Below are 72,089 nucleotides of genomic sequence, written 5' to 3'. Positions count from 1 at the left end.
TGATCCAATATGGAGGATCTCATGATGGCGGTCATGACCAGCAAGTGCCATAAATCACAGACCTACTACCCTGATTTACATAGGTGATCAGAACTTTTATATCTGCATCTGTTTAGGATAAAATAGGCCTTGTATCTATGCATCACATTATACACCACTTCCCCGCATTCATAATTCAATTTGCTTTTCCCAAACTTCTAGTGCCCACTAGCAGCTAAAATTTGTGTCAGTACCTTCGAACGGAGAAGTAGTGAGGTCTACTTGGCAGCTCTGGAAGTCGAAATAAAAAATGTGTCACTGGGGTGCACGACTTCCCCTACTAATTACGAAGTGTTTTCCTGCGAACCAGTTTACACACAATATAACGTACTACGTATATATAATAAAAAAACTGTTGTTATTGGTTCGAACAACTTCATTTACTTACGCAGAAACAGTATTTTAATGACACTTGACAAATATAAGAATAAACATATGCAACAGAATTTATATTTTTTATCCTTAGTACCAAACGTAGCAATACAAATCCTTAATTGCTTTCTTTCGTACGGTAAGCATTCATTTAAAGTTTAACTGAATTAGTGTTATTATTGGAATTTTTGAGATCAGGTGGTACAATAGACTACAGGCACCCCTGGCATTACTTTGGCATTGTGCTAATTTATATTAGTGTTTCTTCCTGTTGCTCTTTCCATGGAAAACACCATGTGACCATCAATTTCAAGCACTATGAGATACATTTGCTTTGAAGATATATTTTACGTTGCCAATTGCAACCAGAATGGGTTTTGAATATTTTGATTACGGATTTAGATAACTCCTTCTAAGGTGTAACATACCCTAAAAATTGAAGGTGCTAATGGACATAAAGAATGAAGTTATGGGAGGGTAAATGCTTGGAAAACGTAAACCCAGACAATGACCAAATCTTAAGATAAACCGAAATAACTTCAACTGTATTTAAACAAGCTATAAGAAAATTGGTAACGTTAAAAATTCTATAGGAGGTTTCCGAAACTATTGCTACGAATGATAAAGATAATACATTGTGTCCAACTCAGTATATATATTTTTTTAGTTAGCATGTTATTACCCATGTTTGGGGACTGAAGTGAGCAACGATTTAGGTTCAGGTTCAGGTTCATAAAAATTCTATAGGAGCTTTCTGAAACCATTGCTACGAATGATGAAGGTAATACATTGTGTCCAACTCAGTATATATATATTTTAGTTAGCATGTTATTACCCATGTTTGGGGACTAATGTGAGCAACGATTTAGGTTCATGTTCAGGTTTAGGTTCAAGGTATTTTCCTTCCTTCTTTTTGGAAGTTGGGTTCCTGAAAAAAATAATAAAAAATAAAATAGTGAAAGAAAGTACTGCTCTTTTTTCATTTAACGTTTTCCATTTTCTTTTTCCACCAAAATTCAAGAAGTTCTTTGGCTTTTTCCATTTCTTTCTCACTCAGTTCCCTTCCATTTACATTAAAGTCTAGCCTCCAAGCTAGTTTAACCAAATTTCCTTCCTTTTTCATTTCATCGTTCCATTTCCATTTTTCCCTGATTTTTAGGGTTTCTTCACATTTTAGCAATAAGTGTTTTAGTGTTTCATCTTCTTTAAAACATAGTTGCCATTTTTAATTCACTTCTTTAAATTTTTTCAATCTTACCCCTGTTTCAAGGCTCCCTGACCTGGCTTTGAAAAGTAAAATGCTTCGTAAATCATTGTTAATATAACTTATTTTCTCATAATGCTTTTATATGTGTATATTTCTTTCAAACTGCTTGTATAGCTCCTCTTTTGCAAACGCTCAATCACGTGTTGCCATTTCGTATTATACAAACACGTGACGCTACGCAGAGGGATTATCATCGGACTACAGATTGCTGGTAAGGTGCATGACGTAGGAAAACCATCGAAGGAATGAAAAGTGAAGATAGCCATATGACATCAGGAATGATGGAGCACAATGTATTAGAAACGGAATTAAATATAACAATTTAATTCACACTTTAGTTTATTAGTCTCGGCTATTTTTAGATATTTATTTCAAATGTTGACATTGGTCAGTTCTCATCTGCAACTGCACTGACAATTAGATAATGTACATCATATATTAACATACATATTGTCATGATATACATTCTGAGGCCAATTCATCATCTAGAGCTCTGCTTCCATAAGAGACCGATTCCCAAGCATATAATATTACTCATAACTAATACAACACTAATTCTAAAATTTCATAACTCAATTAATTATTTTTATATAACAGATTTCATATATTCTCTGTTTTCTCGTACACTATTTCGCTGGGATATCATTAGTCAGCAGTACAGAATCATATTACAAATATGGTTAAAAGCCTATTAAAGTACGCACCATTTGTCTGGACATATAAATGCAGATATTTATAATGAATATTGTTTTTAATATATTAAGCCATCGTATCCTGACTTGTTTATTATAGATCTAGTGGAAGAAAGAATATAGATCCAGTCGCAGAATTATCATGGATTTTGGATTATAAAGATTAGTACATCATATCTACAATTACATTTCACACACACAAAACAAATATTTATACTTCTAATATTTCACCAAATTATGATATAAAAGTTGCATGTTGACTACTTAATTAACATCGAATATATTTGTAGATGTTACATATTGAAACTTTTTAACTCGATCTAAAATTGTTATATATATCATGTCGAAGAAAAGGAAGAAAACCGGCTGTAAATTCCGAGCCGTTAGCGCCAGAACATTTTAGGGCGCAGATTCAGAATGTCCCGTTTCTAACTCCCCAAGCTACTGTTAGCGGATAAACAAGTTAAATAACAGCAACATATAATAAGAGAATTATTACCTGTAAACACACAAAATAAGAACTCACAAAAGATAACATTAAAAGAAACTGTAATGGAAACAAAGGGGTCCATTACATGCTCTTCTTGACAACTACTTCATACCACTTTTCCTGTGCTTTCTCTTTAATGGTTTTTTCTGTGATTTTTTCCCAATTTTTATAATTTTCTTCTCTGTGCCAGCGGGTAGTTTGATCATAATTTCTTTCTAATTTCCTAACTCTCCTAAACCATTTTGTGTTCTCCCATTTTCTCATGTTTAGTGGCCTCATGCACTACTTTTACTAATCTTGTTTCTTCCATAAATTTTAACCTTCCAAGATATTTTACTTTACTCTCTCCTGTTATTGTTACATTTGCACTTAATTCATTTGCTCCTAGGGCAAACCTTGTACTGCTACTTGTTTCCATAGTAATCTTGACACCTCATATCTATTGTATGACCACATTGCTTTATATTTTATAATTGCTGTATATTTTTTAGTTTATTTTCCCGTTTTTTCTCATGTTCAAGTAAGTATTGTTCTCCTTCTTCAAGTGTAATTCCTAAAAATTCTATTTTTTCAGTCCTGCTTATTACTATGTTCCCTGCTTGTATATTTTGATCCTCTATGTCTCCACTATAAACCATGAACTTGCCTTTTTTCTTTTCCTTTCCTAACTACTGTTTCTAACATTTCCTTAATATCTTCAGTATTAGTACTCATCAATGCTACATCGTCTGCAAATAGAGTGCCAGGGATGTTTCTTAATTTTTCTTTCCTTGCAATCTTAATTCTAACCCTCTGTTTGTTTTGATCAATGCTTCTTCCACTTCATGTATGTATATCAGGAATAGAACTGGTGATAGACGACATGCTTGTTTCAAACCTTTACTACTGTCTATCCATTTTGATTTTGTTTCCCATTTAATATCTGTATTTGTTATCCTTATATAGTTCCTTAAGAAGTATAATAAATTTCTTTGATATTCCTATGTTTTCCAATACTTTCCAGTAAACTGGTGAAGAAGTTCTACTACTACTACTCCTTGGATGGGTATTTTCTCGAAAATATATTTTTCGGGAGTACTCCCTGAGAATATTTCCGGGAAGATTTCCAAAATGGGAATTTTTCGGGCAGGTTCCTCAAAATGGGAATTTTTGGGGAATTTATGAACAATCAAAAACAAAATTGCATTATATTACCGTATTATGATTTCAGAGTTAAATTCGATTTTTTAACAGCGTGTATCATTACTGGTGCCTCCAGAGGACTCTTCAAAATGTATATTCTGAACGGTATTATATTATCTTATTATATTTAGTGAGTATTACATGTTCTATGCAAGTAAATATGTGGAAAAATGGTATAGCGAATCTACATACTTATATATCGATAAACAGTTTAAATTTATATGTAAGTGGATATTCTAAATTTGACTCTACCACTGATATTATAAACATATTAGGCCTAATGCAGAGTCGTTCTGACGCGTCATTAGAGCCATTCTAAAGAGTTCGACTAACATATATTTCCTGTAGTAGTCAGACTTTTAGTATGGCGCTAAACATAGGTCAAAACGACTCTGCATAATACGGATTAAATTTTTAAATGTTTTAAACAAATTAGATTGGGTAGCTGCCACAAGACACATATCTCAACATTTTGTCAACATTTGCACATACACATTTATGTTCACAATATTTGCAAGATAATGACATCTTTAGAATATTGCACGTAACATTGCCACACACGAACTTTCTTCCTACCCATTTCTCAAAATGTCATGGATTAATTCACATGTAAAAGAAATCCAAGTACCTCTTCAGAAATTCGAGTCAGAGACAGAGGCAGACCGACGTCTATTACTAACTGTAGTTCAGAGTGCATTAATAATACTTAATATCTATTTGTACGTAATTTCTACATTACTTTACAAACTCGTTCCTTTTCATCATTTGTAACTTTATTCATTTTATAAGTTATATAAAGTACAGTCAAGGAATTTTAACTTTTTCAACCTCCAAATTATTTAAAACTTGCAACTAAATCATTATAAATGAAAATAAAGTAATTAGCAATATGGTTCTTATAATTTCGACGATAAATTAAAGAAATGGAAATAAATTCCTTCCCGGAAATTTACATACCAGTGTAGAACCCGGAAATATATCCATTTTTTATTTTCCTTCTCAACAGAAATATTCCCACTGCCCATCAGTAGATGCGTATAGAAAAACTGAATAGAGATTTGTAAAATACGGGATATTAGTATATATAAGACTTTATCTATAGCCGGATAAAATTTGTATTATCTATCTATCTACCTATAATATTTGACAATGTCTATTGCAACAAATGTTAGGAAGTGGCAATATATATATTTTGAATGTTTTTTAATACTAAACGCTAACTATCTGTTCCCAACCCTGCTTTGTACCAATATTCTGGCTAGTGATGGGTAAATTCCCGGGAAGATATTTTTCGGGAATATTCCCGGGAAGATTCCCAAAATGGGAATTTATCCGGGAATTTATGTACAATTACAAAGAAAATTGCATTCTATTACCATATTATAATTTCAAAGATAAATTCTTTTTTATATCACAGTATGTTATTACTGTTGTCCCCAGAGGAGTCTTTAAAATGTATATTCTGAACGATGTTATGTTATTTTATTAATATTCTATTATATTTAGAGAGTATGCATAAATGTATATTTATTTAGAATATGTTCTATCAGTTAAATATGTGTGAAAAATTATATAGTAAGTTCTAATACCTTTAAACCGCTAAACAGTTAAAATTTATATATAAGTGGATTTGCTAAACTTGACTCTACTACTGATATTATAAACACATTAAATTTGTAAATTTTATAAACCAATTAGATTGGGTAAATGCCAGAAGATACATGCCTCACCAATTTATCAACATTTGCGCATACATATTTATGTTCACAAAATTTGCAAGATACTTACTTATCTTTATATTTTAGCACGTAACACTACCATACACGACCTTTCATTCTACCTATTTCTCGAAATTCCACACGTTAATTCACATGTAAGAGAAGTCCGAGTATCTCTTCAGAAATTAGTCAGATATAGTGATTGGTAAATTCCCGGGAATATATTTTTCGGGAATTTTCCCGGTAAGATTCCCAAAAATGGGAATTTTCCGGGAGTTTATGTACAATCACAAAGAAAATTGCATTCTGTTATTATACTATGATTTCAAAGGTCGTTTTCATATCACAGTTTGTTATTACTGTTTTCCAACAGAGGAGTCTTTAAAATGTATATTCTGAACGATGTTATTTTATTAATATTCTATTACATTTAGAGAGTACGCATAAATGGTTATTTATTTACGATATGAAAGTAAATATATTTAAAAAATGGTATAGTAAGTGCACATACTTTTAAACCGCTAAACAGTTTAAAAATACATGTAAGTGGCTTTTCTAAACTTGACTCTACTACTGATATTAAAAACATATTAAATTTTTAAATGCTATAAACAATTTTGTCAACATTTGCGCATAAATATGTATGTTCACAATATTTGCAAGATATTTTCTTATCTTTATAATTTTGCATGTTACATTGCCACATACGACCTTTCCTGCTGCCCATTTCTCAAATGTCGTGCGTTAATTCACATGTAAGAGAACTCCGAGTACCTCTTCAGAAATTCGAGTCAGAGAGAGGAGACAGACCGACGTCTATTACTAACGGTGGTTCAGGGTTTATTAATAGTACTTCATCTCTATTTCTACATAAGTTTACTTAATTCTAAATTACTTTACAAAATGATTCCTTTCCATCATTTGTAAATTAGTACTTTGCTAATTTTGGCTGTTGTTTAGCATTGGGGGCCAGCTTTTGCACCTACTTTTTTGCGATTTTCTATTCCGATGCGGTTGTTTTATGGTTTCATACGTTAAATTACGTTACCAACATTAAATTCAGACAACATTGCAGAGCGAGCGTTAGCGAATGAAGGCGGGTTAGAGCCCCGCATGGCACATTGTTTTATATCTTCGTTATCAACAATTCACTTTCTTTTCTCACATAAATCACTTCCACTTTTCTTTACGGTTTGCACAAATCCCTTACTGCCCTAAAAAAATGTGTTCGATACCTTCATGACTACTTGAACATCACTATCAACTCATTTCTTCCGTAAATCATCCTACTGTTTGCTAGTTTTGGCCCCCAATATAAACAATTACCTCACTTTTTAGTGCAAATTCAAATGGAACTTAAAAAATCATATTATTAGTTATATAAAGTACAGTCATACAATTTAAAATTTTTAACCTCCAAATTCTTTAAAACCTAGAAGTAAATAATAATATATTAAAATAAAGTAATTAGTCATATGGTTCTTATAATTTGGAAGATAAAGTAAAAAGTTGGAAACAAATTCCTTCCCGGGAATTTATAGGTCAGAGAAAAAAACCGGTAATATTCCCATTTTTAAATTCCTTCCCACCGGGAATATTCCCGCTGCCTGGCTCGTAGAAGGAAACAACGAAGTGTTGAAACGTGTTCTGGACAGTTCGTTTTCGCGCGTGGTACTGTGTAGTCGAGTGATTACATAATCGCGAGTGAAGTGCTGAGTGTTATTAATTGACGTGTTTCATTAATTAGTTCTACTTTTGACAGTGATTCATTTAATTCATATTACGCATTATATGATATAGGGAAGTGTTAATCATGGCTGAACAATCGGGAGGAGACACTCCTCCTGCACATTCCATGGTCACGGACCCTCCCACAGACACTACATTTGCTGATTCTGCAATCCCTATAGCGTCAGAGGTCACCGTTGAAACTATACCACCGGTGAATCTTTACCAAACCCATCACTTTCCTGATTTCGTAGTGCACGTGACATCTGATTCCTCTTCTAATACCAATCCAAATATTGGGCGCAAACACCCCTTAAGTCTTGGTAGATTACTATTTCACAATAAGATTCCAGGAATAAAATCTTTTCAACCTACGGGACGAAATCTAATTAAAGTGCTTTTATATACCTGACAGCAAGCTAATGATTTTCTGACTAACCCGATTCTACGAGAAAATGGTTGGAAAGCATACATACCAACCTACGCCACACATTCCGTTGGCGTAATCACAGGGGTGGACACTGACATAACGGATGCCAAACTCAAAACAGATATAAAAAGTGGGGCAGAAATAACGCATATCCGCCGCATTCATCGCCGGCGCGATAATGAGTTCGTCCCCACCACCACAGTGGTACTTACTTTTGCTTCTCAAAATTTGCCAGAGGAATGCTCGCTCTACTATTCGAAATTCCGAGTAGCAACGTATATCCCCTCAGTCAAACAGTGCTGGGGGGATGTTTCCGCCTGGGACACCGAAAAGTTGGGTGCCGCTCCAAATAAACAATATGCGCTAAATGTGGAGATTCACATGATACTAACACTTGCATCAAGCCACTTTGCTGCATCAATTGTCACGGACCGCATGCAGCCACTGAACGCACCTGCCCGGCCCGGAAACGACATGAGCGAATTAATCAACTCATGGTATTGGAAAAATTATCTTATAACGAAGCGCAAAAACCAGTGCCTCCTTTGCAGCGCTCATCTTCTAACCCTTCCTCGGGTGTACCTACCTCTAATTTCTACTCCCCACTCCTTGCACTACCTCAGCAGCTCACGCCCGAGCGCCAGCCAATTCCTTCCTCTTCCACGAAAGTTAACACCCTTTCTCACCACTATTCTCCCAAACCCCAACGACCTCTCTCTCGTAATGAAATAGAACTCCACGATGAACATCGCCACGTTCTTTCTCCAAAACGACGACGACCTACTGGACATGATTCTAACCAATCGGCGTCACAGAAACAATCGTTTATTCCAACCTCGACCAATTACTCTTCCTCAGAAGCACGTGTCTTAATAGGTTCTCCAGGATCCTCTCCGGTTAGACGGACTCGCACGTTCAGAGGAGATACCTTGTACACCGGCTCTTCGAAGCCAGTTTGGAACCAAGAAAGTGATACTAGTCATGCCAAGAAACAGGAACTATTACAGGAATTGCATCAGTTAACTCCCAAACTTCAGTCCGACACCCAGCCACTTACCGCATTAGATTTACAGGCGCTACTACTACGAATTATTCGCTTTCTGGAACATATCCAAGAATGACTCAGTTGCAGCAGTTAAGAATACTACAATGGAATCTCCAACAAGTTCGTGGCAAGGAGGTGTTTTTATCGCAAATATGTCGCTTTTTTACTCCGGCTATCATACTGTTACAAGAAACCTGGACCCACCTTGAAGACAACTTAAGAATTCCTGGATACCGAGTTTATCATCATCCTCGGGATGACCACTATGGAGGGAACGCCTTGGGTATCCACACCTCCTTACCGCCTCGTGTTATCTCAACACTTCCACCAACCGGCTCAACAAAAATACAAGTGCTCGGAGTGCTATGTGCTGGACTCACTTTTATCAACATCTACGCCCCACCAGACAGCCCTCCTACAACTCATTACTGGCAACAATTATTTACTTCAATCCAAGGTCCCTGTGTTATTGGGGGTGATCCGAACTGTAAAAGTGTAAAATGGGGCAATCGTTACACCAATGTAGCTGCTCGGAACCTTCTCGCTGCAACGGACCATACAACTCACCTCATTGCAAATGATGGGACTGCTACTCGCCTCCCGAACCTCAATGGTTATCCCAGTGCGCCTGACATCACCATCCTCAGTTCTGCTCTGTATGCAAACCATAGTTGTAGTGTATATGAGTATACAGGTGGCAGCGATCATTTTCCTATTATAACTACACTTGAAGGAGTTACTTTTCCGAGACCGCCCAAGGCTCACCTTTCGCCATATGCTCCAACCGTTTCTCGCATTCCTCAATCATACAATCGTACAACATACCAGAATGCGACCGACGAACTTTTCCGGTATTTTTCAGTACAAGTCACTCCTATCAACACCTCTTCTTTCATACATATTATAGAAGCAGCATCATCAGAAGCCTCCACATCTACTTCTCAAATTCCTGGCCAGACTCGAACCCAAACATCCCGTTCCCATTTTCCTTGGTGGAACAGACGTTGCCAACAACTCCTAAATGATAGTAAACAGAAGCAAAAGGCATTTTTTAAAGAAAATAGTCAACAAACATATGTACTCTATCGCCAGTCCCAAGCGATGTATAAACGGTACATCCAGCAATATCGCAAACAACACTGGCAACAATTTTGTGCCACGCTCCACCCACAGGCTACTTCGTCTTCTATTTGGACGTTTATATGGAACCAAATTACAGGATCTACTCCACGCGCAGTTCCTACTGACAGTCTACCGCCTTGGATTGATGAATTTCATCGCCTTTTCACGCCTCCAGAACCACTGAATGACAGACGAACTATACAACCTCTTCTTGATCCGGAGTGTGATTCACCAATCTACAAGAATATCACCATCCAAGAATTGAATCTGGTGTTAACTGCTCGGCGATCCACAGCTCCTGGGAGAGATCAGATTAGATATCGACACTTGTACGACCTATCTCCATATGGTCGATCCGTACTTCTTCAAATCTACTCCCAGATATGGAGGACAGGACACATTCCATCTTCATGGAAAGATTTAGCGGTAGTCCCTATACTTAAACCACACAAACCTATCGGGTTGGCTCAGAGTTATCGTCCGATTACTCTTATTTCATGCGTCGTGAAAGTTTTTGAGAAGATCATCTTCTCTAAATTGAACTGGCACTTGGAATATTTTTCAGTCTTCCCACCCACATTAACTGGTTACCGGAAAGGCATGTCATCTTTGGACTCGGTTGCTGCTCTTCTTCTCGATATCTGGAACACATTCCAACATCGACAGTATTTGATTGCTGTTAAACTGGATCTGGCACATGCGTATGACTCCATCCTTCTCGATCGCCTCATCACTCACATGGCACAACTCCAACTTCCTACACCTTTTCTCCGAAATACTCATAATTGGTTGGTACAACGTCGCATCTGCATCAAATACCTTAACAGATATTCTTCTTATCCTTCAACATCATTGGGTATTCCTCAAGGCTCTAGTCTCTGTCCCACTTTATTTAATATATACACACTCTCTCTCCATCAACGACTTAGAAAACTGGTTCGTTTTCAACAATGCTCTGACGACATGTTGTTATATGTCAAAACTTCCAATATAGTGGATGGGATACGGATTTAGCACGACGCTCTCCTAGAACTTCACTCCTGGACCTCTGAAAACGGCATGTCAGTCAACTGGGCGAAATCTTCTTGCACTCTCTTCACCCGTAAACGTTTTCAACCTCCCATCCATCTCACGGTAAATAACAATCCTTTACCAGTTACATCTACTTTACAATATCTTGGTTTTCATCTCGATTCTAAACTAAATTGGAAGCATCATCTCAAAACAATAGCACTTAAAGCCCAACCTTATTTTAAGTTGTTGTCTTGCATCAGCCACAAGGGGTGGGGAACAGATATATCCTCCCTGCAACAAGTCAGTACTCAATGTGTGGATGCAAAACTTCAATATGGCGGAATATTACTCTCTCCACTACCCAAACGGATCAGCGAACATCACATCCGTCTTCAAGCCACAACATAGCGAATTATATTCCGACAACCAAAGACGGCACCTTCCTCAGCACTTTTAGAAGAAGGTGGAATAATTCCTTTCCCAGTGAAAACATATTTTGTGGCTAAAAAAATTCCTCCTTCAACGCATATGCTGCACCTCATCCCTATTACTACCGAAATTACAATTCCTATACAATAGCAACCTTCATACCCGACTTCCATATTATAAACAGCTACCTTGGATTTATCGAGCATTCGTTAGTATTCATAACTGGCTCAATCAATTGCATCGAGGACCGAAACTACCATGTTATACTGCACAATATAATACTCTTCTACATTCCCCCACACTTGAGCAACCGGTGGCCTCTTTTAAACGTCTTCGCTCCACTCAGCCTCAGATAGTGCGCCATCTCTGGGAACACCACATTCAATCTCATCACTCCAATACCATTTTAATTTACACGGATGCTTCTAAACAGCATACCGAACATGGATCTGTGGTTGGAGCAGGAATTTATATACCAGCGCTTAATTACGCAGAGACTCACAGACTTCCACCGAATACATCCATCTATTTAGCAGAAAGCTGGGCAATTCGCACGTCATTGAAAGTAGCCCTACAACGACAACTACCTATCGTGGGTATTTGTAGTGATAGCCTTAGTGCGTTACAAGGAATATGTAGAACTCCATGGACATCTGCCAATACATGGTTACAAATCAATATTCGCCAACAGCTTCGAATATTACATAACAATCATCAAGTGGTTACGTTAATTCATACACCCTCACACTGCGACATCCCCGGGAACGAAGTTAGCGATATCCTGAGCAGAAATGCAACACAACATGGCACACCGATTGATCTCCGGCTTCCAGCATCTTCTTTCGCCGAGATGCTGCTCCAGAAACGACAAACCGAATGGCGAACCTACCAACAACAACAACGATCAGGACAGGGATTTATTATTGGCAACTAGAACCGATTCCCACCACGAAAAAATGGGAGGCCCCTCACAATTGGACAAGAAAACATCATTGTTTATATTCTCGCCTGCGTCTTAATACTGCTCAGACTCCCATCCAGCAATATAAACAACAGCAGCGCCCCTCACGTTTGTGTTATTGTGGCATAAATGAGGGTTCTACTGACCACCTGACCTTTCAGTGCTCTCTAACGCCTGGTTACCGTCCGATACTCAACACAGTCATTCATTCTGTTTATTTCACAAGCCCCGTAACAGTGTCTTTCTTACTAGCCAACAAAAACCACCTTGTTCTTTATCATCTGCTTCAATATTACTTAGTGAACAACTACGACTTGTAATGGTGTCAAAGTGATTAACTGTGCAGTGCTCTTGTTATTCATAGCAGCTTGTAATATATAGTATCTTCGACATAGTGTTGCACATGAAGTGATTGTTTCGATTGTGTTTACTTATTTTGTTCCCAAATTGATTCTGGACCAATCATCTCTACAACTATAGATCCCCATCTAACCGTTTGTATTGCTCAGCGGACGAGTTCCTGGAGCATCAAAACATTGAGAGAGAGAGAGAGAGAGAGAACGTGTTCTGATCTGATTCGTGTCCGCAGTGTTGCCAGATCTACTGACTTTGCAGAAGATCTCCTGCTTTTTCTACGTTCTACTGATCCACTGCGAAAGAAAATTAAAAGTGAACAATCTCCTGTATTTTCCTTACTTCGAAAAGTTGAAGAAATATATTATTATTAATATTGAATTTTCAATATTTCCTCACATAAAAAGACGAAATTTCTCTGTTTTAATGCACAAAGCTCTGTAGAACTTATAGAGCTTTACTGTATATAATATGAATCCAAAAAAATTAACTGTACGTCATCTTCTATATGCATTGTGGTTAGCGTTTTTATGACTTTCTGTAAGATTTACAAGTAAGTGTTGTTTAGATTGGGACTCGGGTTGGAAGAGTGGCTTAGATCGTTTCTCCACGACCGTCAGCAAGAAATCGTCTTACGCCAGGATTAAGTGTGACTGCACCATATAGCTACGTTATCGATACGTACAAGAAAAGACATTTTCCCAATCCACTTTGCTCTTTCACGACGTTTTACTTCACACATATGTGTATAAAATAATATTAATAGATATCGGGACTTTTCTTCTTCATTTGCTCAACGTAGTTTATCGGAAATGAATTCTGGATTGCTTGTTTTGACTACTGCTCTCTTAATAATGGCAAATTTTATTGCCCCCTCCCCCGGACTTTACAATCAAACTTCATTACTGTATGTGTCTACTGCTTTCTCCTGTTTTTTATCTTCGAATCTACTGCTTTTCCAAATGACTCGTCTGGCAACACTGGGGAGGTGCTAACACAACTCATCCCATATTTATCTACTCTGTACTTTAAATTCTTTGTTACTAATACGCATTTGTTCATTTATTATACGCTTAATACACTCAATAAGTGTCCAGTGAGCTACCAGGTGCATTAAACTGGCGAAGGAGAAGAACCAATTGTTTTATAAATCAATTGTTCTCAATTTTATTAACACCTGATCATATGTTTGATTGGAAGTATAAAGTTGCTTCTGCGAACGTTCTTGTAAATCATTTCATTAACACTGGCTGCATAAAATATAAGGGAAGTATAAGAATAGTGTCAAATTCTTATAAAATTTGAAGTCATAATGGCTGGTGAGGCGTCTGTTAAGTTGGAATTGGTGTGCAAAGAAGAAATTGATTATGACTTACCTCAGGAAGATCCACTCGAAGGAAAAGGGTGGACATACGAACTGATGACTGACAACAAAGAACTAATATTATCTACAACGGAACAAGAGCAAACAATGAACATGGATAGTGCTAAGTATTCTTTGGATGTGGAAATAAACGTTGATAGGGTGAAATCAGAATTTGCAGAAGAAGAAGAATTTGCATTTAAAAGTAATGTAGATACACTAAAAGAAATAGTGGATCAAGAGTCTTGCACGTCGTACTCTAGCGAGTCCCAACAATTAACAAGTTTAAATTCAGTTCGACCAGAAAGGTAATGTTGAACTTTTCATATAGTAATTGGCTCAGGTTGGTAATACGGTTACATGCGTTCGAAAAGTTTATAGGTTGAAAACAATACTTAACGAGAAATATTTAGGTATGGGAGATACCTCGCACGTAAATTAATAATCTAAAATTTGGAAACGGCATTGCACACATAGAGTAGCTGTAGGCTATACCAATTAATAGTAATAATAATTAGATCGGTACAACCCATGTAAATCTTATAGAGTTGGTAACAAGCTAACTCTATGGCCTATGGAACCCGGAGGTTCAGTGCCGCGTTCACAAAAGCTCTCCACTGACTTCTATCCTCAGCTAATTGCATCCAGTTTCTACTTTGTATTCCTATCTCTGCGAGATCCATCTTAATATTGTCCTCCCATCTGCGCCTAGGTCTTCCTAATGGTCGTTTTCCTATGGGTCTACCAGTCAAGACTTTGGAAGTGTTTCTACTTTCTTCCATTCTAGCTACATGACCTGTCCACCTAAGCCTCCTAGACTTGACGACCCTAACAATGTTGGGTAAACCGTATAAACTATGTAGTTCCTCGTTATGAAGTTTCCGCCATTCCCCATTCTCGTTCCTCTTGGGTCCGAATATTCGTCTCAGGATCCTGTTCTCAAATACTTTCAGTCTATGTTCTTCCCTCAGAGTAAGCGACCATGTTTCACAACCATACAGAACAACAGGCATGATTATCGTTTTATATATTTTAAGCTTCAAATTCCTCGACAGAATTCGCGACGACAAGAGATTTTGAACCGAATAGTAACACGAATTCCCTGCTTTTAGTCGACATTTAATTTCTTCGTGAATATGATTTTCGTCCGTTAATATTGATCCTAAATATTTGAAAGTATCCACTTTATCAAAAGCATTATTTAATATTTTAACGCCTCCACAATTTGCCGTATTACGGTCCCGACGCACTTCCATGTATTTAGTTTTCTCTGCATTTACTTCTAAACCCACGTCCCTGCAAGCGTTTAATAAGATCTCTGCATTTATTTCTACTGTTCTCCTATCATCCCCTATTAAATTTACATCATCAGCATATGCCATAACCTGGTGAATCCCGTTCAACTCTAGGCCCTGGTTGCTATCTTTGATTTTCCTTATGGCGTATTCCAGCACAAAGTTAAATAATAATGGCGACAACGCATCTCCTTGTTTCAGGCCATTTTCGACGTGGAAGCTCCTGGAAAAAAAATTTCCTACCCGGACTTTACTTTGGGATTCAATTAAACATATCTTAATTAATCTAATTAGCTTTCTCGGTATTCCAAGTTCTGTAAGAACGTTGTATAATGTTTCTCTCCTAACCGAGTCGTAAGCCTTTCTAAAATCAATAAATAGTTGATGTACCGGGGTATTGTATTCCCACTTCTTTTCGAGTATTTGGCGAATGGTAAATATTTGGTCGATAGTTGATCGATTTCGTCTAAATCCGCACTGATAATCTCCAATAATTTCATCTGCGTATGGGGTCAATCTTGCTAACAGAATATTTGAAAGTATTTTATAGAATATTGACAGAAGAGAAATGCCTCTATAATTATTACAGTCAGTTTTGTCGCCTTTCTTGTGAATTGGAACAATGATTGATTCTTTCCACTCTTGTGGCAATTCTTCCTTGTTCCAGATAAGGAGAATGAGTTTGTGTATCTTGTTCCACAATTTTTCGCCTCCAGCTAAAATTAACTCAGCCGGAATTTCATCTACACCCGGAGATTTATGTTTCTTCAATTTCTTTATAGCGGCTTCAACTTCTATTCGATTGGGTTCTGGAATATACGGTTCTGCGGTGTGTATCTCCTTTTCTCCACGCACATTAGTTTTTGGCTGCGTGTTCAGCAAATCGTCAAAGAAATCTTTCCATCTATTTAAGAGGCTATACGTATCGGTGAGAACTGTTCCGTCAGATTTTTTTAATATATAAGCACGAGGTTGATAGCCTTTCTTAAATTCGCTGATCCCCTTATACATGTCCCGAATATTTTTATTTTTACTATTATCTTCAAGTTCCTTAATTATAGCTTTCAAAAAATCCTGTTTTTTTGTTCTAAAAGTTTTGGAAGTTTCCCGCCTGATATCTGCGAAATTCTGTGTAGTTGTTTCATTCGGATTTTGTAGCCACCGTAATTTTGCCTGTTTTCTCTTCTCTGCTAGTTTAATGCATTCTTGGTCGAACCATGGTTTGTTCCTACGTATTTCCGCGTGTCCCAATTTATCTATTGCTGAACTTTTAATGCTATCTCTAATTTCAATCCAAGTATCCTCAACACTAGTGCACTCCGAGTCTTCTAAAACCGCGAATCTATTCGAAACTTCAATCTGGTATTCCTCTCTTACCTGGCTCTCTTCTAATTTCTTTAAATTAAATCTCTCCGTTTTCGGACATTGAATATTACCTTTATTCAACAATAATCTCTCCCGTATTATCGCTACTACCAGGTAGTGATCAGTGTCACAATCAGCCCCTCTAAACGACCGGACGTCAATTATGCTAGATTGTCTTCTTCTATATACCAAAACGTGATCAATTTGATTATGTGTTTTTCCGTCTGGTGATTTCCAAGTGTATTTATGAACGTCGCGATGTGGGAATTTTGTACTCTTCACGATTAGGTTTTTGGATGTTGCAAAGTTCACGAGTCTAACACCGTTGTCATTACTTTCCTTATGCAAACTTTCGTTCCCTATAATCGGTTTGAAAATATCCTCTCGTCCTACCTTCGCATTGAAATCCCCTATGTTAATGAAATAATGTTTACGTTATTATTGATTACACATTTTTTATCAATTCTTGTATATGTTTGTAATATGGGTGCTGGACGATAGTGTTGAATTTATATAGAGGATTTTGTAAAATAAGATATCGCGAGAATAAAATTTACCCCAAAATTTTCTAAATTTAAACTTGAAAGTTGTTATACTTGTACAATAATGGTGTTCAATTTTGCTTTTACTCAGGATTTAGCTAGAAAGAGTCTAGCCTCACTTTTCCGGAGGGACATTAACAAAATACAAGATGATAGAGAATTCCGACGAACAGTGGATGTTCATTAATTGTAGATGGGTCTAGTAATGAGCAGTGGGAATATTCACTGTGGGAAGGAATTTAAAAATGGGAATATTCGCGGGTTTTTTCCCTGGCCTATAAATTCCCGGGAAGGAATTTATTTCCATTTCTTTACTTTATCTTCCAAATTATAAGAACCATATGACTAATTACTTTATTTTAATATATTATGAATTTACTTCTAGGTTTTAAAGAATTTGGAGGTTAAAAGATTTAAAATTATTTGACGGTACTTTATATAACAAATAAAATGATTTTTTAAGTTCCGCTTCCATTTGCACTAAAAAGTAGCGTAATTGTTTAGTATTAGAGGCCAAAACTAGCAAAAAGTAAAATGATTTACGGAAGAAGTGAGTTGATAGTGATGTTCAAGTTGTCAAGAAAATATCAAACATATATGTTTTTTTTAAGGCAGTAGGGGATTTATACAAAAACGGAAAGGTAAGCGGAAGTGATTTATATGAGAAAATAAAATAAATTGTTGGTAACGAAGATAGAAAACAACGTGCCATGCGGGGCTCTAACCCGCCTTCATTCGCTAACGCTCGCTCTGCAATGCTGTCTGAATTTAATGTTGGTAACGTAATTTAACGTATGAAACCATAGAACAAACGCATTGGTATAGAATATCGCAAAAAAGTAGGTGCAAAAGCTGGCCCCCAATGCTAAAGAACAGACAAAATTAGCAAAGTACTAATTTACAAATAATGAAAAGGAACTATTTTGTAAAGTATTTTGGATTTATGTAGAAATAGAGATGAAGTACTATTAATAAACCCTAAACAACCATTAGCAATAGACGTCGGTCTGTCTCCTCTCACTGACTCGAATTTTTGAAGAGGTACTCTGACTTCTTTTATATGCGAATTAACGTATGGAATTTCGAAAAATAGGTAGAATGAAAGGTTGTATATGGCAATGTTACGTGCTAAAATATAAAGATAACTAAGTATTTTGCAGATTTTGTGAACATAAATATATATGTGCAAATGTTGATAAATTGGTGAGACACGTATCTTCTAGCATTTACCCAAACTAATTCGTTTATAACACTTATAAATTTAATGTGTTTATAATATCAGTAATAGAGTCAAGTTGAGCAAATCCACTTACATAAAAATTTACAGTGTTACTATATGATTTACTATATATTTTTCACACATATTTAATTGATGGAACATATTGTAAAAAAAAAAAACTATATTTATGCGTACTCTCTAAATGTAATAAAGTGTTAATAAAGTAACATAGTACCGTATAGAATATATAGATTTTAAAGAATCCTCTGTGGACAACAGTATTAATATGCTGTGGTATAAAAATTAATTCAAGTTTGAAATCATAATATAGTAATAGAATGCAATTTTCTTTCTGATTATACATAAATTCCCGGATAAATTTCCATTTTGGGAATCTTCCCAGGGAATATTCCCGAAAAATATCTTCCCGGGAATTTACCCATCACTAGATGGGTCGGGTATGGACTTTTGGGTTTCGGGTAGATCAACGATGAATTTCGAAAAAGTATTAAGGCTTAACAGCAATTGAAAATGTATTATTATGCAAAATTTGGTAGGTACCCCAATTTGGTTCAGGGTACCATGGGGTACCTAATTCATGAATTTTTAAATATTTTGAAACATACGTTTATGGAATCTTTCGAAGAACATTACAAATACTAGGTAATCGAAAACCACATCTCGCTACACCTCATGGTTACCGAAATATGGGGGAAATAAACAGTGATACCATAGATGTGTGGGGTTTGCGTACTAGATGGAACAATTTCGAAAAACTAATTACTCATTCCTAATAACAATCTCAAAAGACGTTTAAATCCAAAACAAGCACACACAGCTATCGCGTTTTGGGGGTGCCATGGGGTCGCAAACCATCCATTTCTAAACATTGACAAAACACGTCTTAACATAATTTTAAAGAACATTACAAAGATGTGTTTACAGCAAATCCCAACAAAGTACACTTAACTGTTACCGAAATATGGAAAAAAAAAACCGGCACCATAGTTTAGTGGGATTCACGTGCTTAAAGGTACTGTTTTGAAAATCTTTTTATTCAGGCGTAACAATAATACTATGGATATTCATAATCAATAAAAAAAACACATACTTATGGGGTTTAGGGGTACCATGGGGTTTGTGAAAACCCCACATCTACTTCAGTTTTGAATTTCTTTCAGCTAGCTTAACCACTACCCTCAGCTGGGTCGAATACCAAAAACTGCATGTTAATATCTAAGAAAGCAACCCAGATTTTAAGAATTGTATTTTGATGACGTCATAAATATAGATATTCTTATGAATATGTACTTTTGGGTTTCTACTACAAGGAGGAGAAATTTCACAAAACTAATATATGTGCACTAATATACAATCTAATAGACATTCTGGTGTAAAATATGATGGTACCCCACTATATTTTCTACAAATACATTACTTCGTTTATTAATTTCTTTCGGGCACGTTAAATAATGCGCTCAGCTGTGTCGAATAGTGAAAACTGCATGTCAATATCTAACAAAGTAACCGAGATTTTAAGAATTGTTTTTTTGATGACGTCATACATATAGAGATTCTTATGGATATGGACTTTTGGGTTTCTACTATAAGGAGGAGAAATTTTACAAAACTAATATATGTGCATTAATATACAATCTAATAGACATTCTGAAGTAAAATATGATGGTACCTTTATGGGTTAAGTGAGAACCCCACTATATTTTCTACAAATACATTACTTCGTTTATTAATTTCTTTCGGGTAACTTAAATAATGCCCTCAGCTGTGTCGAGTACTGAAATCTGCAAGTCAATATCTAACAAAGTAACCGAGAATTTAAGAATTGTATTTTTGATGACGTCATAAATACAGAGATGGTTGTGGATATGGAGTGGTGGGTCCGTCCCATAAGAAGAAGAAATTTGCGAAAACTTATATATGGCTCTAGTTTTCAGTTTAGTATTTGGCACCCCGATGGGTTAGTTGACAACGTATTCTACAAAAGAATTTAATTCTTCGAAAAGATTGATTTAGAATGCATCTCCAGTGACTCCGTATTTTTTTGACCGGTGAGTATTGAAACAGGCAGACACCGCTTTTGGCTCTGGCCTGTTTCGCCCAGTGCTTCTGCGAAGTTTGGTTTGAGTGTGTGTCAGGAAACACATTGAACTGTGCCGCCTCTATAACACACTCCTAGATACGGGCCTCCTGGATATAATAACTAAGAACAAGGACTTGTTCGAATCGGAATCAAACCGAAAATGAAGAAATTAAATGAAATCTTTGAGTTTTACCTCCCACGATTATGCCGGTTAGGTTAAAGGAGACGGTGATGATGAGTAATGAATGAAATGGTGGAATGAAGAAAGTGGGAGGAAACGGTAGAACCCCAAGAAAACACGCACACGGTTTTTGTCCACCACAAAGTTCATTTGGCGGTGTCTGGGATCGAACCCGGAACCGCAAGGACCAGAGGTGAACGCTCTACTACTGAGCCACCGCGGCCTCTGGAATCGAACCGAGCTCACTATGGTTCGAAAAAGCAGACAACGGCCGTTTTGAGCTCTTTCACTGGAACAACTTTAAATCTGACACCGGGTTTGCATATTGGGAAACTAGCCTGTCGTCCCATAGTTCCTATACCCACAATATCTGAGGGGGCCCTTCTGTATCCAGATGTATGCGCCCCTTCAGGTAAACAATTCGTGCTTTTGGGCCGAATTTCGACACTTCTTATGAAGAGCCTGCTGGATATCCGTGGATTCATAGGTAGTCTGCGGCATGGAATTACGCAGCGGAGTCAGATGAGGGTAGATCCTAATATCTCCACTGGAAGCCTCTCCTTAGGTGCACAGTGACCCCGAGAAGAGACTACAACACTGTTGGGACCGTCGATCGGATTTTCGACTCCTGTTCGAACACACCTCACTTTGCGGACGTATTCGTGATCGACAGAGTCTACCGGTTCTGTACATACTCATATCAATCATGGTAGTCACAAGTCTAGAAAGTAGGGAGTCAGCAATGCATTGGGTGGAAATGCCCTTTCTTTCAGGCATCTTACAGATTGCTCGGAGCTTCAATATCGAAAATAATTTTGCTTTTAGTAAATATTAGTGGTGATTTTGATAAGACTTAGTTGATCCAAAAATAAAGATAAATTTTATACATGTATATTTAATTATAGTTATATCGAAGAGACCTGAGACGTGCTCTCGTGTAACTTATGTCTCTTAATACCCCCAGTAGGGATTAGGGTGTTAAAATAATGGTTCTTTTACTCATGTTAGGTCTTATTTATGTTTTGAAACGAACTGAACGGAATTTGAGTTTCATTACTCTGAAGGTCGATGTTAGTATTTCTTGTTCTTTCTTAAGTTTGTGTGATGTGGTCAGCGTACGACCTGTTGCTTATTTGTTGATTCCAATGTTAGGGATTGGCATTTTGAAAAGAGTCAACAATTCTTGTCTCGTTACTGAGAGACTGGGAATAGAGAATGGTCTATGGTTCGGGCCAATTTCCTGTTTTTCGAAAAGAGGCAATATTTAACTCCACCTAAAATCTTTAGTACAATTCCAGGTAGGAATTCTTATCACAAGAGCTCATATTCCCGAAAATTCCTCTGTAACTAGGCCAGGGTTTTTCAACCGGAAGGTCGCGAAGCCTATATTGTCGCGATAGGATTTCATGGGTTCGCGAAGATAAGCGGAAGAGATAAACATAATTAAAATCTAATACCTGAAAATATTTTTAAATATTGTTTTGAATTTTATTCTGATATAGGCATAACTTATTTTTATACATACTGTTAAGAATAACAAAAAATATGTCTACTAAACAATTTCAACAGTACAGAGTTGTTTAAAAATCTATTTAAAAGAAGGAAGTACGGTATCAAACTAATGAGAACTGCATATTGAAATACCAGAAAAATACAAATGCAACAAAACCTGCATATTGATATACAAATAATTGAAAGATGAGATACGTAGGCCTATATGTGTGAGCGAATAGTTTTTTTTTTCACCAAGTTGGCCAGAATAAAGATATATTTCTAGTGTGGAATTTTATTTGTTTCCTAAATTTTAAATGTAAACAAGTTGCTTTTAACAGTTTTTTGTGATACTGAACACATAAAGAGAAATGAACCAAATTCACAACAATATGAGGTAATAAAAGTGGTGGCATCTCGGAAACTAAAATGCTCAATAACGTTTTTAACAACTGTCCAAGTTTTATAAACCAAAATAAAAGAATCACTTTATTTTTTTATCATATTACGCAAAATTCACAGAGTTATAAAGTTTTAAAATTTTCAGACGCCCTTCATTTTGAAACAACAGTATCATGGATCGGAATTGATATTTGCAATATGACTGAACCGAACAAATTTGGTTTTAATCCGTTTGCTTTTGCGAAAGTTACTGTATGCACTATATACAAGAAATACATTCTACTATTATAGAAATAAATGGATATCGTGAAATCTCCGCAGTAGGTAAATGAAAAATTACACACAAGCTTATTACAAACCAGAAATTATAAGCGGTCTCTGGCAAGAGGATGTGATAAAATGAGATCGTGATAGGAATTAGGTTGAGAACCACTACACTAGTCAAAGCACTGATTTGGTGAAAGCCTTTTTTTCAAAGTAAGGCTAAGCTGAGGTGTTCTGAAGTGCGAATAACAAGATACTTAGCCTATAGGTCTCATATAGCATTAATAAGCCATATAAGTAAACTTTAAGCAGGAGAGCACATCTCTTTTTTCCGATATACCCCTAATTCTTAGTCAGAGTTTACTGTGAGGACACTGACGAGCTTGTAAGCATTTAAGAAATCTCCAAAAACCTTTTTGCTCATTAAGCTATGCATAAATAGAGAGAACATTGTAAACCTGGTACTTGTTCTTTAAAATAAAAATCCCTTAACTCGGGAACATGATTCTTTTAAGGATTTAAGTTAACGTACAACCCTAGAAGTTTTTAGAAAATTTATTATTATTAATAGTGTCAGATAATAATTATAGTTTTATTGTGGTATTTTCAGTAGCGTACGAAGGAATTTATTTCGGGAGCGGTCAATTCTCAATATGAAGGCATTTTATTTAAAATTCCTAAAATTGCGCCCAAAATTGGGCTAAATTTACACAAAAGTAGAAATTTCTAGGGGGTTCGGACTCCCAGGACCCATCCCCTGTGTACGTCCCTGGATATTTTCTATGCATTATATTGCGGTTATGCTATGTGTTTTCTATAATTAACATAGAACGGGATGGTGCGAGAGATATCATGGTCGTAGCAATAACCAACTCTTCTTAGTAATCTAGACATCAATAATTTGTACACTAATGTTCATGAACATTCTGTTTTTAGAGAAATGAAAGAATAGATATCTGGGGGAATGATTTTAATCCGTGTATTTTACGTTTATTCGTGTCTGTTAAAACTTCCCAATCACTGACTCTCGACTATATAAACATATTCTATTGCAATTATTTAGTCGTGGACCTATCGTTAAGTAGTAGGGTGGGCCGAAAAAATTTTCTTTTGGGAATTTCGTTTGGCCTGGTTGCGGAAAAGTTGCCTCGTGTTAGTGGAAGTCAACACACAAAATTTGGATTTTTTCGGTCAACCCCTTCCTTTGCCTCATGGTACTTGAATATTTTTATAGCTGTGCAACTCGCACGATACTAGGAAGAAAATTCTGCTGCACAACTTTAACCTTTTGTTCTTTTTCACGCTGAAGCATTCTGAGACTGAAAATAAAACGCAATATAAAAATGAGATCCGATATTGTTCCTATATAGTTAAAAAATATAATCAATTAGACGAAAAATTGTACTTTTATGTTTCACTTCATGTTCATATATAGCGTGAAAAATATACTCTCAACCTTACATTGCAGCAATTTCTTTTATACTCGTCGATATTATAAAGAAAAAAATTCTCAAGTAATCTGATATCAAGTAATTTTGAAATCGGCTGTGCAATAATAGAAAATATATATTCACCTACAACAATTTACACGACTATAATAATAATATGGTAAAGGTACTGAATATGGAATACTTTTTGTTTATTCTTTATTTCTCAGAAAAAAAATGAAATGAAATACTTGAGTTTTACGTCCCACGGTTATGCCGGTTAGGCTAAAGGAGACGGTGATTATGAAAAATGAATGAAATGGTGGAATGAAGAAAGTGGGAGAACCCCGAGAAAACCCACGCACACGGTGTTTGTCCACCACAAAGTTCACTTGGCGGGGTTCTCATAAACGTGTATTCCAGAATAAAAATATTATATATCATAATACTTGTGGTACCTTTGTAAAACAAAATACAGGTATGAAAGTTTGTTCCACATTATTGATTTTTTACAATATTACGAAATTGAAAGAAACTCAATTTCCCATATTATGCACACCCTGCTCCTAATATGGAACACTGTTCTGAAAATGGAATACCGGTACTAGAACAAAATATGCGCATCTGCCTACAATGCGACATTTGGATAATTCGAACATGGACAATGCATTCGAGCAATTTATTTGCTTATTTAACAAATAAATTTATTAGTTCAAGAAAAGGAGCAAAGGCCCAACTCCGAGATCACATCGGCCCTTAAGATAAGTCTACGAATTGGAAAGGACTCGATCCCGACCTCAGGGAAAGAACCATCCCAACATACGCCTAATAGGACGAGGAAGACAACAAAAATTTCACTCAGAATGGGTGGTAAGAGCAGGGATCGTGCCCATGCTCGAATTATCCAAATGTCGCGTTGTAGGCATTGTAGCCTATATATCATATTTGGTAGGTCTATAAGACAAGTGCACATAGAATTACATAACATTCTTAAGATAATTAAAATATAAAACAGCAGAAATACCAGAATTTTACGTAGTACAAAGATAATTATCGAACTTGACCTCTTTATTATTAGGTCTATGTTTGTAAATTACTGTAATAGGCTGTAATATCTCCTTATTTTAACTTTTGGAGTAGCTATAATATATTTTAACTTGGAATAAGTATGTTTACTAGCTACAACCAATAATAAAAAATAATATAACGGGAATCAAACTACGTTCGACAAATAAAGTAAACAAAAAAATATATAAAAGAAAAAGTTCAAACATACTTCAAAAAGTGGATTAGCGTGTTTTATGGCGTCTAAATTTTGATTCCAATTTTACTTTGCAGAACAATGACCACAAACATATTTTTCTCTACCTTTCACGGGAAACATTTCGTGGGATTACCTTTTACAAACTGGGCATTTTATACCAATCTCCTTTCCCTGCACTGAGCGACTACAATTTACCGCAATGTCCGCTTTCCTCATCATCGTCAAAATCATCAGTAGGATCACTTAAACTATCACTACTTTCGTTCAAATCACTCACTGATTCTTCGGATTAACTATTTAATTTCTAGTAGTGTGAAGTCCTTTTCTTTGGCTGTTTCGATTGGATTTTGTTGGATGGGGCTTAGAAAGCTAAACATCTTTTTAATTACTTGCAATGACGAGGTAAAGGCCGTTGTGATGAAGTAGAGGCAGCTTCTAAATCGTTTTTGTGCCTAGTACTCGTAAGTGCTTTTGTCCACCTTGCTTTCGACTACGTGTACTGCGATGCTGCGGCTGTAGCTGTGGTAGCGGACTCACTACTTCAATCGGTACTGTCATGCTGTACTCTTCACTTAACACTGTATACGACACGGCAGTTGAGACATCTGAACCAATAATTAATCTGTGAAAGTTTTATTCGAATTGGTTGATGTGCTCAGGAGTTATCGCGAGACACACAGACACACACAAACAGATACCCACATACAGGGTGACCATAAAGTCTGGGCAAATAGGGAATTCTAGTAGTTTGTTTTTATTTTTCCAGATTGAATGATGACTGACTAAAGAACGAGTCGAGTTGGTACTCTTAAGTGGACAAAAAGGATGATCGTATCGCAAAAATGCGCAAGAACTTAACCTTCGACACCCTCATTGTCAACTTACTTGATTTACTGCCGTCGGGAAATTAATCACCAAGTTTAAAGAAACAGGCAGTATGTTGGACAAACCCCATTCCGTGCTAGGACCTTTCTTCTTTGATGAACATATAACTAGTGAGACGTATCTAAACATGATGAGAGACAAACTGATATCTCAAATTGAGCGTTTGAGTGAGGGACTTCCAGACTGGTTTCAGCAGGATGGGGCCTCTGCAGCTGCAGCTGTTAGAGATTGGTTGAATGACAATTTCCCTCACTGGATTGGGAGAAGAGGTCATGTGAAGTGGTCCCCTCGTTCGCCAGACCTTTCTCCACTTGTTTTCTTTTTCTGGGATATGCTGAAAGAGAAAGTGTATTCGATGAAGATTAGAAATTTAAATCACCTGGCAGAACGCATTACGAATCGGTTTGCTGGAATCGACGGCAATTCAGACCTATTCCATCGAGTTCACCTTAATCTTGCAAAGCGCATTAAATTATTCATTGAACAGCAAGGAAATAATGTAGAAAATATTATTCATTAGCATTAAATTGACTAAATTGTGCTTTTCTCCATGTATCCAGACTTTATGGACACCCTATAGACAGACAACACAAATGCGAAACGTTTCGACTAGGAGCCTTCCCTGATGCTCGGTCTAAAACAATGTCAGGTCTAATATAACTTACAATTCAGTTATTCTTCTTCACTTCTAGTTCACATACGTATAAACCTATGTAGGAATATTCCATATTAGGATCCTGCTGGTATTCCATATTAGGAAAATCGCCATTTTGGATAGCTATCTTCCTACATACGCTTACGTGATTCTGTGTGTACTGAATCTTTATGCCCTTATGGTACACTATATGCGTAATCTAAATATCACAAACTCAACAATAACACTAGTTAACAAATGTTTTGTTACATAAAAGGAAATACCTGTTCTTAAAGGAACTTTTTGCGCTGAATTCGAATATGCACTCAGTTTTTCTCCATCACGTACGATTTTCCCGTAACAAAGGAATTTTCGGGAAAATCCCTCAAAAATTTCCCTTTTCGTTTATTTTACACCCCAAGATCTTTTCCCCTTGCATATACTAACATAGAAATTATACCTAAGTATACTTTGATTCATATTTAACAAACCCTCCAAGTTTCGTAATAATCGCTTTATTCTTTCTAGAGAAATAAATATGTTTGTATGTATACTGTGTGTACTGTTTATTGCACCTTATAGTAATGCTTTCAGATCTCTTAAGTTGAGGTAAAACGTTTTGCTTTATTACCACAAACACATATATAAAATATAATACAATATAATTTACAAGTGTGACAATTTACAATAAACAATAATACAAATGTACCAAAAGGTCATGAAAAGACAATCAAAACTATCACAATATATGAAACTTCCATTGGGTTACAAAAACGTACACTACTTCCTTCTTTTGTAAGAAATGTTGCATTCTCTAACAAGACCCCAACAATAGTCCCCCATCATTGAAGGATCCCATCGTCCCTGGTACCTTTTCTCCATACCCATTATATCTTGGTGGAATCTTTCCCCCTGTTCGTCGCTGAGAGCACCTAGGTTAGCAGGAAAGAAGCTGAGGTGGGAGTGCAAAAAGTGGATTTTTAAAGACATCCTACAACCCAACTCTTTGTATTTCTGTATCATGTCCTGTACGATTTCTGTGTAGCTCTGAGCTTTGTTATTGCCCAGAAAGTTGCGCACAACACACTTAAATGCTGTCCAGGCAGCTAGCTCAGCACTGTTTAACTTGCTGTCAAAGCTATCATCAAGCATTAATTTCCTAATTTGGGGACCAATAAACACTCCCGCTGAAATCGTAGCATCACTCAGGTTAGGGAACTTATCTCGCAAATACTTGAAACCTTCACCAGATGTGTCCATGGCTTTGACAAAGTTTTTCATAAGTCCTAACTTGATATGAAGTGGCGGTAGTAATATCTTATTAGGATCTACCAAAGGAGCGTATTTGACGTTGCATTCTCCAGGTACGTAATTCACTCTAGGTTCCCATTCCTTCACTTCATAATGTTTGTCATCAGCTCGGCTATCCCATAAACATAAAAAACATTGGTACTTCGTGTAACCGCACTGCAGTCCTAATAAATAACCAACTACCTTGAGATCGCAACATATTTGCCAACAATGGTCCTTGTAATTTATAAGATTTAGCAAAGTTGACATGGTGTCATAGGATTCCTTAATCTTCACTGAGTGCGGAAGTGGTATAGAAGGTTTTTTATTTCCATTATGTAAAAGGACAGCTTTAAGGCTGACCTTTGACGCGTCGATAAATAACCTCCATTCTTCTGGAACGTAAGGAATTCCTAGCTCCGCCATCAACCCATTTATATCCGTACATACGCACACATTATCTTGCATTGAGAAATAGCTTGAAAATTGAACATGCCTTTTCCTGTTCGTTTCTGATATGTTCGTTTCTGCATTCAATAAGTTCCACTGCTGGAGCCTTGAACCCAGAAGTTCCGCCTCTTGTTTTGTCAGGGGCAAATCACGGACTAGGTCATTAAGTTCACATTGCCGGATGAAATGTGGCTCGCGAACACAGTCAGAGGTGAACGTTGGATCCTTGGATGTACATGTTGATGTTGATGGTTCATCAAGGTCATGATCATCATCAGAGTCTTTTGGCCATATCTTCCCAGTTGGTAGGGGGCTCGGGAAGTGGAAGTTCATCCCCGTGCGGAATAGGTCTAATTGCGGATTTAACGTTGGGATAACTTATTGTGTATTTGCTTTTTTTAGAATGTCCCTTAACTACTGTGAGACAAAAATAACAATCATCCAGATGGTTGGTGGGTTCTCTCCACACCATTGGTACAGCAAATTTCATGAACCTCCGTTTCCCTTTATGTATAGACAAGCGGAATACGGCCGCGATACGACTTCGCGAACACTTTCGATTATGTAAGTTTGTTTACGGAAAAACGTAAGCACTGTTCACAGTAAGAAAACTTATCCATTGGAGATAGGAAAATTGTGCATTGTTTGCTCGATTCTCCTCGCACATATTCGTTTCACAATCCATTGACGATATACAACTTCACTAAAAATATTCTTCTTTGTTGGCGGATTTCATCTTTATCGCATTTTGGATGAGAAGTTGATATTGGTATAGTTTTTTGCGTAAGTAAATTACGTGGTTTTATTTATTACTTTCATTTCACTACCTGTTAATTTTCTTAGAGCCAATTTTTGAGTTAATTCACTTTTATGTTGCAATCTAAATGATTTTAGCCACTTGGAGCACCATTTCACCACTTAAATTGTGGTTATAACACAACAATTATTAATTTATATACTTAGCTGGGACGACGTGTAAATTAGTTCATATGCTGTACCCACTGCTCGCCCAGCATTGCATCCTGCACAGACAATAGTTGTATATGAATACACTTCTTGACGAGAAAGTATTTGTACCAAAACATTCAGTTTTTAAGCAGTTGTTCCTCTCATAGGAACTAATACATTGATTCTTGTGTTGTTAATATTATAATGATTACACTTGCACACAAATTAAGATGAACAATAACTATTTAATAGCAAATATTAAAATTATAAAATGTAGTTCGTTACTTCGCACTTTAGCTTGCACAGCGGTGGGTGGAAGCATCATACTGTTCTGAGTTTCTCTCCCAAATTAGGCTGCGCGAAGAGCGAGGTAGGCAAGAAGCACACACACACATAAACGCTTGTGAGGGAGGAATTCCGCAGTTCTGCTCTTCGAGGAATTACGTCCCGGCAAGCACTGATTCCAAGAAATCATTCTGTATGTACAAGGGTTGATTAAAGAGCCTATAACAATAATGTTATAAGTTTATTTGAGCTGATAACAGCGAAACGTATCTCCCTTCGGCACCTCCCTCTCTCCAATTCCCCACTTTCCCTACAACTTCCCGCTACGCTCGAGACCCAGTTTCTTACGAAACTCTTGGCTTACAACAATATTGCTTTTGCTAAACTAGTGCTACCTTATTGACGATACCTCGTGTGAAATGACCCGGAGGAAAATTCTCCGTGATGAACAACGCTGTTTCAGAACTGGAGCGCACTAACGGATGCAATATAGGTATTTTCAATTTTGTATCCAAGTACTATGGGAATCATCAAGGTCTTTTGAATGAAATTTTTAATACTTGTTTATCGTAATGAAAAATTTGTTAAACAATTCCTTTATATTTTAACTTGGTGTGATGTGAAGGTCACGAAATATCAAAACTGTATGTGATGTGACAATAAATAATAACTATCATGACTTGCCAGCATATAATTCGGATACTACTTTCTTTTGTAATCATTAGCAAAACGAACCTACACTTGACGAACTATTTCCAAACAAGCAAATTGAGTGAAATGAATAGTACATGCCCAGTCAGGAATATCCGGAGAAATAGTAACTGTATTCCCCTCAATAGTAACTGTACTTTAGCGCAGAACCCAACTTTAACAAACTTAAAAGCACAAAATTAATCAAGCGACCTAACGATCTTACCTTTGTTGACAGACTATTACGTTTTGAGCTTGAATTTCACCATGAAACCATTGCATTTAGGAATCTTAAAGAAACACAAATCTTGAAAGCTAAGGTTATGAACTACTCTCTACAGCTCTTATACGGTATAATCTTACCTCCTTCTTCCAAAACAAAACACAGTCAACGCAGCAAAATGACAGCTATTCCATAATACTCTTCCAGGTTTGGAAATTTGTCGAAACACAGGTACCGTACTGACTCATCAAGATTGCTTAAGGCAATTTAGTAACTTTTATGTTTGAAAAGAAATGTTTAATGGAGTATTTCTGATTAACGCCTACACATCCGGGAGAACAGTGCTACAACGTGAAATGTGCAGAATATCGCTTAAGAACGAAATTTTTAAATGTTCAAACTTGGGCCTGAACTTCAAATTAAATAGTTGAATATCACAAATTACAAATCACAAATTATGAGTAGTCACATACGTAGATTAGTTTATCTCTGTGGATTCAAACTTCAGAAGAACGATCACGCAGTACATCACTATCTTTGACATAAAAGCCGTTGCTTGTAGGGAGCGCAAGCCGTGGGCCGCTAGGTTGGTCCGACGCTGATTTCTTTCGGCGTTTGGTCTTCTATATAGTAGCATGTTTAATCATATTCGATATTTATTCTTTTATTATAATAATTAAAGGAACCATGATCTGTAACAATTTTCATTATTTCTTTGTTTAATTCTTTTTCCTTTCATAATTTTAATAGTCGGAATATATTATTCCAATTTCTTCTTTCTGGATAAGTTTTACCATGTTAAGTATTTCTTTTTCGATGATTCTATTTAGCTACATTACAAATATAAATTTTTCCAATTACTTTTACAATGTTCGTTAATTTCTTCTTTTAAATCCAACTTTTTATCTCCTGTCCTATTCAGCTAACCGCTAAAGTTTAAGGAGGTTGACGTTCTAAGCAATAGTAGTTTCTTACTCCAGTTGACTTGTATCATTATGTCTGATAGCTTTACACCAAACATGACAATACATGCATGTATCAATACATGACATGCCAGAATATTTCTCCAATTGAAACAAGAAAGAATGAATATTTCGGCATCACTTAAATAAACACTAGATAGAAAGTATAAATTGCATTCACGTTGAATTCTGAGAAATGACAATTAATGCAAAGAAATTGTATATAATAATATACATCATGTAGAGACAGAGAAAGCATGGGCAGAACAACGAAATTTTAACACTTAAGCATAGACAACCTGCATTTTCCTCCTGCCCCATCTTTTTCTTTTTCCCTATGGAATAAATCTTTTTATATTAACAATAGCGAACATAATTTACAATGTTTAATTTCCTGAGAAACAAATTCTAATTCCAGGCTGCGAATAGAACTGAGAACATTTGGAATGAGTCTTACAAGCTGTCCCCGTAGCTACACAATCTAAGGCGTATGTTTAAATCAGCCATAAAACTCCATACTACCATGGAGTTGCCCCCCGGTTTCATTTGAAGTTTGAATTTTATTTACGTTCTTTATGCATCTATGGTTTAACATCTGGCTTCAGAAGAAAGCATTTGATCAGTAGATCAAGATCAAGCAAAAGTTAATCCACAATCTTCAGATCGCACTGTTGCACCTCCATATATGTAGGACTAACCGAGGATTTGCTGTGAGAAATGACGTTTTAGCGCACACTTCTGCACATATCATGGACCGAAAGAAAGGGATTGAACAAAGACTAAAGGAAAGTAATGAAGGACGACACATGATGAAAATAATAGGAAAAAGAAGAAACAGCATGCAGGGCCATCTTATTCGGCACTACTATTGGATCACCGTGCTGATAGAAATAAAGACAATGGGAATATCATGAAGAGGAAAACCAAGGATACAATACATAATCAGTTACGAGGAGGAGACTTTATCAAGGTATGAAACTGATCTCCCAAGGGAGAGAAAAGGTTCAAATTTTCCATGTTGCCCACCAACCTATAGTTGGGGTGAAGAGGAAGGAATCGGGAATTTAAAGAGTGATTTCCTAAATTTACGATATTCGCACTAGTTCTTCAAAGATGATTAGAAATGTCATTTTATAAATCTGAGAAGCCAGGCTCATCTCTTGATAGAAGTGTTCTCACCATTAATCCATGTGTGAATCATTTAGTAGCTTTGTTAAGTAATATATGTTCAGTGTTAATAAAACATCGAAATTGCTATTTGCAAGCTCTCACATGAGAACGTCGGTACCGTGTCGTGTTATCCTATGAAATAACCATCGTTCAAATGTCGGTTGCTACAAGATACTTTTTACCCTCAAAACAAATTCTTTTGTTATTTTTCATTTATTTATTTATTTATTTACCCCTTTTTTTGCTTTTCTTGTAGATTATCTTAAATTTTGTTGATCAGTGGTTAGTGGAAGCTAAGTTTGTTCAAATATCTTCACACTTCTGTTTCCTTTGACTGCGTGCATTATTCCTGTGGCAGTAATGTGATCTTTAATGGGCTATACCGTGTATAGTACGGAGATTTTTACGTAATAATTTACATCTTGATTTAGTTTCGCCTTTTGCACAGTAAATACAATGGACAAACCAATACTTGCATGGTTGACTCGGTGGTCAGAGGGTTAACTCTGGAATGAATGGTTGCGGGTTCAAGTCGCCAGGTGAAATATTTTTATTTCTAAATATGTTTCGGTATCTTTACATATATTATTAATATTTGTTTTCTTGCGTTTCTTGTATGTTATCTTTAGTAATTTGTTCATCGATAAGGGTAGATTAAATTAGGTTTCGTTATACATGTTTACACTCATATCTTTTGATCAAAATGAATTTCTATATGCTCGCATTTATTAATAATTAATTATTTATTTATTTCAATGTTGGTGGTCATGGGTTAGCAGTGATTAGGTAAGGCTATATTCGCAGAAAATATCGATCGATGCCATAACACTTTTTGCTTACACAACAATGCATTATTTTTCCTTTATTCAGAAAATTTCTTCGCGTGTGTGTTATGCAGCAAAACATTTTACTCACTGTTGGTGCCGGTGGTATCAGTTTTCTGGACGTACAAACTCTGTTCAATCACGTATTTGGCCACTTATTATGTATTAGCACCTGTTTCAAAAATGACCTATGGATTATTATCCTGATAAAAAAATAGAAAGCCTGATAATAAAATTGTAGTTGCTTTATTTGAACACGCGCAAATTTTTACATTACATTTTAGAACAGGCATACCAGAACTCGTTTCATATCTGGCTCAATATCACGACTAATTTCTTTAAACCATATACATAGTTGTCAATTGTATGGTCTTTTTCATAACGTACATGAATAGAAACGCAGGATTTTGGACTAAAACTATGCCGTGTGTAAGTGACGACAGTCTTCTAGAACGGGATTCCCTCGTGCGTCCGTCTCTGAACAGGTGTCAGGGCAAAATGGTTTTAAAAAATATTGAGAAACGTTTTCTTGCAATTGGTTCAACCTTCAAAGAATAGGTTCCATCATTTTATTTAATTCTTTTCAAACATTAATTGGTTCAAATTAACTATTTCCAATTTCAGCGTTTATCGGTATAGACCGAATATTGTAATATAACGAGAAATATTTGTTTCCAAACGATTCAGCCTCTTAACACAACTTTCACGACTATCCAATGTACTTTACCGAAAACGAAGATAGTTCAAATTTGCTATTCCGTCCAGTTTCGAAAGTGGTTTCCATATAGAATAAACGGTAAATGCTGCCATGATGCTGTTTCTGATACATATTTCAACCTTCCTCGAATAGATTCAATTTCGCCCGTTAACCCTCTACTCAAAGAGAAATATCTTCAGACTAGCCATTAGTTTCAGACTTAACGAACGAAACCATAAAACGAAACGGTATCCGAAAACGAGAAGTGATTGTTTGCAAATGATCCTGTGTCTATACACAACACTAACCCTGAGCCTGTGAAGAATATAAAATACATATCTCCTCTGCTGCTATTTGATGGATCAAGACGAAATTTTCAGTTTAAGTTGAACATAAAACAGAATACCTAAATACATTTTTTATTCCCCAATTTGCAATGTTGTCACGTAATAACTAAATGAATCGCGAGAAGGGACTTTTTAAGGGAAATTTGCTTAAATATCCCTCCATTATTTTATCTTTGTAAGCAGAAATTCTCGTTGGTTGCGTACACTGAGAGCCTACACTCTTCCAAATCGATCGAGGTATAACTTGTTCCAGTGTTGCACCGACGGTCAAAATATTGACACAAAGTAATACTCGTACTTCCATGAATATTTATTATTATGAACTTTGTGAAAACTATAAAAAGAACAAACTTTCCTCTGCTGCTATTTGTTCAATCAAGATGAAATTTTCAGTGTAAGTTAAGCATGAAATGGAATCCATAAATGCATTTTATTGTTCACGTAGTTTGCAGTGTTGCCACGTAGTAACTAAAAGAATGGCAAGAAGGGACCTTTTTAGGGGAAATTTTGTTAAATATCCCTCCATTAGTTTTCCTTTGTACACAGAAATGTCAATTTTATTACGTAAACTGAAAACCTACAGCCGTATAAATCGATTGAGATATAACGTGTTCCAGTGTTGCCCTAACGGTCTGACCTACGGTTATTTAGAGAGATCCCATCGATGTATGTATACATACACGGGTGCTAAAGGGTTAAGGACCTCAGGACCCAGGTGTTACAATTATATGTTGACTAACAACTATTTTTTGATTCTAGGGACACTAAGGAACATTTCTAATATAGTAGCAAAAGTTCCCTAGGGGGGAGAGTTATCACCCCCTTGACCGTTGGTCTATATGTTTTGAACGCTGAATCAATCCTTGAAAACGGCTTGTCGACAGCTTTTGCCGTTTTGCTGTTGACAGACAGACGGACGTACTCCCATGCGAAATAAAAAATTGCGCGTATACTGCAACTCACGTTTTTTCCCATATATTCCTTTTCCTCACGTTTATGGGTAAAATTCACTAATTAGTATGTGGATATAATAGAAAGCAATCCATCTAAGGAGATATTTTCAAAAAGTATAATAAAATAATAAAAATATAAGCAAAAACAAAATTATGCTTGGTTTTGTATATACTGGCAGCGATGCTTTCTAGGGATTTTTTCAGTAGCAGAGCACATTTGCGGAAAGAATTCAGTAGGGGAGTCAAGGAGTTCGATCAAGGAACTGGATAGTGGAGTAAAATGTTGCATTTATTGGTTAAAACCTAGTGTGTAGATTGCCTGCCAAATATAAATTAGATTCTGTAACTAAGATGTCGTTCGAAAATATAGAATTAAACAGAAAAACTCTTATCTTAAGGTTCGAAGCGATACGCACCATGTTTACGAAGATTATTTCTTAAGAAAAAAGAGCAAACACAACGTTGCCTCCGTGGTTAGGTGGCGGACTCGTAGTTATTTTACCAACGAATCCCATCCTATCTCATTCTTTCTTTTTTTTTTTACAAAACATTATAATTTTCATGTTAATAAGAACCGAAGCAATATAATAAGGTCAGCTTATTGATATTTTGATGTAATGACGTATTTATCCAGGATTAGAGTACTATTGGTAATAGCTATTGTTTTCAGTTCATGGTGTTCTATTGCTTCTCTCATCCTGTTTTCTTGGGAGGAGAACAATTTTGTCTCCAACAATGTTTGAAGGATATATACGGACAGAAGAAGACATGTTAGTACCAAACCTGATTTATCGTGATGAAATGGACTAGTTTGCCATTATTAAAAAAGGATAAAACTAAATTATTGAAGTTGGCTTCTCTTTAGCTTTTAGGTTAAAAAAAAGTTTTTTTTTCTTTATAAGACTATACTTTATGAGGCAAGGTGTGCGATCGTACCCACAAATTTAGCTAAAGAGTGAAAGATAATTGTTTATACAAACATTTTACAAGTTTAGGTGCGTGAAACACCAATACAGCATGGTCTTGCTTATCCGACCATCCTTTGTTCCACATACTGTATGATCCGATATATCATTGCAGATAGCACCAATCGGCAAGAAGAACTGCTAGTTGTGGTCTTAATGTAGTACGTATGGCCCTATGTTCGAAATTGTCGGGAAAAACATCCTTTTTGGTACGATTAACCGATATCGGCCCGATAATCAAAGTCGTCCAGAAAAGGACTGCCAATATTTGTCGGCATTTTTTCCTCCCCTACATCGGGAGTTTGTCGCCAATTCTGAAATTAAGAAATTGAACGGAGAGATCTAAAGTTATATATTTCGTTTAAATATTGTCAATTCCATTTGTTGTGCATCCAGATAATGGACTTGTGTGATAATGAATTTGTCTCACTAACAGATGTGTCACGCGATTCGTTGCGTCGTTGTTAGCTGAAGTTTAGGAATGAGAATTCTGGGACTAAGGCAAAGAAGTTGAATGTTGCAGTAGAGCGCGGAAAGGTGAGTTCTGTTTCTTTATTACTTATAAATTAAATCTATGTATTTTCAGTAAATAATTATTATGTAGAAGTGCATATATGTGTTCCCTAAAGTTGGTGAAGAAATATCAGCTTTCATCCTTAAGGTAATTTATAGGTATCAAGCTGATTGTTTTGCTTACAGAACGAGGCCAACATCTTATACTATGCATACTCAAAGAAAGTACATGAGATCATGCCCCTGTCTTGTCCAAAATTAAAGCCGTGGTATTTGTTCATTATATGTAGAGTGCATGGTCTGAGCCATAGATACTAAAGGGCTTTAAAATAACACTCAAATGTACAATTCGCTTGAGAAGTGGTAGACAGAGAGCAGACTCAACAGCAGGCCTGCATATATGTATAAATTAACATTTTCAGGCGTAATCCTTTTTCATAATTGTAAAAACCGAGGGTCACATAAAAGAATGCCCCTATCAACACTAGTGATAAGATTTTTACCGGTAAATATTTTTTGGGTATTTACCTTGGGTAAATACCCAGGTATTTACCCAAATTGGGTAAATATAAGGGTTTTTTTCCTTTTCAATCATATATGTGATACAGACGTTCTTGAGCAGTATATAAAAATAATGAAAAAGTAACAGTAGATCCAGTAGAAGCTACACCAAATGTCAGAAGGCATTAAATTTATTATTTTCACTAATAGATATGAGTTATGTGGTCGTTCCTGTTTTGATATTTGTCCAGAAAACATATTTTTAAGAACTGATGACTCTGAAAAAGACTACATTTATTTTCTCTACAAGTAAGTACAACTAAACAAGTACACGGAACGCAGATAAGGGCTTTTCTTTTAATTTACATTCTATAAGTGACTATTGGCGACAAGTCATTACAACAGACATGATTTGAAATATATTTTCTTTTACATCATACATGCTTTAATAACTACAAATGGAACACAGTAGGAGTGGGAGTATATGCGAGGACTTTCACACTTCACTACACTTGCTAGCTGGACATCAAAATATAATAAAATGTGAGTTGTCTGAAGCAAGAATGAAGTAACTGCATTTTCATATTTTGCGAGAAATTATCATTCTTGGAAACAAAATAGATAAAATACCATTGGATAATGGACTTCACATGACGGTTACGTCAGTTTCTTTAATTAGTTTCTGATTGGGTGGTATCAAAGTCATACGCCTAATTCAATGATTTCATTCTTTAATTTAGAATTGGTCAAAATTCAGTTAGTTTTCTCTGGTTTCAAAGACCTCAATTGGCAGCATCAAGCTAATAAAATACAAAAGAATTACAGAACATTCAGGACTTAGTAACGTTCTCGAAATATTCTATACACATAAGGGCAAAACGTTATCTCGTTATGAGATGGCATTTCTACCAAGATTACTCATTAGATTCATCGGATACACGAAATGAATATATGGAATCATCGCTGGTAATGTCTCCATCATCTCTCACACCGAAGAATTGTCACTGTCATTGTTTTCTTCAAGGGTTCTCCGTTTTCTTACTACCATGGTGCATTACAAGTGTGTTGAACTTGTATCTCCCGATAACTTATTTTCTGCTGCTCTGACTCTAGAGTCTTCTCAGTCTCTTTACGCTGTGTCGATACCTTTGGCTTCTTTTCCCGGTGATGCAACTTCCAGTTATAAGCTCTATATAGGCAATTTTTCCGGCTCTGGAAGCAGTCAGTCTATTTCTTGACTTTGTATGAATTTTTGAGAAGGTACTAAAGGTGGCGCCGACCTTCTGTGGCGGCTGATGATACCGATGCTGTTAATATCCGCTGTGCGACTTCAGATAATGAGTACTTCCACACAAAACTTGCCACCAAATTACTGGGTACATTTCAGCAGAACTTATCCAAATGAACTTCTCGCCTCACAAACTTTTCTTTATCTTGTAATGTGCGAAATCCTTTATAACATTTACATATATTCTGCATATTTTCTGCAACCTTGTGTTATGAACTACAATCCATCGACATATTGTTCTGGAGTCGTCAAACCCTTGTGATTATGGATCTAGCACTGCTGCGACATAGTGGATCGGTTGCAGTGCTTGAGCTTTTCTGCTTTCGAAATTATTAAGAATATTTTCTTCTTCTGCTTTGGACAACGGGCATTCCGGAAGAGCCTTTCTTAGTTGCTTTTCGATTTTTTTGACAGCAGGAAAAACTCGATGCATATTACATTCATCAGACTAATATATTTATCCAGGACACTATTGGCTTAAGAACATATATTAGCTTTTCGATTGTCACCCAGAAAACCACATCATCAAGCAACGTTGCTTTGTGGTCTTTGATAATTGCTGTATATCGTGCAGTAGTTTCATGAACAGCTAAGTTCTGTAGGATGACTTTTAAAGCTTTCAAACTTTCAAGAGATTTTAAGTAGCTTCCCCAACGGGTTTTACATGGAAGAGTAAGAGAAGTATGTATGTTTTTCTCATTGTTAATTGAATGAAAAAGTACATTCAAGACCTGAGTATTTCCAACCGTTTTAATGATGTCTACAACATTTGCCATAAATGAAATTGAAGAACACTTCAAAATATCACTGCAGACAAGGTTCAACGTGTGTGCTACACATGACAATGGTTGCAAATGGAGATACATTCTTTTGGATAAGAGAAAAGCCTTCTGCACATTTGTTGCATTATCACCAGAACAAACAATTCGCTGGAACCGTATTTTTAATTATCTCAAATTGCTGATCTCTAATGCACTCAGCAGTATGACGGTTAACTTTTGTGTTGAAAAAATGAACAAATATTGGATGGACGTTTGTAATATTGAAATTGATTATTCTCTCATATGAACATTACTCCAACCTCCCTCATTACGTCGGATTGAAGATTTAGATACTTCGAATCTTGTAGCTCTACACACAACTGTGTTTGCATTTCACTACACTGTGCATCAAGTTGTCCCTAAAGTTTTTAACTGATTTGACCATGTGGCTATTATTTTGCAAAATATAAGCTATTTGAAAATACTTTGAAATTGTTTTACCAACCCATTTTCAGCCATCGCTCTTTGACTCGTTTTACAAGGTCATATGTTAAGCCCTTCAATTATATGAAATAAAATTACTTATGCATTAATAGGAAACACTTGCACTGGGCTAGGGTAAATGCAATGTCATATATAAAGAATTAATTGTTGAATTTATTACATAAGTAGTTAACTGTCCTTTCCCATTTGCAATTTTTATCTGAACTTTTAGACAACTTATAGACATTGCAAGCCAGCAAACTACTCCTTTATCGCTCGACCCTAAAGTTAACTTGATATGTGATGTGCGTGTGAGCTAATTAACTCAATAATTTACATGTGTTACGGTATCCATATATAGGCTACTTACGTTTTCATCAGCTGTCATTTTATCCATAAAAGTGGTAATGCTAATAGATGAACTTTGTACATTGATGGAGGAAGTCTTCATACATGAAACTGCATCAAAGTTTTATCAGCCAGCCTCGTCACTAAAGAGTCATAAATGCTTTTATTGTTACTACAACTTGACGTAGGTTATACACTTTCATTCACTTGTTTTGTCCCAGTATTTTGCCAACAATCAGACAAACTTCTCCCTTGTAAATATTTTTAAATTGTTTTCTTTAGACTTTCAGGACTCCTAAAACATTTATTCACATGGTCTGACATTTCATTTACATTTGCGTGTTTATAGTTTTTACCACAGTACTTGCAGTTTACTGATTCATCACTTCGTATGTCATATACGCTCCAAATATTGCTTTTCTTTCTATCCATTTTCAGTTTTTTTGGATGAAGTTTTTTCAGTCAATGGACAGTCTTTGAAATGAATTTTGGGCATTACTCGAGCAGACGGTTAGTGTATTTTAAGGTTTCTTTTAAATGAGGAGCTAAGGCATGAATCAACTTGTGCTAGGTGGCCACTAAAAAGCACGAATGCGATTTGCTAGATTTGCTAGATATTTTCAATCTGTGTACACAGATAGCTCTGTACAAGATACACATCACGAAAATATTCTACCTTTGTCACCGAACTCGTTATCATTAGGCTTAATTACTGATGTTGAGTATAAAAGTGCTATAAGAAAACTGAAACCAAAACGCTCATGTGGTCCAGATGGAATACCTCCATATTTGCTAAAAGCATGTTCAAATATCTTAATGCGACCGCTATGTGCAATCTTTAATCTTATAATAAAGACTCAAGTATTTCCTGAAGACTGGAAAATAACACGAATTTGTCCTATATGTAAGTCGGGTGATACGTCCAATATTGAAAATTACAGGCCAGTTGCTGTAATTTGCGCTCCGGCGAAGGTTTTGGAACATATCCTATATAGCAGAATTTTTAATCATGTAAAATGCTTTATAGATGTAAATCAACATGGATTTTACCCTGGTCGATCAACAACTACAAATTTAATTAATTTCGTTCAAGATATACACAGTTCATTCTCAAATAAAACTAGTACACACACGATTTACTTGGATTTTAGTAAAGCCTTTGACAAAATAAATCATAGCATACTTTTAAATAAATTATCATCATATGGATTAACTCAACCTTTTTTAAATTTAATTAAATCATACTTATCTAGAAGGAAATATTTTGTTCAATACAAACAATCGAAATCATTAGAATACGTAGCTACCTCGGGAGTACCTCAAGGATCAAATCTGGGTCCATTATTTTTTCTATTGTATATTAATGACTTACAGTTCTCAATAAAACATTCCAAATACCTTATGTATGCAGACGATGTAAAATTATATAAAGAAGTAAGGTGTATTACAGATACAATAGAACTGCAAGAAGATCTTGATTTAATATATAAATGGAGTGTAGAAAATAAGCTTAACCTTAATATTTCAAAATGTGCATTTATGATAATGTCAAGAGCGAAAGACCGTATTAATTGTTATTCATATACTCTTAATGGTGAAAACATGGAAGAAATTACCACATGTAAAGATTTAGGGGTAAAAATTACACGCAATTTATCATTTGATAACCATATCACTGAAGTGGTTCTTTATGCCTATAGACAGCTTGGTTTCATTATACGGAACACCAGAAATTTAAATGATGTTGTAGCTATATCTATGGTGTATAATAGCTTGGTTCGGACCAAACTAGAATATACATGCGTTGTTTGGGCTCCATATTATAAATCTCTTCAGGATAAAATAGAAAGTATTCAAAAGAAATTCCTAAGGTACCTTTATTTTAAGACAATGGGAGCTTCCGCTATAAGAAACAAAATATCGTATAAAACCCTTCTAGATAAATTTAACTATATCAGTTTGAGTAACAGACGTGAGTTTTTCCAACAATTATTTCTCTATAAAATTATGAATTCTTATGTTGACAATAGTAATTTCTTACAAAAAATTGGACTCAATGCTAGACCAGGCTATCTACGTAAGCGACATCTGTTGACTGTAGATGTTCCAAGAACTGAAATGTATAAAGGCTCACCATTATATAGAATGTGCAGTAGGTTTAATAGCATATCAGTATTAAACAAAGATCTAGATATAGCATTACCTCTGTCTCTGTATACAAAGAAGTTGAAAAATATATTGTATTAGAATGTGAATACATGTATTTGCATATACATGTGTAAACCAATTATTTGACTGTTAATGGTTTCTTGTAATACTCTTCACGTTTAACGGTTTATACTCTTACGATAGTTATTATTGTCTTTGTCAGATATCTACAGGAATTTGTCAGTATCATTATATTCACTATTATGTATAATATTATAGGCCTATTATATGCAGGGCCGGCGCGAGGGGGGGTCGAGCCGTGCCACCGCCCAGGGCGGCAAAATTTAAAAAAGAAAATACAGGGGCGGCAAAATTTAAAAAAGAAAATACAGGGGCGGCAAAATTTGAGAAAGAAAATAATAAAAGGGCGGCATGTAAAAGCACCGCCCAGGGCGGTAAAACTTCTGGCGCCGGCCCTGATTATATGAACTATCTATATTATGTACCTTCTGTAATTGGAGATTCTATTCTCTGTTGAAGGACAATAAATAAATAAATAAATAACCGAGTCAGAAAGGAGTGCAGCAGGGGGACCCGAGCGGAGAGAGAGGGTGCGTCAAGGAGCAGTCGCGTCAGCGATATAGGGCATACGCACTAGCGAGAAGAGTGGAAAAGTACATAAAATATCCGCAATAAGGATATAGTATACATGAAGCTGCATCAGTTTCAGAAGGAGCAGGACGCTCATACTTTTAGGGATTATTCATTGAGTATGTACGAACTTACAAAGGGGGTAACAAAGCGACTTTTATTTACTTATCGACTGATACGACAATAAAAAAGAATGTACCTGTACTTTATATCTGCATGTGTAGTGCCCTTGTACTTTATCTATGACTGAGGTATGAGGGGGGGGGAATTTAACGCATATCGCATGTCTTGTGCACATGGATACTTCTTACTATTGCACTACGTAGAAAATTTATGGTATTTCATGTAGAAGTGGTAATAGAACAGAAGAAACGCAGATCAGGGGGTTCTCATGTAGACTGTTACCCCGAGTTCAAAGGGGAGAAATGGAACGCTTTCCCGCTGCGAGGAGATATTCGTCTGTTTTTACTTCTTTGCCACACTTCGCACAGTAGATTTTACGTTTCAACATATCATGACGCTGCAAAAACTTTCTGACATATCGCGCTTATCACACAATTCTTTGTAATAAAATCGTATGTTTGCATTACTTCCATCGCAAACGTCCAATGCTAACACGAACAAAGCATTCCTGCCGGTTATTTCCACCTTCGCATTTTTGTATTCTTCCGCTCCAGTAAATAGTTACACTTAGAATACGTTCACTGCCATTCAAAATATATTTCAATATGATATACAAGAACAGAAATTACTCATATTCACAATCTTCTATTTTTATGAAAAGTGTTTTACATCGTATTTTACCTATAAAGTTTGTTTTCAGTACAACCGTTTGCTCGAGTGAACCCGAATTTTGAGTAATAGTGAAAGTATTGTATGTGTCTTCTTCCATTATCCTCGTTTATGCGTATACTTCCCATCGCTGACGCGCCTGCTCTCTACGGACGTATTTCCTCGTTACCGCTAGTTCCCACTGCTGCACTCCTGCCCTAATTCTGTTGGATAGCATTCGTGCTTTCTAATGCACACATAGTGCAAGTGGGTTCATATTTTATGCACTGTAGTTTTTATGCCATATGTCACACTATATTTACTGAGCCCTCCTGAATTCAATCTGCAAGTAGTAATGGAGCTTCTTATTTAGTGCATGTTCTGTTAAAAGAAATATAAAGCTCTAATCTAACCCGAAAATGTAAGAGATGAGTCAAAATTTGATAGAACCTTCTGCTCGAGTAATTCCAAGCTAATTTTCGTCATTCTTTATAACAATTTTAAATAATAATAATGACTTGGTGTGACTCCAGTTGCGTAATCCTTTACAGGAGTGACTTCGTGGATTCAATAGCGAAACCAACAAAATTGTAAATTGTGATCACTATAAAATCTTCATTTATGGTCTTTGCATCTCGAACGAGAAAGGAAGGAGGTAGGCCTATGGTTGAATATGTACAAGGCTATTTTTATATCGGCATAGTATCCTTACTGCGTCCAACAGAATCAATACGATTTTGGGTTCGGATCAGTTTATCTACACCAAGTAAAGTCAAATTTATATGAGAAACGTGATATTAAGAATAGTGTGTTGGAGTGGGGAAACGCAAGGAGGATAACTTTCGGAGTCACGAGCCATTGTATTTAGGATGAAATACGTAGATATACGTGGGACTATATGTTCTTCCACCATAGTGGTGGTGAGAAACCATGGAGGATAGGAAGTGAAGTTAGGCCTAATTGCTATCTTTCTGTAACGAGTCTGAAGTTGACCGTCCACCTGATTTGCCTGATTTTCGACCGAAAGTAAAATAAAAGCTCCTAGTAATAGTAGTAATAGGAAGTAGTAGTGGTAGTGATAGCTATATGTCGAATATTGCATATTTAAGTATGATTTTTTTTATTTATTTATTAAGGAGGATTGGTGTATAGCGTATAATATTGGTGAGTAGGGTAATATCTATTTCTGTGCATCTGCCGCCTACTCACGGGTTCAAGTCTCAACGGTGTCCATCGAACGCAATGGTTTATTTCCAGTGCCCGTTAACAAATACTGTAGACTCCGTCCGCCCTTAGCAGTTCATCTGCTTGTTTAGGATGCTAATATCAATTCAAAGAAACAGACATGTTGTCTAAAGAGGCGCAGGGAAGCCGTAAGATGAAGGATAAAGAAAATGAACACTATACTTTAGTAATCTGTTGTGCTCTGGCGAACAACGAAGTGCAGAGGAAATGTTGTACTGTAATTATGCAGCTATCACATGTTTGTGCACCCAGGATGGACTATAGTTTTTGTCTTATTTTGGTGTCAGGATTCACCTCCCAAACGTTGTTGGTGTTGTTTTGAAACACCATGTATATATATATATAAAGTACTTTTTGATGCCACAGCCCTTTGAAGGGTAGGAATTTTCCAGTTAGTCCTTGTAGGTAGGACCTAGAGATGAATGAACTCGAAAAGAAGTTGTTTCTTTTTGCTGGGATATTTTGGTCATTTTTCACACTTTATCACGTTTGTGTGATAATGTATTGTCAAGCAGTAACGTAGCGTGAAGTTTTGACATGGGTATGCTGAAACTAGATTCGTAGCTAGATGGTGCCTAGGAGGGGTCCAGTTCCCTGAAACTTGCAATTGTTTGTTGTATGTATATATGAATGTAAAGTGAATTCAAGTTGCCCCCCCCCCCCCCAAAGAAACTATCCCGCTCTTATCTAAACGATCACGTCTTAGTGTTCTGACTACGGACTTGGCTGTAATGCTTGACAGAAAAATGCTAATTCATGCAATCTGTTTTTCATACAACGCAGGAAAAAGTATAAGAGTTGTTCTGCTTCATATTACCCTTACATATACGGTTTCCTTACATATGCGATACTCGCATATCACACATACACTGTATTACTATTTCAAAGAAACAAATGAAAACGGATATAGAGCTATGTTAATTTTAAATTCCCCAAATCATAGACACAAACTTAACCACTTCATCCACAACATCATATATCAGCATACTAATGTGCTGCAGCTCACAGTCAATTGATGATTTTTACAGAAAAAGCTATTTTTAGATTGAAAGTTAAAAAAAAATTAAAAAATAAAAAAAATCCTCATCAGAGGCCTCATTCAGTATCAATCTTCGCAAAACTTGCGGGTCGCAACATAGAGCAAAAATACAACAAGCAATTATAACTGCTGGATCAATTATTGCCAACTAAAATGCAAATTTTATGCTGCGATAATGCAAACCGGTACGCAATAAGGTCCCTGATGTATTAGTACTATCCAAAGATTTATTATCTTTTTCTTTCTTTATCAGAACTTGTGACTGAATGCGAGCTCCTAAATTTTTCATAGTCTCTCTGTTTTATACTTTCTTACAAGACCGCGTCCTGTCGCTTTTGTTTCCCCAAACACCCGGAAGGCTAGCCTTTCGTCAGCATTCGTCCACTTTCGTTGCATCGTGTTGAATTTATGTATTCCTCATGGTTTTCGTCTGCTGAAGGTGACGGGAGAGCGGTTAGCACCGCCAGGGCCGGCGCTAGCAATTTTGCCGCCTTGGGCGTTGCTTTCACATGCCGCCCCTTTAATCCGCAAACCTTATTTTGACAGATGACGTTCAAGTGTCATTTAAAAACATGTATAAAATGGAAAAGTAAACAAAAAAAAATGAACTACCTTTCTGGAATGCTCACGTAATATTTAAACGACTCTATACTGACACAATATTCAGTATCCTCGATTTTGCTGTATATCTGTAATATAGAGCAGCGCATACAGAAAATAAAATTTTAAAAATATACTTTAGTCATGACTAAGAATTTTAAGTTTTAGGCTTATTTTATATCAAAAGGCGTTTTCAATAGAGTATGGAGCAATAAGATAATACAGTAAATCAGATATTATGGTAAATTTAAGTGATTAGCCTAAGCTTTATAATGTATTAAAACACAATAGACATACATAAATTTAACATACCTTAATTGAAAGAAACTTTTCTTGCTTTGATATGAGCAAATTCCTTTAGCACATTGCGTAGTCCAATGTTTTAGCCAATTTGTGTTCTATTAATATCGTCGCTAGACCACTCAAGCGTGTTTCAGACATAGAAGAGTGTAGATAGTTTCTAATAAACTTAAGTTTCCAAAAACTTCTTTCTCCACTTGCCACTGTTACAGGCAAGATTAACAAAATTCTACGTGCAATACTAACATTGGGAGCAAAGTAATGTTCCTTAATTATTATTATTATTATTATTATTATTATTATTATTATTATTATTATTATTATTATTTGTGAACTTTCACAGGCTTAATTATAGTGGATAACACTTTCAGTTTGTCTTTCAAATCACTGGGGTTAATATCTTTCAATTCTTCGTGTGTTAAAATGGTGGTAAGTTTAGTACACTTTTCAGACAAAAAGTTCAGGTTGTAGGCTGTATCTTTACGATTACTTATATCACAAAGAAAATTGAAATACTCGCTGCGATGTTTAAGTTGCTCAAATCTTTCTCTTAAAAGCTAACACAATCACTTCTAGAACTTTGTAATAAAAATCTATCTTGTTTGTGGATGTTTTCAGTAGCTTCATCCTCTGCCTCGTACTGAAACTGTCTCTTCTTTCGACTTCGAGCTTGCACTGTATCACGTATCAGTGGATCACCCGTATCTAATACTGATGCCAAGTCCATCGCATCAACTAAGTAAGATTTAAACTTTGCATAATTTCTGCTCCTCTCAAAGTACCCAGACATATTTTCAAGAAATCCTGCTGCATCCAACACATGAGAATCAATGCTTTAAAGTCATATCAGACAACGAGTGAGTAAAGGAAAGAAAAGTAACTCAGCTGGTTTGCTATACACAGAGCGTCGTGGGCGACCATTCTATCGGTTCTATTGTCATTACTTATTTGAAGTAAGGCATCATAAACTTCCTATATTTGATAACTGAGTCAGAACATCAATTCGGCTCTCCCACCTTGTGGTGGATAATGATTTTAAAGTGAGACTACTAATATGTTCCTTTAGTATGGCCTAACGTTGAACTGACGCAGAAAAAAAAGTCATAAACTTTTTTTAGCTATACAAAAAATGAAACATTTCTCAAGAAATAATACGCTGTACGATTTACTATATTCGGAATGAACAATTTGTAAATTGGTCAAAAACGCTGTTAGAACCTAAATGTCTCCAGACGTTACAGGCTAGAACGGCCTGTCTCAAGTGGGAGTGTACATTTTGCATACTTGGAGCGAAGCGTTAGAACATTATTGAATAGAAAAAAATATAAAAAGACACCGTGATAATCTTATGCACTCTAGCTCAAAATCCTATCTACACCGCTGCAAGGGAAATATTGAACGAGATACCTGTGGCTAGTAGTTTGATAATTGAAAACGAGGAGGAATGCTCTGAATTTCCTGAGTGAGTATTTTCTTGAATGTGAGTGAAGTAAGTTCAATTACATTCTCAGGTGAACACAATTTTATTTTTCCATGTGAGCCTATTACGAAGCATTATATTTTGATAGTATTCTCTTCTTATTCAAATTTTGCCGCTCTGGGCGGTGGCACGGCTCGACCCCCCTCGCGCCGGCCCTGGCACCGCCCCATTTTCAGGATTACATAAGAAAAGCGGAAGGCTAGCGACCCATAGCATACAATGCGTTCTTGCAGAAGCTTCCAACTATTCTCGCATGATGTTTAAACAGCGCATCATAAAATAAATCCATTTTAATAAAATTAATTGTATCAATGTCCAAAAGCAACATTTCAGGCTGATGTATAAATAAATGGATAGGCTAAGCCTTATAGCCTTAATGGACACTACGTCCCTGTTGTCAAGGTGCCATTGTCACTTTCGAAAAATGTTCTGCAGCTCTAAATTCCTGCGTAATACTATTTTAGCTTATATGAAAAAGATAGTATCGATGATAAGGTATGCTGTGATATGAAGATCTCTTACGGTAATTGTCAGTCACGGCTGTGTAGTTCAGATGTATAGTAGATTCATCCCTTTGCCAAACTCCGATATATCACAGCAGACTGTCTCCTAATACGCACGGCGAGTAACCGATCCTTGTCCATTTTCCTGACGTCAACCAAATATGGTTCATTTTGAAAGCGGCGGTTATAATTTTTTGGCTCTTTAATGTACTTTTCGTCTGAAATTACAATAGTTGTTCATAACAATTTTCTTTTCAGATGACATTCTTAAAGCCAGACAGAAATTGAAGCAAGCAGAAAGCGATTCAGAATTACAATCCGCAATAGAAGAAGGGGAGAAGAAAAAACGAAGAATAAGGAAGAGAATATTGTCATGTTCGGAAAGTGATTCAGATAGATCTGATGATGAACGTGAGAAAAGAATGCGCATTATAGATAAAAATCAACTGAAATTCCCAACACCACCAAGTGCGTCATTAGATTGCACCAGGTCGTCATCTGAATTGGATATTCGCGTAAGGACTGACCAACTTGTTAATCGGAACGAGGCTACTGAACACCTGATTTTATCATCTGCCAGTAAGTTTGTTTAAATCATTGCAAGCTACCACTAGAATAACACATCAATGTTCACAAAAATGGATAAATTACGGTACCACATGATTTCATTTTAGTAAAACATCTAGTTAAGGCAAGACTTTTCGCTTTAGGGAACCACACTCGAAGGTGTATCCAATCCATCTATTCCAGCAAACTTTTTGATTAAGGGAGTGGTGCATAGAGAATTTTCCCTACGTACAAATTCATTTGTCACAACATTGGTATGGCTTAATAAGGCATGTGAACAAATCCAAGCAGCATTATCCAATCATAAAGTTTGCTAAAAATAGAGCCATTGGTTACAACTTCCGCTGTGATTTGCTAAATTGGTACGGCTTGCGTCATTATTAGAGATATTACGACATTTATAACGACGCCACTATAGTTTGCACAGGTCTAGCTGCGAAACTTTGAATTTTTTCGAGAAGAACATTATTCTTGTTTTAGTCCGTGGAATTCGCCCTTAAAATTTCTATCCATCCTATATATATATATGTGTGTGTTCTTATGATAAACCTAGCTCTTCCTTCACATTTTTATTCGTACCTTCAATAGTTCCTAATATGCAAATAACATATTAGGTTTTCATTACATCTTAGCGATGTATATGTGGAAACAGTAAAGTTTTAAACAATAATTTAATGCAGATTATAGAAATATGTGATAAGCCATGAGTTGTATAGGATAAGTTCTATTTGTTTAATCATCCATTACTGTTTTGTGTAAACTGTGTTTGTGTATCTTTTAATAAAGTCAGAAGGATAGATGGCTATTAGAGTGGGGTGATTAGAAGGCTGTTAAAAATTAAATGCCATTCTCATTGAAACACAGAAACTCTTGAAACTTTAGCATGTGCTTGTAATAGGTACAATATAGAACAAAGTAAATAAGAGGACGGAGAATTGTTTGTGAACACTCGGGAAAAATCTAAAAGAGTCAGGAAATTCATTCTTCAAAAAAGTATGTGAAACATGTTATTCTCTGTAATGCAACATAATCGAATATTTTTATTTTTTTCAGAAAGTTGTTGGTAGGGGATCAAAGTCTTCCCATGGTCCTCCCTCCCGTAACTACAAAGAAATTCTTGACTGGTTTTTAGTCATTCAATCTTTTAGGCAACGTACCATCATTGTATTTCAATATTTAGATAGCCGGTATGTCGTCAAAATCGAAATAGAACATACCGCCTCTGCTTTTTCCACTTCGAACAGTGGTCGAGAGAATATCTCGTGTAAAAAGTGGTAATATGTGGGGCTAAGTTTAGGAAGAGTTTCGCTATTTTGTATTGGCAGTGCGACTTAATAAATTTTAAGTACCACTACTGGAAGACTGATTCGACAATTTCCCAACTGTGCTCTCATCTTGTAAGTTAGTCTGTATTTTCCAATTGCATTCCGACCATTATTTTTATCCCATTTTAATTTTAGGTGAAGGAAGTTCATTAGCTGTAAATCATAGCTCAAATGAAAGGCATTTCGAATTGGACGAAAACTATTTGGCAGTGATTTCCCGCCACCTTGCAAAAATTGAAAGAAAGCTGGAAGAAGGGAGCGAGCAGCAGAAAACTATTATAGAAAATTTTGCTCCCAAACCAGAGGCTACCAGATCTTTCTTTGAATACATAAAACTACCTTGTAAAACTGTGGAGGACATTAATAGAGTGGAAGGGTGGTTACTATGTTCATCGGACAATGAGGAGATTCTTGTAAGTTTACATTTTTTTTCCATACAGAAAACATCACATAATTGTAAATACAATTAGTTTTACGTAATCCTTATTCTTTCTTTGTAAACTTCTCAGGTGAGCTATTATTGTAGTACTAGTAACAACATTACATAACGACCGCAGGAAGCACAGTCGTAAACTTTACTCCACTCTACTATTATAACAACTACTAATACTACCATCATTATTATTAGTAGTAATAGCAGCAGCAGTAGTTGTAGTAGTAGTATAGCAAGAAGAAGAAGAACGATACATCTCAGGATAAACACCAGAGCCATTTCTTTGTGAACTAAGCGACTGCAAAACACTACGCAGTGTGGAAGCGACTTCCACAAGAAAACTACACAGTGTAAAGTAGCTTCCGTTATGGAGTATATATACGCCATAAACAGTTAACACGTTCGCTGCTGAGAACGCCAATCGGCGTCCAGTACTGAATTTGGCATATGCGCCGGACGCCTCTCGGCGCTTGTCTCTGCAGCTGATTCACTTGCACCTGCACCTTGCACCAATACCTGCACTAGCGCTGGCGGGAAAGTGAATCAGCTGCAGGGACAAGCGCCGAGAGGCGTCCGGCGCATATGCCAAATTCAGTACTGGACGCCGATAGGCGTCCTCAGCAGCGAACGTGTTAAGGGGTTAACAGTGCTCTTTGTTGGTCAATATTAAGCTGAAATTGAGTTTATTGTACATGAAATCTTGCGAGCTTTCGAAGATATGGAACACGCTCATGTTGGAGGAAAAGTTGTTATTTACACCTTGAATACCTCAAAACATGTCTCTAATAATTGGGAAGAAAATACCTGTGCTACTAATTAATGTATGGCCACTGACTTCTGCGCGTCAAGCCCCGGCTCAATTCTAGCTCGTGTCAAGAAAAGGTCTGGAATTTTAGTGGACACCCTGCATGAGCTCAAGTAGTACATCTGTAAAGCATATTAGACATAACGTCTCTCATATTGGATTCCACTTTATTTCTCCAAAGTGCAATATGTCCTGGAGACATACCAATTTCATGTAAAGTTTTCTCAGAAATTCACTGTGATGTTTTACCGTTGAGAAGTTTTTGTATGTGACATGTAAGTGGTAGTTAGTTCTTCGGAAAAGTAGGTATGTCCTTGAGGAAACTTTCGAGCAGCGCATTGGAACAAACATTAAGTGCATGCATTAAATGCGTAAGTAGGTTATGCAGTCAGTTAAGTGTGTGAAAGTAGGTTATAAAGTTGCATTTTGCAAAGCATTAAACAGAATTTAAGCATCTTGTACCTGCATTACCTGCTGAAGGTCAAGAGAACGAACATATTTATCTTCATGTCATCCGAGGGCATCTTTGTTCGAAATTGGGTGTGCCTTCATCTCTTGATTGTGTCCTTGTACATAGACAATTAATATGTACGATTTGAATTGTTCCTGGCAGCGAATATTACGCAATTTTACTTGGGTTTTTCATATATATATTTCAAATGATATGCTTCTGCATGTGATCTACGTCAAATTTCGCTCTAAATGTCTACGTGTTTTTATTGCAGGAGCTACAACTGAGCCTTGTAGGAGGAAGAAAGGTACAACACATCGTACGAAGAATATTGGAAAAACTATTCTGCAATAATTTGGCACTTCAATTTAACTGGACAGGCAATCACAACCAGAAGAAACCTCTCAGGTACCTGAAATGAATGGATATTCTACTAGGTGAGTATTCAGGTTGCTTTCAGTTGTAGGCTTCTAATACTCTGTAAGGAAGGCCTCACCGGTGGCTTGTCTGTGTGTAGCGAGTTTCAAATGAGAGCTCCACTATAAGGATCATGAAATTTTAACATTTTTAAAGCTGTAGGATACATACTTCAAATGGCTCACCTCTGGTGCGTGGAGACCCGGATTGGTCCCAGCTCATGCCATGTGGGTTTGTGGACAACACTATGTGCGTGGGGTTTCTAGTAGTTCTTCCGTTTCCTTCCCTTCATCTTCCATTCCATCAATCACCATCCATCCATCCGGTGTGAACCAAAGTTGCAGAAGGACCTTAAAATTTATTCAAACTCTCGACTGTTAAATCTTGCTGTTGTTTCAGATTCTTTGGACAGTTCCTGTTCCATTCCTGTCAAGGTGCATTTTTCTCGTGCGATTTAAATGCATTTTTGGTTCCGTATATCTCCCATGGCTAGGTAGAAGGAAATCCGTTCAGTTTTAATGTTTGGACTGTAATTTAATAGGTAACATTAATAATACCAATAATGTGTTTTCTGTATACTGTAACGAAAGAAAAGAAAAGAATATTTTGACTGTCAGGTCCAGAGATAGTCCCGCCTTCCAACCGTTGAGGAGCGACCGCTCTCCAACTTCTACTAGTGAACTCCGCATGCATGCATGCAACAAAAGCATCTGTCGCGAGTGTGGATGCTAAGATTTCTGTCAGTAAACTATGCATGCAAGTAGTTAGTTATGATTGGATCCAGTTGATTGTATTTTATGACTGGATCCAATTGAATTAGTTTGCATAATTTAGGTGATTTGATTGACTGGTTGCGTTTAATTAGCGTCATCAGATTTTTGATTTTACTGGAACTGTAAATTGCTGAACATACATTTTTTCGTTTTACTGTTGTTTAGGTGGAATAGGATAATAAAATAATTTTCTTACAACATTAACGACTATTTTAGGGTAAGTTAATGTCATGTACTGCATTTTAGAAGTTTTTTTCTCTATACGTTTTACTTCATGTTGGAATGTTACTTGTCAGGATGAATATCATGTATTCATCTTTTATTCCTTGTGCTTGTTCCTAAATATGTTTATGACAAATATGTTACCTTTACCGTCTGTACTTTAGAGGCTGTAGTTGTTTTTATGGTAGCATTCTTACAAGTAAATTTACTGGAGCCGCGTTGGCTCATTGGTAGAGCGCTCGCCTCTGGTGCATAGAGTCCTTGGTTTGATCCCGGCCCGTGCCATGTAGGTTTTGTGTTGAAGAACCACTATGTGCGTGGGTTTCATCGGTGTGAGTCAAAGCTACTTAAAGCCTTTTAAAAATTAAAAATTCAATATACCTATTACTGGTATTAATGCAACTGACGTCTTTCGGAACATCATTTTACATAAATTCGACATACCTGCAAGACAGAAATAAGCATCAAGAGGATAAGGTTATCTTTGCAGAGATTTTCCAGGATTTTCCTCAGCAGCACCAAGCATATGTCCCAATCTTACCGTATTAATAGGGCGTTCTTGTCACCTTCTTACTATCCCGGCCAATCCAAATCTCGGTAATTAAAAATTAATTGAATCCTGTGAAATTAATCTTGAGTCAAAACAAAAATAACTACCGGTGATTGATAACATCACGTAAGAACACGTTGCTTTATATTAGTCAACAATTTCCTATAATAAGGTAGTGTTATTTATAGGAGCAGTTCGAGTTAAAAACAAGTTTGGTACAATAGAAGGAGTAACAAAAAATAAGAGACCAGTATTTTTTATATCTTGATAGGCCGTCTCGTTCAGCTTCTACAACCATTTGTTTTTGATGAATCGTAAACGCTGACGTCACGGGTGGGATACGCGAGAAACTCAATGTGAGTCAGCAACCATTGCTTTGTACGCAGCTGATAAACCTTTAATAGTGCATTGGATTTAATAGATTGTGTTTTGGATTTGTTAGCAGCCTTGCTCTGTGTTGAATTCTTAAGGGACGTTTTAGTTAGTTGTTTTTCCTACAGCATTAGTATATAAGAGAGTAGAGAGAGAGCAGTAATTACGTTTGTTGTGCGAAACAGTGTTTCTGCAAGACATGTTTTTAGGGTGGCACTGTCTCCCGGAGCTCTGAGAGATTCCCCCGGAGCAGACCAAAATAATACGTCTATAATATAATAAATATAATAGTACTGTGTAAAAATAATGTGCCTCTCCGAATACTAAGTGTCCCCTCCCCCGGATTTTTTTTTTTTTTTTGAAAGAAACACTAGTGTAAAGTAGAAAACATGTGTTAGTACAGCGCGTGCTATGTCTGTGAAGTGAAGTAGAAATGCCTAACACCTGCTGTATTTTCGGTGTAATTCTTGTGCAATTAAAGCTGAGGACATAAAGTGACTTTTTTACGTTTCCAAGTCGTGAGAAATCACCAGATCGATATAAATTATGGCTCAAGAAAATCAATGGGGAGAAAATGTACCAAATAAAATCACTCGTGTTCCAAACATCTTGAAGAGCCTGCCTTCGAGAAGTCAAGTTTACTGAAAGAAAAGTTAATGCCAGTGGCGGATCTAGGCTGGGGCCGGGGGCCTAGGCCCCCCAGTTTTTGAGTTACAAAATTGATTTAAGCTATTATTAAGATATTTTTGAAAGTTTTTAGTAAACATGATATACCTATCATAGTCTGGGTTCTGACTCCCCCCCCCTGAGTTTTTACCGTCTAGATCCACTTCTGGCTAATGCCAGGAGAATTATTTACACGCAAACTGAGAAAGAATGCTGTTCCAAGTGTATTATCGAAAGGTTTAAAATCCGAACCTTTGAACAAGCACGGATCTATGTCCAGTTACCAACGTACAATTGACGGTTGTAGTCAAGACGAGGCATTAGAGGGTAATAGAGACGATGTCACCCATGATTCTGAAGATACTGCTTTAGAAATAAGCTATACAATGTGAATTAGGGAGTGAAATATACCGGCTTGTAGAAGGAATCAGTGACGATGACTGTTCCTCAAGACGTTGATTCATCGTTTAATTTCTCTGTATCATGTGACAATGACGATGAAACGGATGATGAGAGTTGTTCCATGGACAGCTATGCGAATAAAAGAAATTTAACCGGTGAAGTGGTTTTCGTTTCATTTTTGCCTCATATGTTGCGCTCCTGTACATACCTTGAAGCACAAAATTATAGGGTCAGGTTTAAAAATTGCAATCAAATGTGAAAATGAACATACTTATATTTGGGAATCGGAAGAATGATTAAAGAAAAGGTACTTAGGTGTTGCAACAATCTCGTCCGCCATCTATTTACATGATATTGGTTTCGATTTATTTTTTTTTTATTTTTTATTTATTTATTTATTTATTTTTTTTTTTTTTGAAACGCTGAACTCATGCTTTATAGGATACGTTTTATATTATAAAAACGTTTGTACAGCCCACCATCAGATATAATTTTCTACATGCAGATGATATATGTAAGTCTTTGCAATCAGTTCTGGAAAAGGAAACCGCACTTAGAACATGCCACCGCACCTCTCACAAACGAAATGCTTGGCACTGTGTAATAAGTAAGCCTGATCTCGCTCCTTGACCACCTATGACGTCATCTCAAAATCTTTCTTCCTATGTTACTCGCTAACGACTGAACGTATCGCGATCAAACACCATTCCTTTTAGAATTTTCAACTCTACAAGTGGAAATAAATTGTAAAAAATGCATTTCTAAGTCGAACTGCTCCTTTAAGAATAACTAGACGAAAGCCCACCCGTGAATGGACAACTATAGTTACATAAATAACCCTCCCAGACTAGACGGTGTAAACGTTTCAACGAGGTTAGTCCAGTGAATCAGATGCATTTGTCCCAATCTCCCGAAAAGTATGTGAGGTAGTAGATAGGAGCTAGAAAAAAAAATCCATCAGCATAGAACTTAATTCCTGATTGTAGTATACCGATCAAATTTAAAAGTCAGTGCTCCACAGATTTCCTGAAGAGTGTATCAATTTCTTCACATTGTATTTTACATGTAATATATTTTAGGATATGTTAACAGAATCGCAACACTAATTTCTTTGTAATTGTTTTTAGGTGCAGTTCGGAGAAGCCCAAACGCATTGAATGCTTCCGAATGTGAAGTGCATTCCGTAATACAGAACGGGTTTCGCCACGTTAAAGACAGGGATAGTGGACGTGAAGCGCGTAGACAGAAAACTGGTCGTGGTCGAAAAGAGCCACAACACCCTGAAACGGAACGCGTTGTTATTGTGTAAGAAAAATAACATGGTGCCAAAAGTAACCAAATTTTTCAGTGTGTTAAGAACTCGTTTCAGTGTGTTGTTACAATTGTAAGTCAATGTACAAGTTATACATAAAAAGTATATACACAAGATGTACAAGTTATACACAAGATTGTTTACATAAAAAGTGCCCTCTTATTCCAGACTTTTCAGATGAATCGGCATATGTTTGCATTCCTTTCTGTAACATGGAACATTTTTACTAATGCGTATATGTCATGTATGAAGACTTCTCATCATAGATTCTTCCAGGACACACACGATTTTCCGGTATGTTACAAAAAATGAAAAATCAACGTTCCAAATGAAAAATTTGAAATTTACGAGTTACAGTACAGACGAAAATCTGTAAAATATGGTATTACGGGTGCTAGGAAAATTTGTTGACGCAATGGACATTTCGAGTATCCCTGATAACAAGGATATCCAAAATGTATCTGTTTTGTTACATATTTTTCCAGCATAGTTATAGAGGTTTTTGCCAGGACTAAGTCTTACTTTTCACATTTTTCATATTGAACGTTGATTTTGCATTATTCACAAGAAATGAAAAATCAAAGATTCCTTGGTAGACTCTGCACAACGAGAAGTTCGTTAAATTCTACTTGATTTCCGGGGATGATTTTAGTTTTTATGTAACAATAGTCTAGTAATGATTAAAATAGTATTCTTGTAACTTAATTACAAACTGGTTTACTTGAAGTTTCAGTTTTGTTAAGAGCTTTTATTAACTCTCACATTTAAATGCGGAAGGAGGACTTGAAAGCAAGTTGAGTTTTGTGCGATTTTTTTTTTCATAGAGGGCTAGGTAGTGAGATATTTTCGGTAAATGAGCATTCATTTTTTTTCTTTTATTTTTAAGAACATCTAATGTTTAGTTTTATGCGTTGTCAATTCTTCAGTTAATCTATGCTATGTAAACTTCTATAAATAGGTGTAACAGGTATGCTTCTGATTTTTACTTGTACACACATTATTGAACATGATCAGTCTGTTCAGTAGAATATCTTACACGTAGAACTCAAGCTTCAACTGAAACTGCGATTCTACTAATATGTTTAATAATTGTTTCGAAAAAGAGAATATGCATACTAAACAGACACATTACGTTCAGTTTTTATTTGCAATTTGTATTTTTGTATTTTTATATGACTTCTTGTACCGTTTTGTTTTTTCAAAACATCTGCTGAAATATATAGTATGTACATCACTATAAACAAATGCGGCTTCTGCACATAAATGTATGTTTCATTTCTTTTAACCAATTTTATTATTATTTCTTCTGTGAAACTAAAGAATAAAAGTTCATGTATATTTCTTTCCAAATGTATTTTTTCATTGCTTTGTAAGACCTTATAAAAATAATCTTATATCCTATAATTACGACATTAGAAAATTATAATTACTCCGTATCCGCACATGAACGCAGCCGAAACATAGGCGTCGAAATTTAGAGAAGGATTAATGTTAAATGTAATGTAAACGTACACTCATGTCCAAAATGATTATCGCGTATCTATAACTGTCTTCTTGTAAGAATATAACTTGATAGCAATCTTGCAGGGTACTTTTATTACTGGTAGTATGTGTATAATCGAGAAATGTATATTTGTGGTAAATGTCATAGGAAAATAATTATAAGTACCAAAATTAGAATGAGTAAAACAAAATGTTACTAAATGGACAAGAAAGTTTTTTTTTCGTTTTATTGTTTTTATTTACTGCTCGTTTGACATGAAATTTGCCACATACATGTCTTTGCCTAACACACACCTACTAGCATTATGAGAAATACCGGGCGAAGTCGTTATCAAATTATATTCTTATATTTACAGACAGGGACAATAATTTGGACATGAGTGTACATATTAATTCAAGTATATTGTTAGTTTTTTTGCCAAACTTTCTTTTGAATGGCGGTGTAGCTAAACTGCATGTAAGTATCAAATATGTATTGTGTGATAACATCTAGTCCTCTGTATATGTAATACAGCGTTTACTATTATCAGATGTAGATGTTTGGAACGCAACTCCCGCGGATATAGGGAATCTACATCCCTGGATATCTGCGGGAGGTACGTTTCGGCATCCACAGCTGATACTAGTAAGCACTCACGCTTACCGTCGTCAGGTTATTCCTATTTGGTCGGGATATGGTCCAAAAATAGTCGTCCATCGTCGGTGAACTCTCCATTTTTGGTCGGCAAGTCGTCAGTAATTGGTCGGTATTATCGGGATTTGCTCGGGAGATTGTCCAAAAATAGTCACATTTATAGTCGGTGAGCTGTTCATATTTGGTCGGCAAGTCGTCGGTAGTCAGTCGGGAGATTGTCGTTATTGGCCGAATATGATCGGGAAATCGTCGGCAAGTTGTCGAAAAAGCGGACATAACGACCTTTTTCCGATCGTCCGGGCCAGCTTCACCTGACCATTTATGGACGTCGGGCCGATCATTTTGTGCTATTTGGGTACTTTGGAAACTGCATTATAGCACAAACAAAATGAAATATTTTTTCGAGAGAAATGTAACTAAAGAAAACTGTCTATTACATATATTACATAACAAAAATAGCAAGAAGCCGTTGAGTGTATCGTTCTAATATACTAAAGTTAAAAATAGAACGGAAACGACCGCATTGTTGTTTCACATTTTCTGAATAGTAGTTTTATTGCATATTTTTTATAATGCTATCCTACATATCTTAGTTGCTTATAGAAAAATAAAACAGTAATTTCACGATGTACAAAAAGTTTTATATTTTTAAAGCAATGAGAAAAAGAATATAGTCAAAATTTGCAACAATGTTTTCATTATTATTCTAAAATTGTAATTGTTGAAATATTTAATTTTTTCTCCGTTTCTGTGTAGTCAAAATAACAGTAATTTAAAATACACTCTTCTTATAGATACACTGAAAATAAAAAATACAGTAAAAACGGAGGAAAAACATGGAATATTAGCTTTTCAAAACTTACAAGGAAGCACTGTTACAGTTGTACTGTTATATTTTTTGTAGTAAAAAGGTAATGAATAAAACTTATTTTTAGTTTTAATATGATCGCGAGAGTAAAGAAAATTCGTTTTGCCGGTAAAGAAAGTACCGCACTAACTGTTGTGATAGCATGCACTTTCTTCAAATAGGCATCTTTTTATTCTGCACTGCAAGGAAATCGGTACCCTACGCTCATAGTTCACATACAATTCTTAAGGAAATAATTGTATGTGAACTATGAGCGAAAGCGTCTGAGTACTTTCTGAGAAAATCGTCAAAAAAGTCGTCCCCAAGAATAAAATATCCCTTGTGTATCTTTTCTGGACAAACGAGTTATGCTATTTATGAAATACGAACAAAATTGCCTGAGTCGTTCTCGACAAAATCGTAGGGTAAAACTTGTTCCAAAAAGTAATATATACAACTTCTAGCTTTCTAGGATGATGGAATTATACCATATCCTTAGGTTATTTATGTAACATTTATTTATAAAAAATGAACAAGATTGCGTCAGGCGTTAATGGGAAAATCGTTGGAGAAGAGTAAACTACCCCTTCTGAATGTTTCCAAGACGAACTAGTTGTGTCATATTATTAGCTTATTAATGATACATTTTTCTGGAGCAAGGAAGAACTGCCACGAAAGAATCAATCATTGTTCCAATTCAAAAGAAAGGCGACAAAACTGACTGTAATAATTATCGAGGCATCTCTCTTCTGTCAACATCCTATAAAATTCTTTCAAATATTCTATTAGCAAGACTGACCCCATACGCAAATGAAATTATTGGAGATTATCAATGCGGATTTAGACGAAATCGATCAACTATCGATCAAATATTTACCATTCGCCAAATACTCGAAAAAAAGTGGGAATACAATACCCCGGTACATCAACTATTTATTGATTTTAGAAAGGCGTACGACTCGGTTAGGAGAGAAACATTATACAACGTTCTTACAGAACTTGGAATACCGAGAAAGGTAATTAGATTAATTAAAATATGTTTAAATGAATCCCAAAGTAAAGTCAGGTAGGAAAATTTTTGTCCACGAGCTTTCACGTCGAAAATGGCCTGAAACAAGGAGATGCGTTGTCGCCATTATTATTTAACTTCGTTCTGGAATACGCTATAAGGAAAATCAAAGATAGCAACCAGGGTCTAGAATTGAACGGTATTCACCAGGTTATAGCATATGCTGATGACGTAAATTTAATAGGTGGTGATAGGAGAACAATAGAAAGAAATGCAGAGATCTTATTAAACGCTTGCAGGGACATGGGTTTAGAAGTAAATGCAGAAAAAACTAAATACATGGAAGTGCGTCGGGACCGGAATACAGCAAATTACGGATGCGTTAAAATATTAAATAATACTTTTGATAAAGTGGATACTTGCAAATACCTAGGATCAATATTAACAGAGGAAAATCATATTCACGGAGAAATTAAATGTCGACTAAAAGCAGGGAATTCGTGTTACTATTCGGTTCAAAATCTCTTGTCGTCGCGAATTCTGTCGAGAAATTTGAAGCTTAAAATATACAAAACGGTAATCATGCCTGTTGTTTTGTATGGCTGCGAAACATGGTCACTTACTCTAAGGGAAGAACATAGACTGAAAGTATTTGAGAACAAGATCCTGAGACGAATATTCGGACCCAAGAGGAACGGGAATGGGGAATGGCGGAATCTTCATAACGAGGAACTACATAATTTATATGGTTTACCCAACATTGTCAGGGTCGTGAAGTCTAGGAGGCTTAGGTGGGCGGGTCATGTAGCTAGAATGGAAGAAAGTAGAAACACTTTCAAAGTCTTGACAGGAAGATCAATCGGAAAACGACCATTAGGAAGACCTAGGCGCAGATGGGAGGACAATATTAAGATGGATCTCGCAGAGATTGGAATACAAAGTAGAAACTGGATGCAGTTGGCTAAGGATAGAAGTCAGTGGAGAGCTTTTGTGAACGCGGCATTGAACCTCCGGGTTCCATAGGCCATAGAGTTAGTTAGTTAGTTAGTTAATGATACATTTATTTATGAAATGTGATTGAGAAGATTGTTCGAAAAAACGCATCCCATACAGTAAATTAAGACCTTACGTATTTTTTCAGAGCAATGATTCATACTTTATTTCTAGAAAATAAGCAAAATCTTTACAGCTGTTTTTGAGACAATTTAATTATTTTAAATTTTCATCCTTCAGTAAACTGCTTATTTTTAGGTGTCGGGGGATATAGAATTCGAAACGATAAAGTGTTATTAAAACTTCATGTCCAGAATTCGGTCCAGATACGTCGAACAGTACGGTCTATATTTGAATGCATGTAAAAACGTGACGAACCGACAGACGAAGAGATGGACATACATCAAAATCACTTTTTCGATATGTGGGGGCGTGAAACGTGAATTCATTGAAATCTCGAATTCGATTTTTTATCACTATTACTAGAATTTCTTTCGTCGCTCGAACGTGAAATCTAATAGGAATACAATGACACGTAAAGTGATAATTTGCAATTCCCAAAATTTAATGTGTTGCCATGCTAGAAAAAAAGCTTATGCCTGTTTGTTATATAATTTTAATATCAGTTTTTCACGCTACTATATAATGTTGAAATATGGTATGATTATCGTTCATATTCATTCTATCTTTTGGAAGTATTCGTGTTCCGCATACATAGATCTTTATAATTTAGTTTCGTTCAACGAAGACATTCCTTACACAGACTTTGATTGCATTTCTTGCACTTTTGGATATTAAAAAAAGAAAGATAGAGAGAAAGTCAATACTCTAAAAAGAAAAAAACACAAGCACACACACATACACACACAAACGATAATTTGATATCCGCTTTTTTCCTTTCAATCTTTTTTCATGACAACAAGCATCATTCGATATAACATCATGTCGATATAACAATCGGGAACACTGGAAAGACTGTCAAGGTCGCGTATGCTCTTTTTCCTGTTCCTGACACACAAATCCGAAGTGAGTTGTCTGCTGTTCAAGAACGGGTAGGGGAGGTATAACATACAAGACCATAAACTGAAAACAATAACTGTTTCCAATAGTACACGTATTCTAATACTGAATAAATAAGTCGATTAAAGGATATATCAATTATACACTTCCTATAATGTTTTGTAAAAAAAATATATGGGATTTGATGGGATTCGTTGTGATGTCAAAATAATAAAATAACAACGAGTCCGCCATTCTATCCACCTAACCACGGAGGCTACCTTGTGTTTGCTCTTTTTTCTTAAGAAATAATCTTCATAACCATGGTTCGTATCGCTTCGAACCTTAAGATAAGAGTTTTTCTGTTTAATTCTATATTTTCGAACGACATCTTAGTTACAGAAGCTAATTTATATTTGGCAGGCAATCTACACACTAGGTTTTAACCAATAAATGCAACATTTTACTCCAGTGTCCAGTTCCATGATCCAACTCCTCGACTCCCCTACTGAATTCCCTCCGCAATTGTGCGCTGCTACTGAAAAATACCTAGAAATCATCGTTGCCAGTAAAGACAAAAGCGAGCATAGTTTTGTTTTTGCTTATATTTTTATTAGTTTATTATATTTTTTTGGAAATATCTCCTTAGATGGATTGCTTTCTATTATTACTAGAGATGTGCGATACTTCGATATATCGATCAATCGATCGATATTTTGTGAATATCGAAATTTCGATATTTTGTAAATATCAAAATCGATATATCGATACTTCGATATTTCGATATTTTTCGATACTTCGATATTTTTCGATATTCTTCGATATTTCGATACTTCGATATTTTTAGATACTTAAATATTTCGATATTTTTCTATATTTCGATATACTTCGATATTTCGATACTTCGATATTTCGATACTTCGATACCATTCGATATTTTGATAATGGAGGTGGTCCCCATAATTACTAGAAAACATGTTTTAATTACAAAAAATAAATATAAAAATGTTGCGTGCAGTTTGCCCGTAAATAGATGGCTGAGCGCCGCAGATCAATAACTGATATCAAGGCATATTTTGAGTTCTATACTGAAATGGCTGTAATATATTCTGTGTGCCAAACATGATCAAAGCCCAAACAATATAGTCAACATGATGCCAGAATCGAGAAAATGTGGCGATTCATAAGGGCGCATATAATCTGCAAGCCTTATTCTTAGTTTTCTCGAAACTTCCTTGATGTTAGTCAGTCATCTGTGGCGCAGAGCCGTTCAAACACGACATTGTGTAACAGGAAAAGAGCTGAGTAATGAGTACCTGCTGTGTTTATAAACTCTGGTATAATTGGATAGTATAGATATATTTATACAATATTCCAGATATATTTATACAATTTCTACATACTACTCCTCTTATGTTGTCGAAAACGCAAAAATTACGTGAACTACAACCACACTTGCACACAAACTTTTATAGTACACATACTACGAATCTTTGTTTCTTACAAATGAGTATAACTGATGAACAGGAAACTTATTGAAGTGAATATACAAGAGAAAATGAGTTTTCGTAAAAATAATTCTCACCATCATGATAGTAATAAGAATTTAAGTAAATGTTAACTAAATAGGAATTAAGATAAACTTTCTCTTCCTTACACAAATCTCATTAAAAAAAAAACAATAATGTTATACCACCGGACTGGATAAGCGAAGTCTTACTTAAATGTTACAGTGCTATCTTTAAAAATTACACAGTACTCTTCTGAAATCTAACATGTTTTTGTAAACCTGACAATATTTCAATTCTTTTTTAAGAGTAGGTAATAGAACCTTACCAATTTTTATTTTGTAAAGCATCATACAATTATCATACTTGTCATATTCAAAATATGTTATGACGTGTTCACAACTTCGAAAAACAAATATTTTAATATTTATAAAAATGATAGCTACATTTTACTATATACCAAATAATTCAATCAGTTCTGCTTAAAGAAATTAGTGATGTAATATAGACAAAGAGACTTGTATGTCAGTATATCCATTAGTAATGTGAGGTGGAAAATTTTCCATTTCGAAAAATTTTCCGCTATATTTTTCCGGAAAATTTTCCGTTCTAAAAGATATCAGTAATCAAGTAACAATTCATCAGTAATCATAAAATTGATTGAATTCGTGTACAGAAATGTAAAAAAGTTGAAGATCGTTTTAAGAATCTGAAAATTTTCATGGCTCAGATAATTTTCAGTACTATGTAGGAACAAGTGAAACAATTTTTCATGAATAGAAATATTTTCTGTCTTATATGGAAAAATTGAAGAACTTTTTTTGAGTCGCAAAATTTTCATTATTTTGAAGCAAAGAGTAAAACAATTTTTTGTGAGTCGGAAAGTTTTATTGCTCTGCAGAAACAAATAAAAGGAATTTTCATAGATCGGAAAATGTTCATCACGATGTAGAAACAAGTGGAAAAACTTTTCATAAGCCGGACAATTTTGGATATTATGTATAGTGATGTTAAGTGGAAAATTTTCCACTATATTTAACTGCACATTCAGCTACGAAATTGAATTTCTTTAGAGGAAAGTTAGTCAGCAACAAATTATAATTTTCCAATAAGCTTTCGGGAACCGGAAAATTTTCCAATATTTCAAGTTGGGAAGTAAAATTTTACACAGTGTTTCTCTCTCTTTTCATCTGCGAGCTCCTTCGTTGCTAAGCGGTTAGCATACGCGCCTTTGGCATGGAAGACCTGGCTTCGATTCTCAGCGGGAGCTCATGTAGTTCGGTTTCACGTTAATCAGTTGGTCCCGTCTTATATGGTCTCACTGCCGAAAGGGACATTAACTCAAAATCAACTCAATTCAACTTCTCTCTCTCTCTCTCTCTCTCTCTGTGTGTGTGTGTGTGTGTGTATGCCAAGTGCAGAGAACATGACTTCGTAGAGTACAAATATCCCATTCTATTATTTAAAATTTCAATTTATTAAAAGTCATGAATGTTTTCCAATTCATAAAAACATACTCCACCTATTCATATATCGTTGTTTAGCCATAAAATTTATTGGTAATAAATATTGTCTTAAAAAGTTTCATGAAGTGAAAATCTAACCATTCTTCATTTCAAGAATGTTTCGAAAACTTCAATGCGTTCTTCCCTCAGAATCCACATTTGATCTTACAATATTAGATTTCGTCAGTTTAATACGCATAAGACTCTTTTCTCATAGCTTTACTACTTTTATAGATTTACATTCTGCAACATTTATAAATAAGTAGATATAATAGAGAGAGAAAGAGAGAGAGAGAAACACTACGTAAATTTTTACTTCCCAACTTGAAATATTAGAAAATTTTCTGGTTTCCGAAATCTAATTGGAAAATTATAATTTGTTGCTGCCTAATTTTCCTCTACAGGAATCGTATATCTCAATGTACAGTTAAATATAGTAGAAAATTTCCCACCTAACATCACTATACATAATAGCCAAAACTGTCCGGATTATGAAAAGTGTTTTCACTTGTTTCTACATCGTGATGAAAATTTTCCGATTCATGAAAATTCCTTACATTTGTTTCTACAGAGCAATAAAACTTTCCGATTCACAAAAAGTTGTTTTGCTTTTTTGCTTCAAAATGACGAAAGTTTCCCGACTCATAAAAAATTCTTCAATTTTTGCATACAAGACACAAAATATTTTGATTTCTGAAACATTGTTTCATTTGTTCTTACATAGTACTGAAAGTTGTGTGAGCCATGAAAATTTTCAGATTCTTTAAACGTTCTTTCACTTTTTAACATTTTTATACATGATTTCAATCAATTTTATGAATACTGAGGAACTGTTACTTGATCACTGATATTTGTTAAGAACGGAAAATTTTCCGGAAAAATATAGAAGAAAATTTTTCACCTCACATCTGACGGTTTGCCTTATCTGACGGTTAAGAGATATCGAGACATTTTATTAGAACTGGCCCTGAAAGTGGCTGGAAAGCTTAGAAGCAAGCACTGTCATGCCCTACTTTCTAATATCCATAGCATTTTTCCTTCGATATTTTTCGATACTTCGATATTTTTCGATACTTCGATATTTTCGATACATGGATATTTCGATACTTTGATATTTTTCGATATTTAGATTTTTTGATATTTCGACACTTCAATACTTCGATATTTCGATACTTCGATATTTTTCGATACTTCGATATTTCGATACTTCGATATTTTTCGATACTTCGATATTTAGATACTTCGATATTTTTCGATATTTCGATACTTCGATATTTTTCGATATTATCGACCAATATATTATCAAACCTTCGATATTTCGATATTCGATATATCGATCAACTTTCGATATTTGGTCGATATCGAAGTTCGATATTCAAAACCGGATATCGCACAGCCCTAATTATTACCACATACTAATAACTAAATTTTACCCATAAACGTACGGAAAATGAAATAAACGCGAAAAATCGCGAGTGGCAGTATACGCGCAATTTTTTGCACATGTGGATACATATCCGTTCTACAAATAAGACTTCAATTTGGCATTCATATAATTTGAAACCAAGCTAAAGCGATCTGCCATACCCTGATATTATAAATTGACAGACAAGTCTTATTTCATCAAAATTATTGGTTTGCAGATTTTTTCTTTCTATACCCTTTTCTTTTTACTTCATGAACTAGAGTTGCTGAGGTTGTACTAGAGAAATACATGAGCCGAACTTTTCGCCCCAAGCCCAATCCATCCCTAACGTAGCTAACTCCAGTCCAGCTCGGACCCGGAAAGATTTGGAGGTTTTTGGCTCGAACCCAATCTGGCCATTAAGTTTTAAAAGGTCTTGGCCCGAGCCTTGTCCTACAGCTAAGGAACACTAACTGTACAAATTGCATTGTTTGCAATGTCTTTCAGTACACGTGCAGCCGTGCAAACAGACTTCAACGCTTAGCTTTATTCCAACTATCATTTAATAAGAAACATTAATTATTAAAGAACTGCAATTAATCGTCTCGAGCCCGTCCTGCCCTGAAGAGAAAGCAGTATCGAACCCGCCCGAGCCAGGGCCGGCCCAAAGAAGGAAATGAGCTGGTCCTCCCAAGTGCGACCTGTAGGCCGAAGCGGATTGCGGGTCTCGGACTGAGCCTGGTCCATGCAGATCACTAAGTGTAAATGACTTTCCTCCAAAGCTAAAGCGATTTCTAACTTGATGGAAATGGCAAATGTACAATATTTGATGAAAGTCTTTCGAATTGGTAGTTCGCATGTACCTATAATTCCCTAATACAATGGGAATGGTTTATTATCATCTCCTTGTGAATGGATTTTCCTACATTGACATCTAGTGGCTGAATCGCTTTATGACCAGCCACTCAGTAATTAACGTCATTCAATTCACAAGAACTGTTTGTTTAAGAGTATAAAATGAAATATGTTTCGCTGTTTTCATTATTATGTTATATTGATTGATGGATGGAAATTTAACGTCCCTCTTTAACACCGATCCTATGTGGCACGAGATATACAATTGACTGATTAATTCATTAAGGTTTAATGTGATGTCAGCATCGAGGCTATTCATTCCCGTTACGATAAGGCCAATGCCCAAAACATGGATCTTGTTCAAAGCAAAGACTTCTAGAGAAAATAGATGTTTAGATATAAGCTCGACAAAATAATAGAGTAAAAATAGCCATATATTAAAATAGAGTAAAATAAAGTAAAATTAGAAAATATAAAACGCTTAACAACAAAGTAACTAAAAATGAACTCTAACGAGGGAACCTATCCAAGTGTATCTCCGACTTCGAGTCGAGACTATGGCCGTTGGATACCTTTTTCTAAAAGAACATAACATGAAAAGGAATACATCCTCTATCGCAAACTTTGTGAAGATATAAGCGTGAAAAGTTAGAAATTGAGCTCCATACTATACATAACAAAGTCGGATTCCGGGTCAGATTTTTCGGAAACGGTCGGGTAAGGAAACTCAGCGAATACATATCAAATTAGTGTGGGGAGCCCAGCACCTTTTGAATGAAAAATTTGTGTCCCCGGGGCACTCGCAGGGTCCCAGGCGGTGTCCAACTCAAAATTTGCAAATGGATCCTGGGGTCAAGTAGCATACTGTATGAGAGCTATTGTTAAATAAAACAAGAAGCTTGGCAATAGATTTTCTGATGTAGGTTGTATTGACATTTTGACCAGTTGCCCGTTTGCACAGCGTTATCGTAGAGAGTTTAGATTTGTTCTATCTTATTTTATTTAACAATAGCTCTCATACAGTATGCTACTTGACCCCAGGATCCATTTGCAAATTTTGAGTTGGACTTCGCCTGGGACCCTGCGAGTGCACCGGGCACACAAATTTTTCATTCAAAAGGTGCTGGGCTCCCCACACTAAATTGATATGTATTCGCTACGTTTCCTTACGGGACCGTTCCCGAAAAATTTGACCCGGAATGCGAATTTGTAATATATAGTATGGAGCCCAATATCTAAGTATTCACGCTTATATCTCCGCAACAGTTGCGATCGAGGATGTATCCCTTTTCGTGTTATGTTCTTTTGGGACAAGGTATCCAACGGTCATAGTCTCGACTCAAAGTCAGAGTTACACTTGGATAGGTTCCTTCGTAAGAGGTAACACCGCAAAGACTCTTTAACTAGTCTGATCTCACGAATATAAACGAGAATTTGGACACTAAAGAGCGCGTTATCCCTCACCAGGTAAAATTTTCAGTCAGTTCGAAAAGCAAGTCGCTAATTATTATGAATCTACTATGGAGCTACGCGCTTTAGCCACCTGAAAAGATTAAATTGGAGTGTTTCTATTAATAGAGTAAGATTAAATATGGCGATGAATCGCGAAATACAGAGAGTAGATAGTTAACTAAGCGTATACTATATTGATTGATACTGTTTCTGTATATAACATAATCGAGTCGTTCATATTGAAGTATTATAATTACTAAGGGATGAAACTGAACAAGGACGGAAGTCCAACTATGTATATACAAACATCATGAATATCTAATATTCAGTCACGTGCGCAGGAACTTATTTCGGAAGGGATCCAAAGCTTTTGAGGGTCCAAACAAAATATACGAATAAGTTATTTTAACATTTGTAAAATCTATTCAAAAATTAGACTAAAGGTTAATTAAAACTTGGGATTTATTGAAGGATTAAGGTTCGTGATTTTGATTTTTTGTTACGTCACGCACTATACTTAGTCATACGCACGAGATGATACTGAATTTTCGTTACAAGATTCGAGACGAGACAGATCTATTTCAATAGAAAATATATACGGTTTTCGAGACGAGACAGAACTTTCGAAACATTCTTTTCGAGACGAGACACCCTCAAATCTTGTCTCGTGCTCATCACTAACTATATTTAAGCATTACTATAATATGTTGTGAATGACTCAATTTTTGCAGAGTTCTACTTGCGTTTTTCATTAATATTTAACGCTGTAAACATTAATATTGAACATTGTAGCATGAATAGATAAACTATCCAAACCCCTTAATCACATTTGCTTCTAGATAGCCCATAGTCATAGTACTTGTTCATACGTTTCGACACCGATACTATAATTGCGAACCTGTTTTCTTTTCAGATGTTTAGATTGCTTTATACATTTTCTCTCAATGGGGCAGAAACATGGACTTAGGCAAAAGGGACGATAAAAGATTGCAGGCTTTTGAAATGTGGGTGGGGAGAAGAATATGAAGAATTAGAATGTACATTTGATTTCACATAATATGAAGTATGTGTATTTTCTTTAGGGTTTTTGATAATTCTCAGTGCTTTGGATTCAATTCGGGACAAGATATGGAGTAGAAAGAATTACGTTCATTTCCAACATGAATGTTTCCGGTTCTCGAAGTGGCTCAGTAGTAGACCGATCAGTTCTGATGTGTAGGGTTCCTGTTTTGATCCTAGCTCTCGTTAAGTGGGCATTTAGGTAGATAAACATCCTATCCATGTGACTTCTTAGGTTTGTCCCGAACCCGATACATCTCACGTTCTTCAATCTACTATGTCGTCCATCACCATCATCAACTCCCACAAAGTCA

At 35.9% G+C, this 72,089-nt stretch overlaps 1 protein-coding gene across 2 annotated transcripts; it reads left to right on the top strand.

Moving 5' to 3' along the window:
* Positions 1–14,375: 14,375 nt before the first annotated feature.
* LOC145691075 (uncharacterized) lies at positions 14,376–59,707 on the top strand. Of its 2 annotated transcripts, XM_081766739.1 has the most exons (6): positions 14,376–14,514; positions 37,517–37,617; positions 49,970–50,290; positions 51,739–52,016; positions 53,567–53,729; positions 57,822–59,707. In XM_081766739.1, the coding sequence occupies exons 3-5, from the start codon at positions 50,134–50,136 to the stop codon at positions 53,711–53,713; spliced, it is 582 nt and encodes a 193-aa protein (XP_081622865.1). In that variant the 5' UTR covers positions 14,376–14,514; positions 37,517–37,617; positions 49,970–50,133; the 3' UTR covers positions 53,714–53,729; positions 57,822–59,707. The 2 variants fall into 2 exon arrangements, with proteins under 2 accessions (XP_081622865.1, XP_081622866.1); XM_081766740.1 differs by lacking the exons at positions 14,376–14,514; positions 37,517–37,617 and having other exon boundaries at positions 44,677–50,290.
* The last annotated feature ends 12,382 nt before the right edge of the window (positions 59,708–72,089 follow it).

Source organism: Thermobia domestica, chromosome 7 (genome assembly GCF_964235325.1).
Source record: "Thermobia domestica chromosome 7, izTheDome1.hap1.1, whole genome shotgun sequence".
Classification (NCBI taxonomy): domain Eukaryota; kingdom Metazoa; phylum Arthropoda; class Insecta; order Zygentoma; family Lepismatidae; genus Thermobia; species Thermobia domestica.
This window is presented reverse-complemented; position numbering and strand designations above follow the sequence as displayed.

Coding starts and splice junctions, on each gene's coding strand:
- LOC145691075 (XM_081766739.1), top strand. CDS start 50,134: ATGCGCATTATAGATAAAAATCAACTGAAATTCCCAACACCACCAAGT. Junction 50,291..51,738: donor CCTGATTTTATCATCTGCCA/GTAAGTTTGTTT, acceptor TTTTAATTTTAG/GTGAAGGAAGTTCATTAGCT. Junction 52,017..53,566: donor CGGACAATGAGGAGATTCTT/GTAAGTTTACAT, acceptor TTTTTATTGCAG/GAGCTACAACTGAGCCTTGT.